Source organism: Lissotriton vulgaris, chromosome 7 (genome assembly GCF_964263255.1).
Source record: "Lissotriton vulgaris chromosome 7, aLisVul1.2, whole genome shotgun sequence".
Classification (NCBI taxonomy): domain Eukaryota; kingdom Metazoa; phylum Chordata; class Amphibia; order Caudata; family Salamandridae; genus Lissotriton; species Lissotriton vulgaris.
In genome coordinates, this window is record NC_141695.1 from 1055359974 (window position 1) to 1055432062 (window position 72089).

A 72089-nucleotide genomic window follows, 5' to 3' on the forward strand; every position below is an offset into this window, starting at 1 on the left:
AGATTAGTGCTTGGAAAGGTCGTCGACATGTGATTTGCTTTGGTTCGGCCAAAGATTTTGGAATTTGGAAATATATGAATTGCAATTTGTGTAGGCAGGTAATGGGGAGACTTTTCTCTAACTTTTGAATAATTCTCAATGGCACATAATGTGTTAAGTGCCACTGCTGTAAATATTGTATATGCTATAATATTTTTGGCATGCCTATTTCAAGCGCGCATCGTAGAATGTGTTGCTTTCGTGGAGGTACCATTATGGAACTTGAATGGAATCAGCCGGCTCCCCTAGAGGGGATACCTCAATAGGTTTAGGTATAAAAACGTATTTCTTCCTTGGTGTCAAGTCAAGTCAAGTCAAAGATCACTTTATTCGATTAAATAAAAATCATAAAAGTATGCTATACAAATACATAAAACATCATACAAAACTTTAAAAATACTGTACATTTTAAATTTCATTAACAGTACATATAAAATGACCCAGTGCACAGGAATTACATTGTTATCTTTAAAAAATTCATGAACCCGTTTTTAAAAGTATATGATAGATGGAGCAGAGCTTGGAAGTTAATTCATACTACCAGGTATGGACATACATTTACATTAACTCCATCTAGGCTCGTATGAGATCTCTTCCGTCTAGCACAAATAGAAGCAATCAAAAAATTGGCTACACAAAACATCACTCGATGATTTTCCATTAATTGTAGGAACAGCAATGCAGGTTTCACCTGTAAGAACCCCATTTCCCTTAGAAGAGGCTTGATGTACTTTACCCTACCTTCCGAGAAGAAGGGGCAAAAAAAGATAAAATGTGACAAATCCTGGTCGGAAAAATTATCGCATTCACATGGAGCATTTTCCATTGGCGTGCACCAATTTTCATATTTACCCAACAGAAAATGTGCCTGATTGAATCTAAATTTGGTTAGCAACCAACGGTGATAAGGACGTGTAACAACAGTCAGATATGGTTGCATTGACATTGAACTGATCAACAAAAAATGTGATCTTACTGTCGATTTAGAAATTTCAATCGACTCTCGCTCCATTTCACGGCCCCTAATGAAATTCTGTTTTACCCAGTTTATGTCATCTTCAGTCAAATTTTCCGGATGTAAGTATAATTCAGGGCGACCCAGGAGTGCGGTAGATGTTTTGATGTATGCCAGCCACTTGATATCAGCCACTCTATCCCGCCCCAAACAGTCCTTAATAATTTTATGGTTCAGTGTTAGTTTGGGGTTAAGCCAAGTTCTGATCCATAATAAAAGCGGTGCCATGTTTAGCATGTCCGCAATGTAGCCCATACCCAGCTCTACATGGACCGCAAATGAGGAAGTGGATTGGGGAAGGCCTAGGAGAGCTCGCAAAAATTTGTTTTCCTCTCTCTGGATCAAAGTTAGGTCTTTATAACCCCAAATTGCTGCCCCATACCTGGCTATGGCCATAGTTTTGGCTCTGTAAATCGCCAAAATGGCCTCAGGAGGTTTCCCACCCAATCTTTTTGCGAAGCCAAGTATTGCAGCCGATGACTTTTTCACTGCTACTCTTTTATTTGCCACTTGGGGGGCCCAGCTGCCCAGGTCATCAAACACTACACCCAGATATGTGAAAATTTTTACTTTTGATATTACTGAGCCATTGCACAAGAGCGTCTTGGTATTATTCTTCCCTTTCCCCACAAACATCACATGCGATTTCTCCACATTAATTACAAGTTCCAGGTTTTGCATAAAATTCCCAAAGGAGTTTAAGAGGCGTTGCAAACCTACGGGAGACCTTGACAGCAGAACTGTATCATCAGCATATAGTAATACTGGTAATTTAGTACCCCCCATACATGGGACGTCTGCAGATGCCGCCGCCAAATTTACACTTAATGCATTAATGTATAAAGAAAATAATATTGGGGCCAAAATACACCCCTGTCGTACTCCCCTCCCGGATTTAAAGTCAGCCGTGCACTTCCCATCTTGTGACATGCGTATAGCCGCTTTCAGGTCCCTATGCAGATCGGCCATGAAGTACACCAATGCCTGGTCTAGGCCCATATCCAGGAGCATAGTCCACAGCTTTGACCTATTCACTAGGTCAAAAGCTGTGGACAAGTCCATGAACGCTAGATAGATTGACCCCTCTGCAGCCACAGTGTATTTACTGACTATTAGTTGTAAATTGAGGCACTGGTCCTCAGTGCCTCTGCCAGATCTGAAACCATACTGTGCATCGCACAAGATGTCATTATTTGTTTCCCATGATACAATCTTATTTAGGATCACCTTCTCTAATATTTTAAAAGACGAATCCAACAATGATATCGGCCTATAACATCTTGCATCCCCCCTCTGGCCCTTCTTGAAAATGGGGACTATTATAGACCGTGACCAGGTCGTAGGCAATCTACTTTTATCAATGCTGGCTTTATTAAAAATATTTGTAAGGGCGATTGACCATATTGAAGGGTTGGATTTATACATGTCTGCAGGGACCCCATCTGGGCCCGGGGCCTTATGAGCAGTTGTATCTTCAATAGCCTTTAAGACTTCCTTAATGGTGAACCGCAAGGGTGACCCTAGATGTTCACTTAATGGTGGTACAAATGGGTCTATCTGGAGATTACTCCCATATATTTTTTCGAAGTGAAGCAGCCAGTCTTTTTCAGATATATTTAATTCCAGCGGAGAGTTATCATTCTCGCTAAACAAAGGAGTATTAATGATTCCCCAAAATTTGGAACTATCCTTCAGGGTGGCCCTGTCATAGAGTGAGTCCCAAGCATTATTCTTGATCTCTTTCTTACGTGTCTCTACAACAGATTTATAATTTTTCCTTAGTCTAGCTACCAATTCGGTGTCCCTGGGTGACTTTTTTAATGCTATCAATAAAGCTCTGTGGGCCCTTGAGCAATTAGCATCAAACCACCCATGCAGTTTTTGCTCCTTATGTTTCGTATTAGATGTTAGCATCAAGCTTACTTGTTTACAGATATTATCAAAAGAGGTAATAATGTCACCTCCAGACCTAAGAGGGTCCAGACAAGTGTTGATTTCATCTCCCACCTTCTCGGTAAGTTCACAAAAAAAATCCTCTGGGATAATTTTACCCCACTTGACCCGCCTCCCCTGGTCTTGCACAGATAAATCCGTATGGGGGGCGGTCTTTGTAATTATAGCAAGTATCGCCAAATTTTTGTTACTTAATTCCATAACTACCGGGTTATGGTCGCTAAAAGCAGTTTGTACAGCATTATAAAAAATAACATTTTGTAACAAACCTGGGGAAACAAATATAAAATCGATAACAGAGTATGAATCTCTTGCGCTATAAGTGGCTACCCGTTCATTAGGGTCGATAAACTCAGGCTCAGATAAATCAATATCAGACAGAAGTTCTTCTAGCGCAACCCCCTTTATAGAGTGTTCAAAATGAGATTGAGGGAGATAATCCATATCTGGGTAAACCCTGTACTGACAATTTTGCTGGCACAAGTGTATGTTAAAATCCCCAAGCACAATTAAATGAAAAAAAGTGATTTGACTTTGCTTATATGTAGTTAAAAATTTTGCTAAAACGTTAATGTTTTCATTACAGTGCATACCCTGGGGTGCATTATAGAAGTTCACATAGAGTATCTTAACATTATTAGGTAAGGTTATTTCGCAGGCTAAGAGATTGTGGGATGTGGTGCTTACAATCTTCGCAACTCCCCTGTGTTTAACGGAGATAAGAAACATGAGCCCACCTCGATTCCTTCCTGAGCTTGAGCTTTGGGCAGCTTTAAAATAAGAGGTATAACCATCCAGCCAGAAGTTACAATCTCTATCCCAGGTCTCCTGGAGAGCCACCACCTCATAGCCCCGTAGTTGTTCCAACCATATTGCGTCATCTCTCTTGGCATGGAGACCAGCAATATTCCAACTTGCGATCTTGACGGTCTCCCCACCTTCCCTATCAGTAGCCGAAATAGATTGAGTCTGGTCTTTAACAGTAACACAACCAGCCAGTCAATCATTCTCATCTAGATGAGACAAGGCAGTAAATCTATTTGTTAGTGTTAAAGCAGCTCGGTTGGTGACTAAGTACCCCATGGAATTAAAATATGTACATAAAAAGGATCCTAATCTGCGCACTTTTGTAAATGGTGATATGCAGTGCATTGTTTTGGGTGTTCTGCCAGCCAAAACTAGCGAATTTGGTGTATTTTGGCTTCTTGAACATGAAAAAGTCTTTGGGCTGTTTTTGTGCAGTCTGTTGGGCTATTTTTGAGAGCTTTTCTTGTAAATATGACTTACAACTAATATTTACAAATTGTTTGGCTTCAGTTCGTTCTGTGGGCTGTCTCTTGGTTCTGTCCTAAGTGTTGATTTGTGGGTTAATTATGTGTTTAAATGTCTATGTGTTTTGTGATTTGATATCAGTGGTACTTGTGTGAGTAAGTAGTGATTGAGCTTTTTGTGTAAGAATGGCTAGCCTTGAGCGCACTGTATTGTGTGTTCTGAGTGTATGACCCCCTTCTGTGAATGTCTGGAATGAGCTCAATGTGTTTGTTTGTTTTTTGTTATCATTCTGTTATGGAAAATGTCTTTTAATTAATTACATATTAAATAAAAACCCAGAAATGAATAGCTATACGCTACCATTAAAATTGACAAAGTAAGACATTATAGATATGTGCAAATTGCCACAATCCTAAAGATAAAATTGGAATTCACATTTATTAGGATTAAAATAGGCCTCATTGAAAGGAGAGGAGGAAAAACGAAATTGTGTGCTTTGCAATAATTAGGACTAAGATACAAAACGTTACAGCATTTACCTTAGATACATTGTATCGGATATTAAAAGGCATACACATCATCTGAGTGAATTTGGTTGTTGCTGAACTAAACACACATTACAGAACAATAGATTTGTACTGTCTTGAACGGCGTGAGAATTTGACACCTGCTGGTCAAGCAACAGCTGCGTCAATAGCACATGGCTATTTATGACCGCAAGCCACAAGGAAACTGTTGAGTCAACTAGATTTTAACCTGGTATAAAATCCTGAATTACAGACTAATCTTAAAAGTTACAAAAAACAATTTCTTTATTTAGGATAACAGAGAAAAAATGTAAAGTAGGGATTTACTTTCCTAACCCCTTCGCTGCTAGGCCTTTTCCCCTCCTGTGCTAAGCCATTTTTTGGCGATTTGGGGTAATGCGCGCTTAGGCCCTTGTAACTTTTTGACCACATAAGGTATCCACCCCAAATTTGCGTCCTTTTCTTCCAACATCATGTGGATTCTAAAGGCGCCCAGGATTTGTGGATTCCCTTGGAGGGGTCCCAGAAATTAATCAAAATATAGTGAAATGTTTGTTTTTTTCAGAAAAAAGGGAAAAACGGGCTGCAAATGAAAGGCTCTGGGTTTTTCCCTGAAATTGTTTTAAAAAAAGGGTTTGTGGGGCTGAAATCTCCATTTTCTCAGCTTTTAGGGAATGACAGTCTTTTGTCAGAGAACCGACATTTTTCACACAGTTTTGGCATTTTTCTGGGACATAGCCTATTTTTGCTATTTTTAGAGCTTTCCACCTCCTTCCAGTTAATGGTAGAAATGAGTTTGAAAGCAATATTGGATCCTGAAAAGCTGTACATTTTCGAAAAGTAGACAACATTCTGAATTCAGAAAGGGGGCATTTGTCTAAATCCATGAAGGTTTCTTTATAGAAACTAACAGTTAAATATTGGAATAATTGAAAATTTGTTGAAAAAAGCAGCCTTTTGTCTCAACGTTTTCACCTATAACTTTTTCTAATTTTGACAGGTCTTGAAAACCAATATATCGTTACATCCGTTAGACCTTCCTGAATGTGAGGATATATAGGACTTGTAGTTTCACCAAGAACCCGATGAACCCAGATCCAAAAACTGAGCAGCAACTTGCAATGGTATTTTTTCATTTACTGGGTATAGAGCACTTTGTCTTGGAAAATGTATACATGGAAAAATCTGTATGAAAGACACCTATGTATTTCTGAATTGGGTACAAATTATAGAGTTCAGAAACAGTATATAATTGCTAATTTTCAAAATTGGGAATACTCATACTAGCATGAGAATTATTGGTCATTTTTCAAAAATATATTTTTTTACACAATGTCTTTTATTGAAAGGAAGAAATGCATGAAAGCTCAATTGGTAATAACAGTTGATTTACAAATCTGCATTACCCCAAGTCTCCCGATTAAAAACGGTATCTCACTTGTGTGGGTCGGCCTTGTGCCTGCGACAGGAAACGGCGCAAAATGCAACGTGGTCACACCTAAATTTTGCAGTTACAAATTGACCCTTTTTTGGCCAAGTGCCTACCTGTAGTTTTTGCACCCTAGCTCTGCCGGCACCTAGGGAAACCTAGCAAACCTATACAATTTTGAAAAGTAGACACCCAGGGAAATTCAGGATGGGGTGACTCGACTGCCTACCACCAGCTTTTGTTACCCAGAATCCCTTGCAAAGCTAAGAACTTGACAAAAAAACACATTTTCTTCATATTTCTGTGGAGGAAAGTTCTGGAATCTGCGTGGATCAACATATTTCCACCCACCCAGTGTTCCCCTAGGTCTCCCCAAAAAAATGGTACCTCACTTGCGTGGGTAGGCATAGTGGCTGCGACACGAAACAGCGCAAAACGCAATGTGGTCGCCCCTCAATTTCCCAGTGAAATCTTGCGCTCTTTGGGCAAAGAGACTACCTTTTGTTTTTGAGCCCTAGCTCTGCCAGCACCTAGGGAAACCTAGCAAACCTATACATTTTTGAATACTAGACACCCGGGGAAATTCAGGATGGGGTGACTCGACTGCCTACCACCAGGTTTTGTTACCCAGAATCCCTTGCAAAGCTAAGAATTTGACAAGAAAAACACATTTTCCTCATATTTCTGTGGAGGAAAGGTCTGGAATCTGCGTGGATCAACAAATTTCCACCCACCCAGTGTTCCCCCAGGTCTCCCAAAAAAATGGTACCTCACTTGCGTGGGTAGGCATAGTGGCTGCGACACGAAACAGCGCAAAACGCAACGTGGTCGCACCTCAATTTCCCAGTGAAATCTTGCGCTCTTTGGACAAAGAGACTACCTTTTGTTTTTGAGCCCTAGCTCTGCCAGCACCTAGGGAAACCTAGCAAACCTATATATTCTTGAAAAGTAGACACCCAGGGGAATTCAGTATGGGGTGACTCGACTGCCTACCACCAGGTTTTGTTACCCAGAATCCCTTGCAAAGCTAAGAATTTGACAAAAAAAAACACATTTTCCTCCCATTTCTGTGGAGGAAAGTTCTGGAATCTGCGTGGATCAACAAATTTCCACCCACCCGGTGTTCCCCCAGGTCTCCCAAAAAAATTGTACCTCACTTGTGTGGGTAGGCATAGTGGCTGCAACATGAAACAGCGCAAAACGCGACGTGGTCGCACCACAATTTCCCAGTGAAATTTTGCGCTTTTAGGACAAAGAGACTACCTTTTGTTTTTGCGCCCTAGCTCTGCCAGCACCTAGGGAAACCTAGCAAACCTATACATTTTTGAAAACTAGACACCCAGGGGAATTCAGGATGGGGTGACTCGTCTGCCTACCCCCAGATTTTGTTACCCAGAATCCCTTGCAAAGCTAAGATTTTGACAAAAAAACACATTTTCCTCACATTTCTGTGGTGGAAAGTTCTGGAATCTGCGTGGATCAACACATTTCTACCCACCCAGCGTTCCACCAGGTCTCCCTAAAAAAATGGTACCTCACTTGCGTGGGTAGGCATAGTGGCTGCAACATGAAACAGCGCAAAACGCAACATGGTTGCACCTCAATTTCCCAGTGAAATCTTGCACTTTTTGGACAAAAAGACTACCTTTTGTTTTTGCGCCCTAGCTCTGCCAGCACCTAAGGAAACCTAGCAAACCAACACATTTTTGAAAAGTAGACACCCAGGGGAATTCAGGATGGGGTGACTCGTCTGCCTACCCTCAGGGTTTGTTACCCAGAATCCCTTGCAAAGCTAAGATTTTGACAAAAAAAGACATTTTGCTCACATTTCTGTGGTGGAAAGTTCTGGAATCTGTGTGGATCAACAAATTTCCACCCACCCAGCGTTCCCCCAGGTCTCCCCAAAAAAATGGTACCTCACTTGCGTGGGTAGGCATAGTGGCTGCAACATGAAACAGCGCAAAACGCTACGTGGTCGCACCTCAATTTCCCAGTGAAATTTTGCGCTTTTAGGACAAAGAGACTACCTTTTGTTTTTGCGCCCTAGCTCTGCCAGCACCTAGGGAAACCTAGCAAACCTATACATTTTTGAAAAGTAGACACCCAGGGGAATTCAGGATGGGGTGACTCCTCTGCCTACCCTCAGGTTTTGTTACCCAGAATCCCTTGCAAATCTAAGATTTTGACAAAAAAAACCCATTTTCCTCACATTTCTGTGGTGGAAAGTTCTGGAATCTGTGTGGATCAACAAATTTCCACCCACCCAGCGTTCCCCCAGGTCTCCCGATAAAAATGGTACCTCACTTGCGTGGGTAGCCATAGTGGCTGCAACAGGAAACGGTTCAAATCGTACGGTGGTGAATTTACAATACCCAATTGCAAAACAACGCTGATTTTTCGGGGGGGGCACCTGAGTTTTTGGCCCGGGGCTCAGTGGTATTCTTTGAAAAGTACCAAACCCAAACAGTTCTGAAAAGTAGACACCCGGGGGAGTCCAGGGAGGTATGGCATGCGTAGGTCCCCCAATGTTTTCCTACCCAGAACTCCTTGCAAACCTTAAAATTAGGTAAAAACATCACTTTTCCAAACTTTTTTGTGTGGAATCTCCGTGCCGGCAAAAATGTCCTACCAACCAGTGTTCACCTTGTTCTCCCGAGTAAAAGGATACCTCACTTGTGTGGGTGCCCCAAAGCAGAACAGTCCGAAAATGAATTTTGAAAAAGTAGTATTTAAGTTTTACAAATTAAGCCCCCCTGCCTTAGACACAGGCCTTGGGCCCACCCACACAAGTGAGGTATCATTTTACTCGGGAGAACAAGGGGAACGCTGGGTGGTAGGACATTTTTGCCGACACGGAGATCCCACGCAAAAATGTATGGAAAACTGTTTTTTTAACCTAAATTTATGGTTTGCAGGGATTTCTGGGTAGGAAAACATTGGGGGACCCACTCATGCCATACCTCCCTGGACTCCCCCGGGTGTCTAGTTTTCAGAACTGTTTGGGTTTGGTAGTTTCCAAAGATGCCCGCCGAGCCCCGGTCCAAAAACTCAGTCACCCCCCCAAAAAAGAAGGTAATGTTGCTATTGGTTATTGTAATTTCTCCACCGTACGATTTGGACCTTTTCCTGTTGTAGCCACTATGCCTACCCACGCAAGTGAGGTACCATTTTTATTGGGAGACCTGGGGGAACGCTGGGTGGGAGGAAATTTGTGTGAGCCCAGTGATGCCACGCTTTCCCACACAAAAAAGTGTGAAAAAACTGATTTTTTCAGCAAAAATTGATGTTTGCAAGGGATTCTGGGTAAAGGAACATTTTAGGATCCACGCAAGCCATACCTCCTTGGAAGCCCCCGGGTGTCTACGTTTCAGAAATGTGTGGGTTTGGTAGGTTTCCCTAGATGGCCGTCTAGCACGGGGCCCAAAACCCAGGTAACCCCTCTTGCAAAAGCTGGTGGTATTGAATGTCAATACCACCAGCTTTTGCAAGAGGGGTTACCTGGGTTTTGGGCCCCGTGCTAGACGGCCATCTAGGGAAACCTACCAAACCCACACATTTCTGAAAAGTAGACACCCGGGGGCTTCTAAGGAGGTATGGCTTGCATGGATCCTCCAACGTTCCTTTACCCAGAATCCCTTTCAAACCTCAATTTTTGCTGACAAAATCAGTTTTTTCACACTTTTTTTGTGTGGAAAAGCGTGGTGTCACTGGGCTCACACAAATTTCCTCCGACCCAGCGTCCCCCCAGGTCTCCCGATAAAAATGGTACCTCACTTGCGTGGGTAGGCATAGTAGCTGCAACAGGAAACGGTTGAAATCGTACGGTGGTGAATTTACAATACCCAATTGCAAAACAACCTTGATTTTTGGGAGGGGGGGGGCACCTGAGTTTTTGGCCCGGGGCTCGATGGTATTTAGACACCCGGGGGAGTCCAGGGAGGTATAGCATGCATAGGTCCCCCAATGTTTTCCTACCCAGAACTCCTTGCAAACCTTAAAATTAGGTAAAAATATCACTTTTCCAAACTTTTTTGAGTGGGATCTTTGTGCCGGCAAAAATGTCCTACCACCGAGCGTTAACCTTGTTCTCCCGAGTAAAAGGATACCTCACTTGTGTGGGTGCCCCAAAGCAGAACAGTCCGAAAATGAATTTTGAAAAAGTAGTATTTAAGTTTTACAAATTAAGCCCCCCTGCCTTAGACACAGGCCTTGGGCCCACCCACACAAGTGAGGTATCATTTTACTCGGGAGAACAAGGGGATCGCTGGGTGGTAGGACATTTGTGCCGACACGGAGATCCCACGCAAAAATGTATGGAAAACTGTTTTTTTAACCTAAATTTATGGTTTGCAGGGATTTCTGGGTAGGAAAACATTGGGGGACCCACGCATGCCATACCTCCCTGGACTCCCCCGGGTGTCTAGTTTTCAGAACTGTTTGGGTTTGGTAGTTTCCAAAGATGCCCGCCGAGCCCTGGTCCAAAAACTCAGCCCCCCCCAAAAAAGAAGGTAATGTTGCTATTGGCTATTGTAATTTCTCCACCGTACGATTTGGACCTTTTCCTGTTGGAGCCACTATGCCTACCCACGCAAGTGAGGTACCATTTTTATCGGGAGACCTGGGGGAACGCTAGGTGGGAGGAAATTTGTGTGAGCCCAGTGACACCACGCTTTCCCACACAAAAAAATTGTGAAAAAACTGATTTTGTCAGCAAAAATTGAGGTTTGCAAGGGATTCTGGGTAAAGGAACGTTGGAGGATCCACACAAGCCATACCTCCGACCCAGCGTTCCCCCAGGTCTCCCGATAAAAATGGTACCTCACTTGCGTGGGTAGGCATAGTGGCTGCAACAGGAAACGGTCCAAATCCTACGGTGGAGAATTAAGTTTTCAATTTGAGAGCATGTGATTCAAGGAAATTGTGACAGACAATTTCAAGTTTGCAGGAGATTGTGGATAAAAATCAACAATAGAATTCACCTGAAAGACATGACCATATACTTCCATGGTTTAACAATAATATCTAAATTTAGTAAGCCATTCAAGCACGGCTAACTATTCCTCAAAGACACACACATACAGGTTGGATTTGGCACGAGGGCGAGTGATGGTTCAGTACATAAAATTTTATTAACAAGATATTTCAAAAATGAAATGCTCTGTCAATAAATAAATGCATAAAAACCAAACCAGTGACTGGCAACTCGTGAGCTGTAAAGCCACGACAAGGCACCAACCGTTTTACAGGCCATTCACGCACCTTTCATACCTAATACAAACCAGACCATTGACACCATCCGGAAGGAACAGCAACACATTACAACAATCACAATAAGGGGCAAGGTACACCCTACTTCAGAAAGAGATAAAAGACAAACATTACTGCACAGCCATCTAATCCGCAAGAACACACACATTCTGGTTGGATTTGGCACGAGGGTGAGTGATGATTCAGTACATACAATTGTATTCGCAAGTAATTTCACAAAAATGAAAAACACTGCGTATAATTGAAAGTATGATAAACTGAACCACTGACTCACAGCTCGTGAGCTGTAAAGCCACGTCAAGGCACCAACCTCTTTACAGGCCATTCATACACCTTTCGTATGTGTGACACATACAAAACATTCACACCGCCAGCCGCGGACCCATCACATTTCAACACTCACACCAGCAAACAGCGCCATTCAAGGGCCCATCACTTTCACACGCCCACATTTCTGACATTGCAACAACACAAAATGATGGACTGCGTGGAGTGTCACTCAACTAGCAGTGTATGTAGTGACCAACAGAAAGTAACAACTCACACACCACCAGCCGAGCGCCAGTCCACCGACACCACCATCCAAGCACCAGACCATGCACACCACCAGCCAAACACCACTCAGCGCACACCGACATCCAAGTACCACTCCACACACACCACCAGTCAAGCACCACTCCATGCACACCGCAAGCCAAGCACCACTCCACACACACCACCAGCCAAGCACCACTCCATGCACAGACAGCAAAGTACCACTCCACGCACACCACCAGCCAAGCGCCACTCCACACACACCACCAGCCAAGCGCCACTCCACGCACACCATCCAGCCAAGCGCCAATCCACACACACCGCCAGCCAAGCACCACTCCGTGCACGGACAGCCAAGAACCACTCCACGCACACCATCCAGAAAAGCGCCACTCCACGCACACCGCAAGCCAAGCACCACTCCACATACACTGCCAGCCAAGTACCTCTCCACGCACACCATCCAGCCAAGCGCCACTCCACACACACCGCCAGCCAAGCTCCAGCCCAGGCACACCACCAGCCAAGCACCAATCCCAACACACCACCAGGCAAGCACAAGACCACGCACACCGCCAACCAAACAACAGACCACGCACACCGCCAGCCAAGAACCAAGTCCACAGACACCGCCAGCCAAGCACCAGTCCACAGACACCACCAGCCAAGCGCCAAACCATGCACACCGTCAGACAATGGACACTACACGCAAACCAACATCATACTTTAGTTTTTTTAAAACACAAATAAGAAACAGAAACAAATTGCAAATTGATACAAATCTACTAACACAACACCTAAATCTAAATACACTACACAAATGCCAACTTTGAAACGGAACAATCAGTTTTAAAGACTAGAGACCAGCCTGTTCACTTTACCACTCATGGATGCTCCCAAAACTTCTTTTGTGTGTGATACATTCTAAAATAAGCAGGCACACACAGCCCAGGGTTAGAAGGACAGTCGGGGCAGTACATACGAACCTCCTTCCGCAAACCTCTTCGCCAACAGACTCTACATCTCCGACTTTTGAGGTTGTAGGAGGAATTTGATCAGGAAAGTGGCGATCTTTCAATCTGGCAACATCCTCCACCACTCCAACTCTAGGAACACTCGCCTGTTGCACTAAAACAAGGCTGCCTACTACAGACTCCTGAAACTTCACAAAAGTCATCTTTGACTGAGGACAAGATTGCTGGAAGACAGCAAAAGCATTAAAGGTTGCCAAGTGGAAAAGATGGATAGCCAACTGTAAGACTTACGAAGAGCAGCATACGGTTCCAACCTCTGATCTACTCTGTCAACACCACCCATGTGCCTATTATAGTCCATAATGCACACAGGTTTGTCCACTTCTGCAACCTGACCCCAAATAGTCAACGCTTCAGTGCTTTCATCATGTATGGAAGTCAACATGTAGACATCTCTCCTGTCTGAAAACTTCACAGCTAAAAGCTCCTCACAACGCAATGCACTGCACTGTCCCCGAGCAAGCTTTTTACAAACAAGTTCTTTTGGAAAACCTTTACGGTTACAGCGGATTGTGCCACAAGCAACAGTGTCCACTTTGGCCAATTCCCTGAACAACCGCACACCAGTGTAGAAGTTATCTACATATAAATGATGGCCTTTGTTAAAAAATCCTCTACCAAGTTCCCACACAATTTTCTCAGTCACTCCAAAAGTGGACGGACAACCAGGAGGGTTAATCCTGGATTCCTTACCGGTGTACACCCTGAAATTAGAGACATATCCAGTCTCACTGTCACACAGCATATAAAGCTTAATTCCATAGCGTGCCCTCTTACTAGGAATGTATTGCCTAAATACCAAGCGGCCCTTGAACAACACCAAAGACTCATCCACTGTAATTTCTCTCCCAGGATAAAAGATCTCAGAAAATCGATCAACAAAATGATCAAGGACAGGCCGAATCTTGAAAAGACGGTCACAATCAGGGTGATCTCGTGGCAAAGCATCACCATTGTCAACAAAATGCATCATCCGAAGCAGAAGCAAATACCTATCACGCCTCATGTCTGCCGGAAATATAGCTGTTGCCATCAAGGGACTAGTAGACCAATATGGAGCCAATGATGGTTTCCTAAGCAAGCCCATCAAAAAAGTTAAATCTAAAAACTTTTTCATCTCCTCCAAATTTGTGGGAGTCCACCGGTTAGCTCGAGCATGGGGCTAAAGGATGGCACTGTTCTCCCTCAAAAACTGTTCTGCATACAAATTAGTCTGCTCTACGATCTCTGCCAAAAACACATCATCCATGAACAACTTGAAAAAATCAATTGGCAAAAAGTTTTCAGTGTTCACCCTACACCCTGGAACACCAGTAAATTCAGGCAATGCCGGCTGCACCATGCCTGGGGCAACCCAGAGGTCAGAACTGTCATCGACAAGTCTCCCAGCCTCAGGCTGCCGCCCAGCTGCCTCTTGTCGTTCCACTACACCAACTGGAAGTCTAGGAGCCCCAGGCTGCCGCCCAGCTGCCTCCCGCCGCACTACACCAACGTGAAGTCTAGCAGCCCCACGCTGCACCACAGATGCCTCTTGTCGCACTATCGGCACATCAATGTCCTCCTCTACCACAGGCACTTCATCCACACCAAAAATAGCTTCATCAGCACTCAGGGTATCTTCCTCATCATGCCATGCGCAGAGAAAACTCACTACCAGAATCTTCACCTCCCATCTCTGCCTCAGAATCAGAGTCACTCTCAGCACCATGGTCAGAGGAAGAATCAAAAAGCATTCCAACAACTTGCTGAGCGGTAATACGGCGGCTAGCCATTATCCTTACAAATAAAGGAGTCTGCACAAACAACTCAACAACCCCAACACTGTGCAAAGTAAGTTAAAAAATGGAAGCCTTTATCACAAATATCTATATTTTAAAAAAAAATATACAATTCACTTACAAGAGACAACTACACTCACCAGCACCTACTCTGCAAAGACACAGCAAAGAGGCAACGATATCCCACTAGAAAGAAGAAAAAAAAAACTTACATCTACAGAAGGACACATAAAAAACAAATGCAAAACATGTTTTACAATCACAACAAACAGAAACCAAACATACTCGTATTACTACACACTTTGCAAAAAAAAAACAAATTACATTACAATTGAACAAAAAAGAGGTCTCTTACCAAACACAAGCAACTACAGAAACAGCAGAACAACAGAACCACCAGTAACGGAACCGCACACTGCAACACTCTAAAGAAAAAAAAAACCAATACACATTAGAAGAAACAAAAACAACACACATTACAACAGGCTATGTCACAGGGTATGTCACAAATGGGGGGTCTGTCCCCAAGGGGGGGAAGATTATAAATCATTATGAACGTGGGCCCCCTGGAAGCAACCCTACGGAGGGCAGAGAGGCCAAGTAAAGACACGGCAGAACATACTTTTGAAAACAAATGGGCCCAAGGAAGCAACCCTTGGCCAAGGGGTCGCTCCCTATAAAAAAAACCTCTGGAGTCTAGTGGGCTTTTCTATTCCCCCCATGGGTCCAGAAACGGTTAAAAAAACAGCCGATCTGCCCCCAGGGGGGGGCAGAAAAGTCTATAAAAAAATTAGGGCCACTAGGAAGCGACCCTTCCTCAAGGGGTCGCTTCCTTTTCAAATCCAAACAAATCCTTGGTGACTAGTGGGCTTTTCTGCCCCCCCCCCCCGGGTGCAGATCAGCCAAAAAAACGCCGATCTGCCCCGGGGGGGGGGTAGAAAAGTCTGAAAAATATTACATCCCCCTAAGGAAGCGACCCTTGCCCAAGGGGTCGCTTCCTTTATAAATATAAATCAAGCCCTGGTGTCTAGTGGGCTTTTCTGCCCCCTGGGTCCAGATGCGGCCCAAAAAAACGGCCGATCTGCCCCCAGGGGGGGCAGAAAAGTCTAAAAAAATATTAGGGCCACTAGGAAGCGACCTTTCCCCAAGGGGTCGCTTCCTTTTCAAATAAAAACAAATCCCTGGTGACTAGTGGGCTTTTCTGCTCCCCCTGGGTGCAGATCGGCCGAAAAAACAGCGGATCTGCCCCAGGGGGGGCAGAAAAGTCTGAAAAATATTTTATCCCCCTAAGGAAGCGACCCTTGCCCAAGGGGTTGCTTCCTTTATAAATAAAAATCAATCCCTGGTGTCTAGTGGGCTTTTCTGCCCCCCCCTGGGTGCAGATCGGCCAGAAAAACGGCCGATCTGACCCAAGGGGGGCAGAAAAGTCTGAAAAATGATTTGGCCCCAAAAGGAAGCGACCCTTGCCCAAGGGGTCGCTTCCTGCGCAGTTTTTATTGCCAAAAAACAATCCCTGGTGTCTAGTGGGGCATTCCTGGTGCACGATCGCGATGCTGTGCGTGATCGTGCACCAGGAATGCCCTGCATTGGGACATCAGGGGAGAGGAAACACAGTTTCCTCCCCCCCGATGCCTCAAGGCACTGAAAACCGGCCCCCCCGCCCCACCGGAGCACAAAACACGAACCTGTATGCTGGACGCGCTGGAAAGAAATGGCTTCCAGCGTGTCCAGCGCTTCCTGATGACGTCGGCGCGCGCTGTGTGCGCTGACGTCACCAGGAAGCGTGGGGGGGCCAGGTAGTGGCAGAGGAAAGTCTTCCGCTGCCACCCCTGCAAAAATCACCAAGATCGCTGCACAGGGGGGAGCGCCAGCGCTCCCCCCCAGGGCTGTACTGATGACGGAGCGGTTCCGTCATCAGCACAGCCCAACCGATGCTGATGACGGAACCGCTCCGTCATCAGCATCGAAGGGGTTAATGTCTTTTTACATAAGCACTTCCTTGCTTTTGATGTTAAATAATAAATATCCTTTAAAAAGTGGGGCAGAATTTTCATGTTTCAAGTAAGGCTTCTGTGCTTAGGGTTATTAATGAATGTGTTTAAATATGATAGGAAAGGAATGAAGCTTGCTTTTTATACATGGAACCAGCAAAAGGGTTGGTGTTATTAGAAGAAAAAATAATAAAAAAGGGGAATTTTGACGACATGTACATTTTTATAAAATCAAAAATAAGTGCACTAAATTTGTTTTTTAATTTCTATAATGCCTAATAATCATACTGTGAATTCCTAGCATCAAAGCTGAATTTAAGCAGTGCTGTACTGCAATGGAGGGAAATTAAACTGTGAAACGTCACTTTACCCAGGCTTTTCAAAACTCATTTTTATAAGGGTGTACCTTATACATTTCTGATCCCCTATCTCTGGGATATGTAGAGGACATTCTGGGGATGACTAATATGCCAAAACATGGTAGGTTATTAATTTTTAACTGCCCCTAACACTAAAGTCGAAATTGGGCAGAATTCACTGTTTAAAAGCAGTTCTGCCACTCAGAGCAGCTTTCAAACTGCTCTTAGGCTTCAGTAAATGCACATATTTAAGTATAACACAAGTAGCTGACCTCTATACTGCTAGAAAAGCACACCGCACACTGCACACAAATTAAACTAGATATAACAAACCAGCAGAAGTTATTAAGCGTACCTCTAAATTACTGGCAAACAGGAATGGAATAGGACTGCTTTTCAGCTATCATTCTCCAGGGTCACTTTGAATTGGAAAACCGCATGGAAAGCCTTGCACACAAATAGGACAGCTGGTAAGGGTTAAAGGTCGAGTTCTACATTTAGCAGCCTAGCAGGGCTCAGAGCAAGCTTTGCTTTGACTCTTCAACCTCTGAAACTTTTTGAAAGACGAGAGAGAAGTTTTGCTTACTATTTTTGGCAAAATCACGTTTTTGTGCACTCAGAAGGAAATATAATGGTATATGTGAGCTGTGATTAAGAGAATAGCTCTGCCATGTATATAGCACTAATGCTATTAGTTTGAATATTACTGTGCAAGGGCTGAGATAAGGAGGCAATGGGATTTAGTTTGAATTCATGTGCCCTCATGTTACAACTAGTATACTTGCTAAAGGAATTGGTGGCTGGTTATTAATGTTTTCTAGCTAGCTACATGTGCTATTTACCTCCTACAAGTGTATTTGTGTCCAGCAACCACAAACAGAAGTAGATAGTGTTGACAGAAGTGAAACCTGTTTCAGGTTTCCTATTGTCGAAATAGGGGAAGGAGGCTAGGTCCTCTACAAATTAAGGGTAGTCATATTTGTTTTCTCTCTTTTTTTACTCACTCTCTTTTGAGCCCTCTAAGCTGTCTGTGAAAAAGCCAGGAGACATTGAATTGGCTATTCAGTAATACTTATAAATCAACAGAAGAGTGACTAAAAAAAAATGAAGGGATAGTCAATGGCTACCACCAAACCGACCCCAGTATCTCCAATATGGTGAAGGTGTACATATATAAATCTTTTAACATGCTCAATATTCATGAGCATTTGGCAGGTCGATAACCTTTGACTGCTGGACTGTTTTTTTTGGGTTTTTTTAAATTGTTGGACACATGTATAAGAATATGGACTGAATTTTCATTTCCATTACGCCCCTTTCTCTTGAAAGTTGACTGCGCTTATAAAGTTTTTGTCTTTCTGTCAAATTCTCAGAAAAACTTCAGCTTGCTCCTTGCTTACAATTCTTCATAAAAAACCTATGAAGGCCGCATTGAATTTTTGAATAAAATAAATACAAAATTCCATGTTTATTAAACAGGTTATACAATGAGAGCTATCAGACACAATGTTGTTATTTTAATCTAATGCACACACAGTGGGTGATGGTGTTTGTACCTTTATAAAATACGGTCTTCACATTTTTTGTTAAAACCATGAAACTTTGAAACTGAGTGTCTTTTTAATATATGTATATCTTTCGTTTTTGTTCTGTTTTTCTTCCTTTACAGACATAAATCTCTCACTCGTAGGAGGAGAAAACACTAGGAAGTTCCAGTGTCTTGATTACACATAAGGTCGTAATCCTCTTTTTCATTAATCTCTCTACTTCAAGCGGCAGCGAAGCCTTAGCGTGCTTCACTCACCTGTTGTAGTTATATATAGTCCTGATGAACGCTGAGCTGAGTATAGGCTCTTTGTAGCAGAAACATATCGACCTATATTTGTTTTTTTGTTTGGGACTGGGTGGTTCAAACTAACATAACCACATTTCCGTCCGTTCTATTTCCACTAAGACTTTTAACGAGGTTAGAACTACCCTCTAATAAACTGGTTCGGGGAGTAGTCCATACTTCTTTTAACTTTTCAATCACTACTTTCAATATAGAACCCAATGAAGACAAATGGCAACCAACTGTCTTGTTGGTGCCTGAGGGTTCTTCTTGTGGCACTCTGCATGCAACCCTGTCTTTCCGACTGCTCTCTGTTTGATATCTTTTCTTCGGTTTGGTGGTAGCCATTGACTATCCCTTCATTTTTTTTGTCACTCTTCTGTTGATTTATAATTATTGCTCATAAGGGGTAAAAGAGTGGCCTTACAAGCCCTTTCTCTCCTGTTGATTATATATATTCAGTAATACTGCTTTAACATTTTTAGCATTAATAAAATGAATATATATATATATATATATATATATATTCTATGTATAGCATGTACGAAGCCCGCCTGGTAGACCCAATCTGCTCTGTCCCTCTCTGCTTTGTATCTTGTGCCATTTAAAATTGTTTAAATTCTCTCCTCAACTACTGTTTTCTGTGCCTTTCTGCCCTCTGTTACACTTGTTTTTTTCCCTCGTTTTTTGTGCCTTTCTGCCCTCTGTTCCACTTGTTGTTTGTGCTCTTCTGCCCTCTGTTCCACTTGTTTTTTGTGCCTTTCTGCCCTCTGTTCCACTTGTTGTTTGTGCTCTTCTGCCCTCTGTTCCACTTGTTGTTTGTGCTCTTCTGCCCTCTGTTCCACTCGTTTTTTTCCCCTCGTTTTTTGGTGCCCTTCTGCCTTCTGTTCTACTTGTTTTTGTGCTCTTCTGTCCTCTGTTCCACTTGTTTTTTGTTCCTTTCTGCCGTCTGTTTCACTCGCTTGCCCCTCGTTTTTTGTGCCTTTCTGCCCTCTAATCCACTTGTTTTTTGTGCTCTTCTGCCCTCTGTTCCACTCGTTTTTTGTGCCTTTCTTCCCTCTGTTCCACTCATGTATTTCCCTCGTTTTTTGTGCTCTTCTGCCCTCTGTTCCACTCGTTTTTTGTGCTCTTCTGCCCTCAGTTCCACTCGTTTTTTGGTGCCCTTTTGCCTTCTGTTCCACTCTTTTTTGTGCTCTTCTGCCCACTGTTCCACTCGTTTTTTGTGCTCTTCTGCCCTATTTTACACTCTTTGTTTGTGCTCTTCTGCCCTATGTTCCACTCACTTTTCCCTCATTTTTTGTGCCTTTCTTCCCTCTGTTCCACTCACTTTTCCCTGTTTTTTTGTGCCTTTCTTCACTCTGTTCCACTCGTTTTTGTGCTCTTCTGCCCTCTGTTCCACTGGTTTTTTCCCCTCATTTTTTGTGCTCTTCTGCCCTCATTTCCACTCGATTTTTGTGCTCTTCTGCCCTATGTTCCACTCACTTTTCCCTCATTTTTTGTGCCTTTCTTCGCTATGTTCCACTTGTTTTTTGTGCTCTTATGCCCTCTGTTCCACTCGTTTTTTGTGCCTTTCTTCGCTCTGTTCCACTTGTTTTCTGTGCTCTTCTGCCCTCTGTTTCACGAGTTTTTTTATGCCTTTCTTCCCTCCGTTCCACTGTTTTTTTCCCTTATTTTTTGTGCTCTTCTGCCCTCTGTTACACTCGTTTTTTTGTGCCCTTTTGCATTCTGTTCCACTCGCTTGTTCCTCGTTTTTTGTTCCTTTCTGCCCTCTGTTCCACTCGTTTTTTGTGCTCTTCTGCCCTCTGTTCCACTCGTTTTTTGTGCCTTTCTGCCCTCTGTTCCACTCTTGCTTGTTCCTCATTTTTTGTGCCTTTCTGCCCTCTGTTCCACTCGTTTTTTGTGCTCTTCTGCCCTCTGTTCCACTCGTTTTTTGTGCCTTTCTGCCCTCTGTTCCACTCGTTTTTTCCCTTGTTTTTTGTGCTCTTCTGCCCTCTGTTCCACTCATTTTTTGTGCTCTTCTGCCCTCTGTTCCACTCATTTTTTGGTGCCCTTCTGCCTTCTGTTGCACTCGTTTTTTGTGCTCTTCTGCCCTCTGTTGCACTCGTTTTTTGTGCCTTTCTGCCCTCTGTTCCACTTGGTTTGTGCTCTTCTGCCCTCTGTTCCACTCCTTTTTTGTGCCCGTCTGCCCTCTGTTCCACTTGTTTTCCCTGTTTTGTTTTGTATCTTGCGCCCGTCAATATTGTCTTATTCCCCCTTTAATTACCGGTTTCTGCTCTGTCCCTCGCTGTTTTGCATCCTGTGCCCGTTAAAATTGTTTAATTCTCTCCTCAATTACTGTTTTTCGTGCCCTGTGCCCCGGCCTGTGCCTGCTCACCCCCTGCCCCCTCGCCAGTCCACATTCCCGGCGTTGTGTCCCCAGTGGCATGCCCCCGCTCCTATTCGCCCGTGCCGCCCACCCAGCTGATCCTCCCTCCCACCTTTCCTTCTTATGGCGGCCGCTATGCGACAGTGAGAGCGACCCATGACCCTGCACCCAGGCAGGTCGCTCCCCACGTCGCGTAGCTCCACCGGTCTGCGCCCATGCTTCCACCTAGCTGCTGCCCAGTTTGAGGCCCGCTTGGTAGGCCCCGATCTGCTCTGTCCCTCTCTGCTTTGTTTCTTGTGCCCATTAATACTGTCTAATTCTCTCTTTAATTACTGGTTTTGGGCGCTGTACCTCACTGTTTTGTTTTGTATCTTGTGCCCATCAATATTGTCTTATTCCCCTACTAAATGCTGGTTTCTGCGCTCTGTCCCTCGCTGTTTTGCATCCTGTGCCCGTTAAAATTGTTTAATTCTCTGCTCAATTACTGTTTTTTGTGCCCTGTCCCTCGGCCTGTGCCTGCCTTCTCCTGCGCTCACTCACCCCCTCACCAGTCCCACTTCCCGCCGCTGCATCCCCTGCAGCCCCGCCCCCCAGCACCCATTTGCCCATTCCCCCACCCAGCTGCTCCTCACTCCCACCTCCCCTTCTTATGGCGGCCGCTACAGGGCAGCGCGTAGCGGGCGCACTGCTGGTGCGCCAAAGGTGCGCCAAAGGCAAGCCTGTCTGCGCACGGCCGCGCCTGGACCGCACCCAGTGCCAGAACCCCTGGACCCCGAAAATGCCACAACATCCGACTGCACTACGACGCCAGCACCCTCCATGCACTCAACGCCGGACGAGAACACACCTGCTACGGGGCCACCGTGAAGTGCACCTAAGGGGCCTTCACCTGCCGGAACTGCAGCTTCACCTGCATCCTACCCGCAAAACCACCTACCAACGAACCCAACTACCTGAGATGCATCCTCCTCAACACTCGGTCCGCCCGCAAACATGCCGTTGAGCTCTGGGACCTCCTTGACTCAACTGCCCAGACGTCGCCTTCCTGACGGAGACCTGGCTGAACCCCGCCTCAACACCCGACATTGCCACAGCTATCCCGGAAGGCTACAAGATCTCCCGCAGAGACCGCACCAACGGAGTAGGGGGTGGAATTGCCATCGTCCACAAGAACAACCTCAGAGTCTCAACCAACACCGACGACACCCTCAACACAGCCGAACACCTGCACACCGACCCCAACACCACCCTCAGAGGAACCCTCATCTACAGACCCCCTGGACCCAGACCACAGTTCAGTGACTCAATCGCCGACCTCATCAGCATCCACACCATTGCCTCCACAGACTACATCCTCCTCGGGGACCTGAACTTCCACTTCGAGAACAACAACAATGTCAACTCAGCCACCCTGATCGCCAACCTCACCAACCTCAGACTGAGACAGCTTGTGACAACACCCACCCACGCCGCCGGTCACACTTGACCACGTCTTCTCTGCAAGCCCCCACGTCTCCTTCAACCACACCACCGAACCCCACTGGACCAACGACCGCTGCGTCCATTTCACCTTCAGGAAGCCCACCACACACCACCGCACCCAACAGATGTCTTGTCACTGCTTAGGCAAAGTCATCGAAGAGCAGCTAGTCACCACCCTCTCCCAGAGCCCACAAGCTGAACCCCCCCCCGAACCCAACACCGCCGCCCTCAACCTCCGACAGTGGATCGACTACTGCGCCAACACTCTCGCTCCGCTCAAGACATCCTCCAACTGCCACACCAGCAAGAAAGCCACCTGGTTCACTGAAGACCTCCAGGCCTCCAAGCGTACACGCCGGAAATTGGAGAAGAACTGGCTCCACGAACGATCACCAGACAAATACACAGCTCTCAAGAACGCCACCCGCAGACACCATCAACTCATCAGAACCGCCAAGAGGACCACTTTCAAGGACCGCCTGGATAACAACGCACACAACAGCAAAGAGCTCTTCAGCATTGTGAAGGAACTCTCCAACCCCAACACCAACAGCATCCCCCCCTTCGCTGCACCTGTGTGACTCACTTCGCACCTTCTTCCACCACAAGATCGCCGACATCCACGACAGCTGCAACGCCACAACTCCCCTGCCAACCACCAAGACCTCCACCTCCGCGACCACTAGCTGCCTGATCGCCTGGTCCAACATCAACGACGATGACATCATGAAGATCATGAACTCCGTTCATTCCGGATCCCCGTCTGACCCATGCCAACACCACGTCTTCAACAAAGCCAACAATATCATTGCTCCCCATCTCGAGAAAGCTATCAACATTTCCTTCAAGACCGCAACCTTCCCGGAGAGCTGGAAGCACGCCGAGATCAATGCCTTGCTCAAGAAGCCCAAGGCGGACCCCAAGGACCTCAAGAACTTCCGTCCCATCTCCCTGCTCCCGTTCCTGGCGAAGGTCACAGAGAAAATCGTCAACAAACAACTGAACCGCTACCTCGAGGACAACATGATTCTGGACCAATCCCAGTCCAGTTTCCGCAGCAACCACAGCACCGAAACCGCCCTCTTCGCCATCAACGACGACATCAGGACCCTGCTCAACAATGGGGAAACAGCAGCCCTCATCCTCCTGGACCTGTCAGCTGCCTTCGACACGGTCTGCCACTACACACTACGAACACGCCTACACAGCGCCGGGATCCAAGAGAAGGCCCTGAACGGGACCACGTCCTTCCTCTCCGGCAGAACTCAGTGCGTCCGCCTCCCACCCTTCCGCTCCACCACCACCGAGATCATCTGCGGCATACCCCAAGGCTCTTCCCTAAGCCCAACGCTGTTCAACATCTACATGGCATCCCTCGCCCATGTCGCCAGACAGCACGACCTCAACATCATCTCCTACGCCGACGACACCTAGCTGATCATCCCCTTCACCAGAGACCCTCTGTTGGAACTGGGGTAGCCTGGCCTAGGGCAAGACTAACAATTCAGAGGCACAGTGTAAAGGTTGCAGACCACCCAAAAGTAAAGCCACGCAATAGCACTCAAAAAGAAAACACTACACCAAAAATGTGGGAAAATACGTACTGTTTTATAAAAATAATATATTCTTTGTTGTCAAAATTTACAGTTTAGGTCATTTCAGGTTATTGTAGTTTCAGCAATTAAACCTCGTAACTTCTAGCAATTTATCAGTTAGACTCCCAATTACATTTCATTCAGTTGTCTAAAGATCAGAAAAATCCACTTCCAAAGATGACCAACAATACAGTACACTTTTCAGTAGAGTAATAATTACACTTTCAATGGGTTATCTAAACTCAAGGTTCAGCATTAATTAAACATCTCATCCGACTCTAAAATTAGTTTCAATCGGTTACTACACAGTGCCCAATACTGGTCACCCACAGCACCAACCTCCCTCAGTGCTAACTCCTGGCAGTTGACTTATTTGCTCAGACTACCATCCAAATGATCTAAACCAGGCTCCACAATTTCCCTCTGTAGATTTCCTCCACCTCCACTGTGAGTTTATAGCTGACACTTCTCTGGCATTGAGGTAGCTCCAACTCTAGAAGGAACTCTCTACTCCCTCCTTCGTGAAGAATTGTTCCCCTCCCCTTCAGGTGACACTCCTTACTTGTGGCAGAGTTATCTGCGATGTCAAGGGGAAGAACCTGCTTCACAGGGGCAGAGGAGGACTCAGCACTGATGTCGAACACCAGCCACTCGGTACACTTTCCTCTCCTCTCCCGCTCGCGCTGTATTTACTGATAGCGCTCAAGCGGGGAGAGAGATCACAACAAATGATTGGCGGCTGGGCTCCTCTGTATCCCCTCTCACTCGCACTCGCCTTACAGTGGAGCGCTTGGGCCGAAAAGAGGATTTAGCGCTGCCTCAGCGGCCAGGGAAACTCCCGGCGCCTCTTCACACAATCGCCGATGGTCGCGCTGATCTCCCGGGCATGCGCGGAGCTCTTTTACAACTCCGCCTCTGCTCCCATGAGTCGCGCTGATCCTCGGAGCCTGCGCGAGGCCCTTGCCAGACACCCCGCCTCACAGGACAGACGCTACACTCCTGGGCCTGCCCGATCCTAGGCCCCTCCTGTCCCCAGAAGCGGACGCGCTTGGGACATGCGCGGAAGCGCTTCCTTACTTTCCAAACCTTGGGGTTTTGACGCTGACGCGCCCGGTGCCCCCGGGGTCTTGCAGACGGCCAGAACAGCGCCGCTCCTCTCACGCAGTCACTTCCCTCACCTGGCTCCAGGGGAAGTATACTCTCGAGCGGCGCACTCGCTCCCCAGGTCGATATGGCTCCACAGACACACGTCTTCACCACAGCACGTCAAGGGAACTCCGGTCATGACACAGGGCTCACAGCTGCTCTCCAATGCTGGTATGTGCAGCGCTGGGAATTGGAAGTTAGGGATACCCTCTAATAAGAGCGACCTGACAGGGTTCACTGGGGCTCAGATTTAGAAGGGACTTCCTTCACAAGTAGATTGATTTCCTTATCAGCAGAAGATGATTGGGGAGGGATTGGTCAGAGGCTGAAGGGGGAACGTCTCCCTGTAGTGACTGTCTGTCACAAGGACAAACTAGCTGCTCCCAGTGCGTCCACCTCCTCTCACCACTGCCTCACTCCTCCACTCTCTGGTCAGCACAAAATGGCTGCTGGTCACTGGCCTTTTATAGAGTGGCCTGAGACCTCTGGAAGCCACAAGATGTTTCTGGAACCTTCCTCATATTAGCCTATGGGCCAGTTCCCCTGGAATGTCCGTTATGGCAGTTGGTGGACACCATTTTAGATTCCTGAGTGTCCCTAGATTTTCCAGGAGCATAACTAGGCCTCACAGAATATGAGGGGAAAATGGCGTCATAGTCAAGGAACACCTAGCCCCCTGACAGCACTGAAAAATTCCTGGTGGTTATATAAAAATAAAAATAGAAACTCTGGGAGGCTAAGGGGGACAAAAATAAATAATGATGGTTAGAACATCCCCAGAAGCAGACAGGTCTAACACGCGTCCCCCCCAGCTGAAAGTGGGGAGAGCTACCCAATCCCTTGGGAGTTCTCATCACTAAGGCGGAAATACCTGGATAGACCGTCTGCGTTGGCATGGTCCGATCCAGGCCGATGTTCCACCCGAAAGTCCATTCCCTGTAGGGAGATGGACCACCTTAACAACTTGAGATTCTCCCCCTTCATTTGCATTAGCCAACGAAGGGGGCGGTGGTCAGTCTGAACTAGGAAGTGCGAGCCAAACAAGTATGGCCGCAGCTTCTTCAGAGTCCAAACCACCGCAAAGGCTTCTCGCTCAATGGTACTCCACCTCCGTTCCCTGGGGAGTAATCTCCTGGACAGGAAAATCACAGGTTGATCCAAGCCCTCATCATTTAGCTGCGATAACACTGCCCCAATGCCATGTTCTGACGCATCTGTTTGGACAATGAATTCTCTAGCAAAATCAGGGGCCTTGAGTATTGGAGTGGAACACAATGCTTGTTTCAATGTCATGAAGGCTCGTTGGCAAGCCTCCGTCCAGACTACCCGTCGGGGTAGTTTCTTGGAAGTAAGTTCAGTGAGGGGTGCCACGATGGTGCCATACCCCTTCACAAAGCGACGGTAGTATCCAGTGAGGCCCAGGAAGGCTCGGACCTCAGTTTGAGTCTTGGGGGCTCCCAGGCTATGATAGCCTCAATCTTCGCCTGGAGGGGCTGCACCGTCCCTCTGCCCACCAAGTGGCCTAGGTACACCACCGACCCCTGTCCGATCTGACACTTGCTGGCCTTGATTGTCAAGCCAGCCTGTTGCAGGGCATGAAGAACAGCTTGCAAGTGCTGCAAATGGTCCTCCCAGCTGCTACTGAAGACAGCAATGTCGTCCAGGTAAGCAGCAGAAAAAGCTTCCATACCAGAAAGGACCTTGTTCACCAGCCGCTGAAAAGTGGCAGGGGCGTTCTTGAGCCCAAAGGGCATCACACAGAACTGGTAGTGTCCCTGAGGTGTAGAGAAGGCTGACCTTTCCTTCGCCCCCTCAGTAAGGGAAATCTGCCAGTACCCTGAAGTTAGGTCAAAGGCACTTAAGTATTGGGCAGCTCCCAGCCGGTCGATGAGTTCATCCGCCCGTGGGATGGGATGTGCATCAGTCTTGGTTACTGAATTTAAGCCTCGGTAGTCCACACAGAATCTCAATTCAGGTGTGGTGCCTGGTGGGGCAGCTTTTGGTACCAAAACCACCGGGCTGAACCAAGGGCTACTAGAAGGTTCAATCACTCCTAGCTCCAGCATCTTGGCGACTTCACTTTTGATGCTGGCCTTCACCTTGTCCGACAGCCGGTAGATCTTAGACTTCACAGGTGGGCTGTCTCCTGTGTCCACGTCATGGGTACACAGGTGGGTCCTACCCGGGACAAGGGAGAACAGAGAAGAAAATTGCTCCAGGATCTGGCGGCAATCTCTCTGCTGTTCAGGAGTCAGGGATGGTGAGAGAATCACTCCCTCCACCGACCCATCCTTTTCTTGGGACGAGAGAAGATCAGGGAGAGGTTCGCTTTCCTCTTCCTCTGCTCCATCGGTCACCATCATTAAGACAACCTCGGGCCTCTCATGATGTGGCTTGAGGCGATTGCCATGCAGCACCCTGTGGGGCTGTCTCGGGGTCTTAAGATCCACCAAGTAGGTGGATTTACCCTTTTTCTCCAATACCTCAAAGGAGCCTGTCCAACGGTCCTGGAGGGCATTTAGCTCTCCAGGTCCCATCACCCACACTTTTTGTCCAGGCTCCAGTTCCACTGGGTAAGCGTTGTGGTCATACCACTCCTTCATCACTGCTTGGCTGGCCTCCAAGTTGTCAGAAGCTTGCTTCCACAACTTAGCCATTTGGCTCCGGAAGGCCAGCATGTAGCTCACCACGTCCTGGGGAAGCTTCCTGGGAGTCTTTTCCCATCCGTCTTTCACCAGGCTGAGAGGACCCCTTACAGGGTGCCCGTACAAAAGTTCGAAGGGGCTGAAGCCCACTCCCTTCTGTGGCACTTCCCTGTAGGAAAACAAGAGACAGGGTAGGAGGACGTCCCATTTCCTCCGCAGGCTCTCAGGCAGACTCCTTATCATACCTTTCAAGGTTTTATTGAACCTTTCCACAAGACCATTGGTTTGTGGGTGGTAAGGGGTGGTAAACCGATAGGTAACACCGCACTCCTTCCACATAGCCCACATGTATGCTGAAAGGAAGTTAGTCCCCCTGTCGGACACAACCTCCTTGGGGAAACCCACTCGGGTAAAGATCCCCATCAGGGCCCTTGCCACCGCGGGTGCAGTGATGGTCCTCAGAGGAATTGCCTCTGGGTACCGTGTGGCATGATCCACTAAAACCAGGATGAACCGGTGACCAGCTGAAGTTGGTGGATCCAATGGCCCTACAATGTCGATGCCCACCCTCTCAAAGGGGGTGCTAACGACAGGTAGTGGTTCCAGGGGAGCTTTTAGCTTCACCCCTGTTTTCCCACTGGCTTGGCAAGACACACACGTCCGACAATATGTATCAGACGCCACTTTCATTCGAGGCCAGTAGAAGTGGGGGACAAGCCGAGCAAAGGTCTTGTCCTGTCCTAGGTGTCCTGCCAATGGTATCTCATGAGCCAGTTCCAAAAGAAAGGCTCTAAAGCATTGAGGGACCACCAAGGCTCTGGATGAACCATGTCCAGGTGCCTTGGGCTCACTGTAGAGGAGTCCATCCTCCCAGTAAATCTGGTAGCTCCCTGCAATGTTTCCTGCTGCCTGGGCTTTGGCCTGTTGCCGCAGCCCCTCAAGAGTAGGACACTCCTTCTGAGCTTTGCAGAACTCTTCCCGGGAAGGACCTCCCTCCACATGCCATTCAGTAGGGATGGGTAGGTTCTCCAGGGAAGCAACATTCTCCCCTGTGGACTCCAGATCCACCCCGCAGGTAGCCCGTCTGTCTCACGAGGTGGAGATGCCGAGGCAGGGTCCTCCGGCCTCCTGTCCTTCTCCTCTCTGGCAGCTGGCTGGGCCATTGTTCCAGGCTCCAGCGTAAGTGAACTCCCCCTTCGGGCAGTCGCGGACCTTGGGCTGACACAGGTCCAGTCAGGGGGTCCCAACATCTCAGAGTGAGTCTGGTACTCCACCCTCCTCCAAGCATTGTGCTCCATATCATTCCCTAACAGGCAGTCAACAGGCACGGCAGGGCTTACGGCAACTCGAAGTGGACCTGCAACCCCTCCCCACTCAAAGGGAACCTCGGCCACAATCTGCCGTCAGCCATCACGGCGGGATGGAGTACATCTGGGATGACCTGCTCTGGAGACACCAGTTGACTCCTTACCATAGTCATACTGGCTCCTGTGTCTCTCAGAGCCTCCCCTCTACGGCCGTTGATGGTGACCCACTGCTCATACTTGATAGTATTAGAGGGCAGTTGGGTCTTCGGCACCATCTCCTTATCACCCAGGGACACTAAAGTGACACCCGCCCGCTCCCCTCCGTTTCCCAAAGGCATCTCCTCCCCGAGCACTACACTAGTTATTCCCGGGGCTTTTCCTCCAGTGGGAGGGGGTGGTCTTTTTGGGCATCTCACATCTCCTTTATAGTGTCCCACACCACCACACTCAAAACAATGAACAACCCTTGGCGGCTGGCTTTGGCCAGGGTTAGGGTTGCGAGGGGGGTTACTCTTAGGGATGAATCCTCTGCCCCTTCCTTGCGAAGTATTTTGTGGACCTTTTGAGAACTCCCTCTTATTATCCCCTCCCTCTTTCTTCTGGGGGGCGCCCTGTCCAGACTTGTGGGAATCCCCTCCAGTCCCCTTAGTTGACACCCGGGTACTAACCCAGATGTCCGCCTCCTCAGCAAGCTTCCTGGGGCTGGTCAGCTTGCTGTCCACCAGATGCTGTCATAGCTCTGGAAGACATTTCTCGAGTAGGTGTTCCTTGAGTATGAGGTCATATAAACCTTCATAGTCCCCTACCTCGCTGCCTTTCACCCAACCCTCCAGGGCCTTCCTGGCGTAATCCAAAAAGTCTACCCAGTTCTGCGTGCCTAGTTTGTGGCTACCCTGGAACTTTTGCCTATACTTCTCAGGGGTCAACGCAAACTTTCTTATCAGCGCCACCTTCATAGCAGGGTAGTAGGTCTGTTCACTTTGCTCCAGGGCCAACAAGGTATCCCTGCCAGTAGGTGGCATGTATTTATATAACCCACCCCCCCAGTGGGCTTCCAAGATCCCATGGGCCCTCAATGAGACCTCATAGGCGGCTAGCCATTTTGCGATATCATCACTGGGTACATAGCTAGCCATGACATCTTTAGGTAAGTAGGGCCTGGGTTCTCTGATGTTTAACTTGGTTTCGCTGCCACCATTCTCAGATTTGGGGGTCCTTAGGTTTAGGGCTTGTAGATCCATCTCTTTGATGGTCCGCTCATGTGCCAACCTCTTGTCCTCCCTTTCCATGTCCATCCTGGCTAGTTCTAATCTCATCCTCCTCTCCTCCCTCCTATCCTCTAACTCGGCGTCGGTCAAACCCCTCTCCGAGACGCTACTGCCCACTCTGGAAGGTGTCCTAGGACCTGTTAAAAGGTTCCCCCCTCCCGCCTGGTACAGTGTTGCGGTCTCCAGGACAGTGTCCCTGTCACTCCCCTCTGGATCTATTTCCTCCCCGGAATGAGCCTCCACCCATGCCCGGATACTGGTCAGCAGCTCACCTTTCCTGGCGCCTTTCTTAAAAAACACCCCTTGCTGCTGACACCATTCCTTTAGTTGGGTCACGGTACAGTTTTCCAGCTCTTCCACATTTACCTCCATTTCCACTTAGAGAGTAAACTTTTACACCGGAGAAATCCAAAAAGTGATCTGGGGTCAACCTCCACCCACCACCAGAAGTCAATTTAGAAAAATCAAAAAGACAAATTAGGAGGGCCGCAAGGAGAAAACTCCGGGTGTAGGTTTAGTGTATTGCGTCGAATTACTAGTGAGTAGCTGCAACCAAGTCAGTATCCCACCGCTAGGCACCAATATGTTGGAACTGGGGTAGCCTGGCCTAGGGCAAGACTAACAATTCAGAGGCACAGTGTAAAGGTTGCAGACCACCCAAAAGTAAAGCCACGCAATAGCACTCAAAAAGAAAACACTACACCAAAAATGTGGGAAAATACGTACTGTTTTATAAAAATAATATATTCTTTGTTGTCAAAATTTACAGTTTAGGTCATTTCAGGTTATTGTAGTTTCAGCAATTAAACCTCGTAACTTCTAGCAATTTATCAGTTAGACTCCCAATTACATTTCATTCAGTTGTCTAAAGATCAGAAAAATCCACTTCCAAAGATTACCAACAATACAGTACACTTTTCAGTAGAGTAATAATTACACTTTCAATGGGTTATCTAAACTCAAGGTTCAGCATTAATTAAACATCTCATCCGACTCTAAAATTAGTTTCAATCGGTTACTACACAGTGCCCAATACTGGTCACCCACAGCACCAACCTCCCTCAGTGCTAACTCCTGGCAGTTGACTTATTTGCTCAGACTACCATCCAAATGATCTAAACCAGGCTCCACAATTTCCCTCTGTAGATTTCCTCCACCTCCACTGTGAGTTTATAGCTGACACTTCTCTGGCATTGAGGTAGCTCCAACTCTAGAAGGAACTCTCTACTCCCTCCTTCGTGAAGAATTGTTCCCCTCCCCTTCAGGTGACACTCCTTACTTGTGGCAGAGTTATCTGCGATGTCAAGGGGAAGAACCTGCTTCACAGGGGCAGAGGAGGACTCAGCACTGATGTCGAACACCAGCCGCTCGGTACACTTTCCTCTCCTCTCCCGCTCGCGCTGTATTTACTGATAGCACTCAAGCGGGGAGAGAGATCACAACAAATGATTGGCGGATGGGCTCCTCTGTATCCCCTCTCACTCGCACTCGCCTTACAGTGGAGCGCTTGGGCCGAAAAGAGGATTTAGCGCTGCCTCAGCGGCCAGGGAAACTCCCGGCGCCTCTTCACACAATCGCCGATGGTCGCGGTGATCTCCCGGGCATGCGCGGAGCTCTTTTACAACTCCGCCTCTGCTCCCATGAGTCGCGCTGATCCTCGGAGCCTGCGCGAGGCCCTTGCCAGACACCCCGCCTCACAGGACAGACGCTACACTCCTGGGCCTGCCCGATCCTAGGCCCCTCCTGTCCCCAGAAGCGGACGCGCTTGGGACATGCGCGGAAGCGCTTCCTTACTTTCCAAACCTTGGGGTTTTGACGCTGACGCGGCCGGTGCCCCCGGGGTCTTGCAGACGGCCAGAACAGCGCCGCTCCTCTCACGCAGTCACTTCCCTCACCTGGCTCCAGGGGAAGTATACTCTCGAGCGGCGCACTCGCTCCCCAGGTCGATATGGCTCCACAGACACACGTCTTCACCACAGCACGTCAAGGGAACTCCGGTCACGACACGGGGCTCACAGCTGCTCTCCAATGCTGGTATGTGCAGCGCTGGGAATTGGAAGTTAGGGATACCCTCTAATAAGAGCGACCTGACAGGGTTCACTGGGGCTCAGATTTAGAAGGGACTTCCTTCACAAGTAGATTGATTTCCTTATCAGCAGAAGATGATTGGGGAGGGATTGGTCAGAGGCTGAAGGGGGAACGTCTCCCTGTAGTGACTGTCTGTCACAAGGACAAACTAGCTGCTCCCAGTGCGTCCACCTCCTCTCACCACTGCCTCACTCCTCCACTCTCTGGTCAGCACAAAATGGCTGCTGGTCACTGGCCTTTTATAGAGTGGCCTGAGACCTCTGGAAGCCACTAGATATTTCTGGAACCTTCCTCATATTAGCCTATGGGCCAGTTCCCCTGGAATGTCCGTTATGGCAGTTGGTGGACACCATTTTAGATTCCTGAGTGTCCCTAGATTTTCCAGGAGCATAACTAGGCCTCACAGAATATGAGGGGAAAATGGCGTCATAGTCAAGGAACACCTAGCCCCCTGACAGCACTGAAAAATTCCTGGTGGTTATATAAAAATAAAAATAGAAACTCTGGGAGGCTAAGGGGGACAAAAATAAATAATGATGGTTAGAACATCCCCAGAAGCATACAGGTCTAACACCCTCACACTGCCAAAACCAACCTCCACGAAGGAATGAAGGTTGTCGCCGAATGGATGAAGAACAGCCAACTGAAGCTGAACTCAGAAAAGATGGAGGTCCTCTTCCTCGGCTCCACCCCTTCAGCCTGGGATGACTCCTGGTGGCCAACATCAGTGGGAACAGCCCCAACACCCACCGACCATGCACGCAACCTGGGGGTCATCCTCAACTCCACCCTATCAATCTCTAAACAGGTCAACGCCGTCTCCTCTTCCTGCTTCAACACCCTCCGAATGATCAGCAGGATCTTCAAGTGGATCCCCACCGAAACGAGAACGGTCACCCAGGCCCTCGTCACCAGCAGGCTGGACTACGGAAACGTCCTCTACGCAGGAACGTCAACCAAGCTCCTGAGACGGCTGCAACGCATCCAGAATGCCTCGGTGCGACTGATCCTCGACATCCCCCACCTCAGCCACACCACACCCCACCTGAGAGACCGACACTGGCTCCCCGTCAACCAGAGGATAACTTTCAAGCTCCTCATCCACGCACACAAGGCCCTCCACAACGCCAGCCCAGCGTACCTCAACAGACGACTCAGCTTCTACACCCCTAACCACAAGCTCCGCTCCGCCGGCCTCGTCCTCGCCACGGTCCCCCGCATCTGAAGAACTACCCCCGGTGGCAGATCCTTCTCCCACCTCGCCGCCAAGACCTGGAACACCCTCCCCACCAATCTACGGCAGACCCAAGATCTACTGGCCTTCAGAAGACTTCTCAAGACCTCGCTCTTTGATCAGTAGCAGCAAACCCCCCCCCACCCAGTGCCTTGAGACCCTCACTGTATGTAGCGCGCTAAACAAATGTTCTGATTGATTGATTATGTTAGTGCCCATCCTGTCTGATGAAATTATGAAAGGATGAGTAGTCTTTATTGCTGTTCCCTTATTTGACCTTTCAGGGGAAGTAGATGTGGGTAGTTTTTGTTCTAAAATTCTCAGGTGATAACACCATTATTGTTAGCTAGTCTGTGTAAATAAACTAACAGTCCTTATTAGAGCTGATGTTGCATAGTTTGGATCGTGAAAAGTAGAATGCAGGAAAGACGCCCATGTGATCCTTAGCAAACATTTTTGAAGAAAATATTGTTTTATAAGAGTTTGTTTGTCACAACATGTTCTGCTGAAGAAATTTATGCAGCCACTATTTTTTTTTTTAGTTCTTTATGTAATGAGCATCCCTGTTAAATTAGCAGTTTTAAATTTTCCCGCTGCACCTATGCAAGAGAGCATGGTCCTAAGCATACAATGTAGGTCTTTTTATTAAGAGAAATCATGTTAGAAGTGTCTGCAGTCCTGTACAAGTAATGTAAAGTCTATGAGTAAAAGTGTAGAACATTTCCTTTTTTCTTGAGGGTCTTCAGGTGAATAATATAGGAATACACAAATGTAAGGATTTGGAGTATGTCTGTGTTGTTTTTCTCTTTTCCACAGAATTTAGTAAATGAACACAGACTTCCTTAGCTGTTTCAAATAGAGTAATAGGTCCAGGTTATTTTTACTCCCAGATAGATTAAGTGGTTCTTGGGTGCCTTACTAATATATGGGGCGTCCCAAGACTAGGAAGTATTTTGAGACTATTCTCTCTGTTGATAGATTATTTCTGTGCCTTGTCTAAAGACCTTTTGTTCTGTCCACCAATAGATATTTGCTGCCTTACAACCATTGCCAGAGGGGCCCGGACATCAGATCCAGTCTGGGGAGTCCGCATCAGTCCAGCTTGAAGCTAAGGTAAAGGTAACCAGCACAGGCAATTAGGACCACAGTGAAGACGGAAGCACTGGGATGTGAAGTGTGTACCCCTGCCACTGTCTTGGCCGAAAGACGGGGTCACAAATCAGAAAGAAGAAATTGTGGATCAAGTTTTTGATGCTCAGCTGAGAGAGTCACAGACCGACCAGAACAGCAAGGAGGCTTTTGTTTGAGGTGACCCCTTTTGAAACAAGGGTTGCTTCAAAGATCTCCGCATTAGGCCCCTGAATCCTGGTCCCAAAATGAATGCAAGTTTGCACCTTTGTTTGTTGATCAAGAGTGCCTGGGCACACGGAATACAATTAGTGGCCCCAACAAAGGAGCAGTTCGCCACCAGAATAGTACAGAAGTTAGGGAAGGACTTGAGTTTAGGGTACAGGTGCTGCGTCTCTGGTGCCTATTAGATTGAAGTGATGCAAACTGGTGCACTGCCTGAAACACTGGACAGGGTCGTTAAAAGACTTTTCTTCTCAAACTGGGCCGTGATTCCTGATTTGCGAGTTGTGCAGCTCCGCCGTGGGAACAACAAGAGCCTGCCTGTGAGGCTCAAACGGACACAGGGAGAAGACTCTCCTCTGGCTGGTTGTACACCGGCTCCAATTTCTCAAGGACTTCTTTTTGTTAGTAATGTACCCCTTTGGATGTCCCATTTTTGAGGAGGAGCAGCCCTTTGTGGCTCCTCGTCCTAATTCTATTGTATTAATCTGTTTGACTGCTTTAATATTTGTATTAGGTATAATGCTTTTTTTGCGAGAGAAACATTCTTCTGAGCAGTTAACAAATATTACTTTGCCCTTTTCTTGAATATATTAATTTATACTCTAGCCCTTATAAAAGGAACACTAGCAAAGTCTATTGAAAATGTTTTTACATAGAAGTGGACTAGATGGTTCTAGGATTTGCTTTTTGCTTAGGGCTAGAAAAATATTGATATTTCTGTTTGTGATAATAGTCATTACTCTTTCCTGCTATCTGTATGACCCAATGTTCCCTTTGTACTCCTGCTTATACCTTATAAATACCCGCCTAATAAAATGTTTAGAATGAAAAATGCCCACCTAGCGATGAATTAGGATATTGATAAATTGATGAGAATAAATGTGCAAAATATTTTCTATGTTTCTACTAGAACATAGGAATGATTTTAGCACATGCTAAAAAGACCATCTGTTAAAGATTGCAAGAATCTGTTAGCATGAGCTGAAAGCCAATTTGTACTTGGCAGCCATCTTAGTTAGCAGTGTGCTTGCCATGTGCTTTCTCCCTCTTCCAGTGCCTTGCACATGCTCAGAAAGGCCTAGCTGTCAGAATGCACCTGCTCCTAGTATAGAACTGTCAGGCTATTCTTACTGATGTGCTCAGTTTAGTCTCTCCTCCCACTTTGTTGAGCAAGCAAATTTTGTATACCCATATTAGTCATTTTGCATGCTTGTATGTGCCAGGACCTCCCCTTGGTTTTATGCTGACTAATGTAACCTATGCATATATAAGGCCCCTGTTCTCTGTACTCCTTAGACTGGCTCCTACAGTGGCCTGAGGGTACCGTATGACGCAGTCTCCCTCATCTGAGGTTAATAAACTGTTATTTTTATATTACAGCTTCTGTGCCAATCTCTTCTTTGTTGGTTAAAAGAACCCGGTGTATCAGTGAACCCCTTAGGAGGTTTATATTTTTTTATGCGTATCAGCTTTTGTGGTAATCTTTTAGGGCCTACTTATACTTTGTCATCTGCGCAACAGGATTTTCTCTACGTTCTCAATGAGATTTACAAAACCTTTTTTTTATTGTTGCGTAATGTATCATTGAACCAGGGATCCGGTGTAAGGGCTCTGTGATGATTTTTGGTTATGATTGGAATTAGGGAGGCAAGTGCAGAACCGATCCACCTATCAATGAGGGACACATCTGGACCTACAGAATTGTATAGCCTCAGACAATTGGACTCTAGAATAGAGTTGAAGGCAGGCACATTAAGCTTTGACCAGTTCATGCCAGAAGAGGAGGACTGGGCTTCCCCTGGTCGGAGCACACTTGAAATTGTAATGAAAAAGGAACTGCGTAGTGGTCAATCCAGGCTAGGTGTATGACTAGGCGTAGGGCTTGGTCAGGTTGCATGTTCTTCTCATTTGAAATAATGAGGTAAAGCATATGGCCAACGTCGTGGGTAGGACCATTTTTGACAAGTTGGATAGCCAGGGACATGAGATTCTCAATAAGAGAGGGGGCAGTTTTGCATGCCTTATTGTCAAAATTGATAATAAAATGTCTAAGAATTGCCAAGCTAGCATACTGTACAATGTAAGTGGATAGGATTTCCATTAAAGTGGCACTCCAGTTGCTAGCCAGAGCAGAGGGGCGATAAACCAAAATTCTTGACATGGTGAAAATATTAGAGAGAGTCAGAGAAAAGAGTGAAGCTTCACAGTCTGAGATAGTGAGTTTGTCTATTTTAAAGACCCCCACCTTTCTTGTTGACGCGATCCACTCTAAGAATCCAATAGTCAGAGGGCAGAGTGGCTACAATGTCTGGTGGTGAGGCCTCATTTAACCATGTTTTAGTCAAAAATACAGCGTCTGGGCCAGATTGATGTTTTCCTAATGAACAACTGCTGAGTTTAGAAATCTTGAGATGGGTAGAATTGGAATCAATGAATTAGTGGTGTACGCTGCCCTATAATATGGGCTTGTGGAGTTGTGCAAGTGTCAAAGAGTGCAAAATCACACTGTTAGCATTTTGATGAGGCTGTATCAGGATTCCAGGAGAAGGATGTTCCCGGGGTAGTAGGGCATAAGAAAAGCAGCTGAGATGAAAGTAAGCCATCCTACCTGAGAGTATTCCACCAGCATTCCTGGTCCCGTGTTCTATTCAGTTCTGGACAGGCGCAGTCAGGCTTTCCATAATCATGCCTTTGGTGCATCACTGTGTGCATCTGTGCCACCGCACCACAGTGGTGAATAAACTTCCGGGTTCAAGAGAGAGGCAGAGAAACCACTGTAACACTAACCACTCTGAACAGGTGGCTCACTAAGATGGTGCCGGAAGTGGTCTGTTTCTCTCCCAAACAGTAGTCAGACTTATTTCAGAGACGATTCAGTAAAACACTTTCAAAGTTTCCCCCAAATTCAGCTATCAACACAGTAGGAGACACAGAATGACAGTAGTTTTCTTTAAAAAAAAATATGGCCTGATAAAAGACAGTTTTTTTAAAAAGTGGACATGCACCAGGTGCTGTATGGGTGACTGTGCTTTCCGTGCCAAGGCCGAAAATAAATAGGCAGGCCAGAAACAAAACTAAAGTCACAGTTGCAGTGCCCTGAAAAAGAATGCTGATGAGAAATGTATTTATGTGGTAAACAAACACATGGTACACCCAACAGGTTTCAGCCACAAAAGTCTTTTCCATAGGTGTTTTGAAATTGCACAACAAACCTTTTTAAAGTGATCATACAGTGCTAGTATACACTTTGAAATAAAATAAAAGAGGACTGAACAGAGACAATACACACACACATACACACAGACACACAGACACACACACACAGACAGACACACATTTTCAAGAATATTTTTATGTTGATGTGTATACTGGCACTATTTAAGCACAAGTTGATAACTTTGAAAAGGTTTGTTGTTTACTTTCAAAAAGACAAGTTAGAAAAGGCTTTAGTAGCTGGGTGGTACTGCTTGTTTTTTTGAACCAGCAATATTTGGAGTGTGCTGCATCTGTAACTCTGGTCGTAATACATATATCATAATTTCAGGCTCCTATCACTCAACACACCCTAACACTGTCAAAATAAATGTAATTTATTTTGCATTATTTCCTATGGGCCTATTTTAAGTCCCTGCATCTATTATTTTCTGTAGGAATGTGTTGCGGTACCTCTGAATGGCCATGTGTGGTGCTTGACTAACTACAAGACTCGGATGGAGTACATATATGACTTTGGTGAGGGATTTGGTGCTCTAGTAACTTTAGAAGTATGGTTTGTGAATAGCAGTTAGGCTTACTCATAATTGGGTGGGTGTTTGTAATATCCTTCTCAAACCCGCCTTACTTTTCTATATACCCCTTCCACTTTTTTTTAATAAGTATTACTCATTTTCAAGCCAGTCCACCTTGTTTCTCCTACATTTTCAACTAAAACATACGCTTACAAAGTGCAAAGAAATCTGCCATCATGGCAGAGATCTCTGCAGCACAGAAAAGGTAGAAGAGGTGGAGGCAGATGTCTCTCACTGTGGGTTGGTGAATAGTATTTTGTAATATATGAGTAGTAGAACTGTAGTATTGCTTCACAATACCAGAAAATGCAGTTTGTAAGTGGGTCCCTTGGTTTTACAAAATAACTTAGCTAAAAGTAAAAAAGAATGTGGCCATTGAGTATGTGTGACTTTGGTATGTTGAGGTTAGTATAACAGTGGAAAAAATAATAAAAGTAGAAGAGTTCTAATTTGCCCACTTTTCAGAGAGCATTGATCTGTTTCCTCATATTAGATTGCTGACATTGCCATGTTCAGAAACCTCAGCAGGGAAAACATCTTCAGGAGGGAAAAATAAAACAAATTGATCAGCACAGAAGGGGAACTGATGCTATTTGAATACATTAATGGGCAGGCATTTGCCCTGTCCATTTATTCAGATCTGTCCATTTATTCAGATATATTTATTTTATGATGAGAGATCATAAAAAAAGCTTTCTCTCACACACCTCTCGCTAACCAGGACCTGAGAGGCCACCAGCTACACCCCAGTATTATCAGTGGGCCCAAATGTAAAATATAATCCTCTTCAAGCTTGCGAAAAATCTGTGTAAGATTGGGTAGTCCGTGTCTCCATAACATCTACCCTGATCTAACCCTAGACATTGGGGCATTTTTCTCATTCCCATCCCTATGCAACCTTCTCTAAGTTCTAGGTTGGGTTCTGTGACTTGCCCAAGTGCAGGGGAAACCTGTCAGATGAAATGCTGACACAAATGCAAAGCGTGTATTTGCATGTCGCATCTTGGAAAAGGGTGGAGGGAATTGCTTCATCCACTACCTTGCCTATGGTAAGGGAGGTATTTGGTGCCCCAATCCTCCCACACTTGCCCTAGCATAGGAGGTTATTTAGTGCCACTTTGCCACTTTAACTGTCCCTCATATTGCCAAATGACATCAGGAGTAAGCCTCACCAATGTGTTGGATAATTAAAACCAGGGCGCTAGTAGCTCACTCGGCAGATCCAGAGCACCAGTGTGGCTGTTTGGTGCATCGTTCCACTTCAGTTCTTCATGACTCCATGAACTTTTTATAAAAGTTGGTATGTAGAAGATGTTCACCTCAGGAAAATCTAGACAAAGTGTCAAGCCTTGAGGCCCATAGGAATCAGTGGCAATTACCGAATTGGTAAATACCGATTCAATAAAATTACCGAATAGTCAAGGGTGGCAGGGTGTCACTTTGACACCCTGTTACACCCCTGATTCAGGCTTGTGTGCCATGTGACACCCTAAGGGCATGTATGTGTGTCACATGGCACAGGTGTACATGCACAGATTTGCATGTACACAGGTATTCGTTATTTACCACCAACTAATAGTTGGTGTTAAATAATGAATCCTTAAGGCCCTGTGGCACTGTTTTCAGTGCCACCTACATCTCGAATTACCGATTCGGTAAATATACCGATTCGGTAATTTACAGAATCGGTAAATTTACAGATTCGGTAAATTTACCGAATCTGTAATTTTTAAGCCCCCTACATCTCAAAATACAAATACTGGTCGGTAACGGCCGAAATCGACCGTTATTGACCGGTATTTGGCCACCTACATCTGGCCCTATAATTTTTCGCAGTGTTTCATTAGCTTAATGTTGCTAAATAAAAGTGTTAATTTGGGTAGAAATAAATTCTTATTAGTAAAGCCAACCATTGTGGTACAGTTTAAATCCTGGGTTTGAGTTTCTCTAGACCAAAGATACTTAAAATCTGCTGCCTACTAGTATCAGTGGCATGTGACTCCTACCTTACACCTTGTAATCCTCATTATCTTATGTAGCATCTCATGTAGACTGATTTACACTTGTATGATTCATTTGCTCTGCACAATGTCTTTGTGTAAAGTGCTTTGATACCCTACACTAGTATGAGTAGCGATATAAAACTAATAAAATGGATGTGAGAGGGCCTATGGAGAGATGAGGGGCTTTATTGAAGCGTGGTAGTGAAGGAATTCGTGGAGAAGGAGGTTTTAGGGGGCGCCAAAAAGATTGTCACACTGGACGCCACCAGCGCTAAAGCCGGCCTGGATATTGTTATTGGTACTGGAAACCTAATTTCTAAAGAGCATAAATTGGCCCTTCTGCATCTTTTCTATAAACAGTCAGAGAGGTGTGACAATTCATACAATAAATGGAATTCCTACAAATGTACAAAAGATAGTCAAACCATGGATTAAATCACTTCGGGATGTATTAATAGGCAAAGTTGTCACACACAGATGTATTTGCAGAGGGTGTACTGAGGCTGGGACAGGTCTTGGGGCTGGATTTGCTAATCCGGCTCAGCCCAGAAACCCTGCCTCATAAATATTCATGAGGTAAGATTAATTCCACAAATTACAAGGGCTGCAAGTGACGGCAGACATCCATCTCTGACACCACTTTTGCAATAGCCTAGCAAGGGTGTCTCATGTCCTAAAGGAAGTTTGGAAAATTCTCCTCACTTATGGCTGCTTGTGTTTTAAAAGCCACCCCTGGGCCCAGGTGACCTACCCCAGTGGCACTATTAATAACTCCCCAGTGAAGCTTCTGCAATGTGTTGCCATTGCAGAACAGTAGTTTCATTTCCGAAAGCAGGGCAGATCGTTAAAGGGGCAAAGGGAGAGGAAGAGCACGCCACCATTCATGAGTTGTGCTGACTTCTTCCCAACACCCAGGGTGTCTTCGGCTGTCCCTTGCACAGTGGACGCAGTACCGTAAGGACAGCTTTAGGTTTGCAAACAGGTACTGGTTTCCTCTATCAGCTGGTAACCAGTCAGTGCTTTGCAACCACAGGAGAAATTCACAAAGCATGAATCGGCAAATATCAAAATCAGATTTGAAATGTTGGCTACATTTAATTTCACTTATAGGTAAAATGGCTGGTTTCATAAGAATCTTTCCTAATATGTACCATCACATTTACCCACAGACAGAGAATGGGTGAAATCCTTTGATACATCAACCTCCTTTTCTAGAGAGTCAGTATTGATTGTAAGTGAATTGCCAAACAACCCAGTCTTTAAAAATTCAATGCAAGATGTAGTGACAGGTATATGCGAAAAGATGGTTGTCACCAAGCATCTGAGATAGTGGTGAAAACATGACACCAGCCGTTTGGTAAACATGGAACGCAGTGTCACTTAGAATGCTGCTGAAAAAACAATCCTTCCAAGTTCAATAAAAATTGGAGTGATATTGTTTGTATTTGCAGTAATTCAGCTACGTATATGAAAACGTTGTAAGACGGTCTGTCAAAATCGATACCTGAGCTGCAGTGCTTCCCTTTAAGAGATCCTTGTCACTTGCTAGATGGTATGCTGAAAACATCTTTACAATCTTCAGAGTTAATGAAGAATGCTATTAACTTTTGTAGTCCATTCTGGTGCAGTAAAAATGTATTTGGACCTCATATACCCTGTGCATACGCTACCTAGACACATGCACTATGCAGAAAGCAAGCAATAATTAAAATTAATGTAAAATTCCAAAAATTCCATAAACAACGGTAAAACACTGTTTCTATTGTTTTTAATGGCACGAAAATGTGTAACCATTGATAACCACTGTTTTTTAAGGTATTGAAAAAACCCCACCAGAATTTACCAAAAATAGAAACTGAAAACAGGAAAGCCCAAATATATTTTATTAAGTCACACGGGATGGGAGAGCGACCCTTTGCCACTAGCTTTACAACTTTCAAGGACTCTAAGGATCATATTTATCATAGTGTTGCGCAAGGGCGACCCATCACTAAAGTCAAATTTTTCAAGCTGCGCAATGCCACCTTGTGTGGGCTGCATGTATTGATAAAACTGGAGTAATGCAGGACAGCGCAAATCACTGCCTTGTGTTACTCTGCCCTAAGGAGACGTTCTATGGCTGAAGGGTGGATGTTCCCATGCATCCACCCTTGGATTTTTGGAAAACTTCCAGATTTGCCATTAATGTTAGACGTGGGAATGTATCAAAATGCTACGCCTCTTCAGGGGAGGCGTAAAGAGGAGAAATATCTTTATTACTTCTCGTTTTTTTTTCCCTTTCTATGTGTGCTGCGTTCTGCAGCACACATAGAAAGGGAAAAAATGCCTCTCGGGATTGTTTTTGTGCAGGAAGATGTCACTCCCTGTACAAAAACGAACCTGCTTTCAACGCAGGCACCCTTGTACTAAGGTGCAATGTTGCCTGCATTGGTGCTAGGCAGGCAAAAATGCACCAGCGCATAGAAAGGACAGGAAAGCACTGTATGATGTTAAATATGGCACATTCCTTCCCTTTCCTTTTCACACAGAGCAGCGAGGTGGATTGCTGCATTGTGCTGCATGAAAGTATGATAAACATACCCCTTAGTGTGAAGATTGCAACTCAGTCAATTGCTGTATGCAATGAATTTTTGAACATTGCAAAATCGTTTCCTGCTATTACGAAGTCTGCCATTTTGCACAGTACAACTATTGCATGGCAAAAATGTTTTGCACATCTGTCTTATCAAATCTTTCACACCTGTACATAAAAAAGGAAGTAAACATTTGTCTCAATATCGCAACTTATTACTTCTGTATAGTAGAGTGAAACCTGGTTTGGGTTGAAACTGGGAACATAGAAACTTTAGAAACCCTCACAGTCAGGTAGAACCGGTAAGCACTGCAAGTAGGTGAAAGGTGGGTCTACGCATGAACAGACACGCGTGGCAGAGGTTTCCCATGGTGTCTTCAAAACAAACCGACAATCCCTGCATGGGGAGTTTCTGCAGACCCCACAGGGCCTCCCACGCAGAACCAAATCCTCTCGTCGGTTTCTTTATGTGGTCATACAGGCGATGCAGCTGAGAACGGGAACCTACGGATATAATTAAAATGATTCCGCACCTTTGACACATGATTGATCTCCGCACTTTGTTGTCTTTCTTCTGTGTTTATTAGGATATTTATAAATGCGGCGCTCGACGTGCGCTAATTATGGGCCTCGCGATGCGCCCGAACTGCTAAGACGTTTTGTGGTTTTTGCCGTGTGTGATGCTTTGTGTTCGTCTGTGTGACACAGGATGGGCTGACAATGCTCCTAAAGATATGCTGACAGGGCTGACATCTTAATGAGTGTTTTCACATGAGTAATGACTCATGGAAAGCCGCATGTTCCATTTCAGGTCTAAGCAGGTGGAGATGCGCAGGAAGCACACACAGTGAAAAAAATGGGCTGACCCGGGATGTTCCTGTCAATGAAAACAACTTACAGTGAAGTTATGTACATTTGTAACTGACAGACGCTAATACACTGATATTTTTCTTCATTTGCGTTGTCATAAACTGCCTAGGGATTCCAATTAGCGAAGGGATACGCCCAGCCTAGTCCGGCGCCTGAGTGGGAGCAGGCCCAGTTTGGCCAAGATGTAGGCATTGTTATTCTGTCACTCCTCGGTGTGTCTACATATAAAGAACGGAGGCGAATGATGTGACTTTTCTGAACCTGGGTGTGTGAGCTAACTTTTATAGCAGAAATAGCATATCCTTTATTAATGTTAAAATACAGAAAACGCATCCGGACTGGCTTCCGCTATGAGAGAGCCTCACCCAACGAGAATAGGACCTTGTGTTTCAAATCCCCGTTGAGTCATCGTGAAATGGGGTGTGGTGGAGACAAGTGCCTGTGTTGTTGATTGACGCTGGAGGGCCTAGTGGCTTAAAGGCTTTACTTTTGCAAGCCATTAGCCTGGATTTGGCAGATCTGTAGTGACCAGAACATTTCTCATTGGGGGTGGAGGCTAAATCAAAATGTAAATGTAGATACACTCACAGTGTGTACGTGACCATGAACAAATAAAGCAACATCATGGCTGGCGCCCTTGTCTTGACAATATTAGGGTCAGGGCATGGGACCGAAACCAGCCTTTGTAGTCTTTGTAGACCAGAATCCATCCTTGTATCAGTGTGTGCTTGGAAATTTAATGGAGACTGTTTGAATCCCATTCTTTGCAGCATGGGTTTTATTAAGTCATACAATTCACAACTAAGAAAAAGACACACAAGAATTTTCTCTAGCACTTAAAGCAAGGTTCTCCATATGAGATCAGAATTTGATTACTGAAGCAGGAGTTCAATAAGGGGTAAAGTAGCCGTTCTAAACACATGGTCATATATGGCTATATCATAGAAGAAATTGGGACCGAACCCCTGTCAAAAGAGGCCCTTTATTACTGTATGAACATGTATAAGGCTATGCAACAGGAACAATAGGAAGTGATCTAACCACAAATTCTTACGTTTGTGGGTGCCATAACAACTAGAGCAAATTCTTGAAGCTACTCAAAAACGTAATCATGATTGGTATCCCCATGATTTCAATTCATATTATCACCGAACAATTATTCTGCATCCAAAATGTAATAATTCCCATAATCTTGGATTCATTTAGTACAGATGAAAAACTGTGACTCAAGAAAGAACATAGTTGCAACAGTCAGTTTGGGCAGGTCATAAATATGAATATACAAAAAGTGCCTACTATTTTTTCAAGTACACTTTTATTATTATTGTTGGTCGTATTTCAGAATCAACTTAGTGCCTTTGCTTATGTCACGTGTTTCACTAGTATTTTTAGCTTCATCAGCATTGGTGGAAAATAGGGGGATTCTCTGAATCCCCAATCCGGAAGCTGTTTCTGGGGCTGAAATGTGCTGAATTTGTCTTGGAGTCAGTTTCTGACACAAGGACACAATTCAGCAGCCGGACTCGGCAGTGTGGGTAGGTCATCAAGAGCCACACAGGTCTGCAACACCTCTACATATGTGGGAGGACTAGCCTGATGTGTTGACTGCCGGGTACTGTTGATGTCTGGATTCTTGATACTATTAGGGAATTCCAGCCATCACCGGTACATTTACACTATAGAAATGTTTTCATTGTGTCTCTGATGAACCTATCACCGAAAATTCACGCACATATAACCTAGTGTAGATAGTTCATTTCCTTATGGTCCTGACAAATCGCGAGTCAATCGACAAACACGCGAGAAACATGTTGACCATCTAACAATTCTCAACAACTGACACAGTAACAGGGGACAATATACCCCAAGAAGTGTCAGCTACACTGCTTTCAATTGAGGCAGGAGACCCCCAGAATAAAAGTTATTTCCAGGTACTCGCAGCCCCATTTTAACTCATCATCACGTCGAGGAGCAGCCCAGATGATGAAGCATTGTGTGAGGGCACTAAATTCCAACAAATGGATTCCCCCTGTAAATCCTAGTGAGACAAAGTGGGTCCATATCCTCTAGTGACTTGCATAACCCCTACCAGAGGAACAGCACCACATTCCTTTTTTTGACAATTCAGCAGCACCCATAGGTTGAATGCATTCTGCTCAGTGATGCAACCTGCAGGCAGCGTGCGGCCTTTCTTATCCTCACTTCCAGTCGGGCACAAAAAAGGCCTGATTTGTAGGGCCATCAGCTCTTTTTTTGATCAAGTATTTTCATGACTGGCAGCCATCTGGAACCTAACACCAAGACTCTAATGCAGTGATCTTCAAACTCTGCTATGCTGAGCCCCCTTCACCCCACCCCTTGAGCACAATGTTTTGGAGTCAGCCCCCCCTCAACTTCAGAAGGCGGCAGATTGAGTCGAGGGAAAGGAGGCTTACCTCATCAACAGCACATTGAGAATTCCACTGGAGCAAAAGCCCCATCCATGTCACCCATAAAAGGCACATTTTTACCTCCTAATCCTCCTCTACAAAGTCTTATCCTGAAAACTGTAAATCTCTACTCAAAATATATCTGCAAAGCTCTCACCTCGTCAAAGTCCTATCTCGACTTCATCTACAAAGCACCTCCCAAACATCTCCTGCAAAGCCATACCAAGGCACCATTCTACAGAGCACCATTCAGACATTCACAGACTCCCAGCCATTCCTACACCTCTCTATAAGACACCATGTTGAGCCTCTCTTCAAAACACCCCAAATCTCCTATCAAAAGCTCCAACTAAAAGTCTCCATTGAGATGTTTTCCTTAGACCCAAAGCCATTCCATATCTTCAGACTATCAAGTAGTCACTACCTGGATCTACTTACATTGAAAGGTAGAGTACCAGCACCTCCCAACAATAGGTCGATGCTTTTAACACAAGAGTACCTGCCCTACTCAGTAGCAAACAGTTACTCTGGGATCATGCATACCTGCCATTTTAGATAGCTGTCAACTCAACCGCATTTAAAAATGAACACCTGCGTATCTGGAAATTGGTCTTTTTACCTGCAGCTATGTTGAAATCTCGGCAGATTGCTCAACACTGAGCTGGCTGAGACAGAGTGCAGAGTTAGCCTGCATAGTCCCAATTTGGTGGAGGGTCTTGGTTCATAAAATAAACAGTAAAGGGATAGGAAAGTCAGACCTGGCCATCCTCAAAGCATCCCACTTCAAGTAGAGCACTTGTGCGTGGTCAGGGGCTATATACTTACAAGTAAGACTATCCTCATAAAGCACTGCTCAGTTGAGAACGTAAATGTCTGCAGACAAATAGGCTAGCCTGCCCTGTATTACCAAAACATTCCTTATCTAGCATCTAACAGAGAGACAGTAGACCAATAGCTATGCTGACCACTAAAGCGACAGAGAGATAGGGCAGGGAACTGCTGAGAAAAAACATTGCCTTCTATTGCACATTTGTGGCATATATTTCAGTGAAGAAAATGCCCTGAAATCACAATTCAATCAACCATTTACCCAATATGTTTCTCATTCACAGTGCAACTTAACTCATTCTGTATTACAAATTTAGGTGTATTTGCCTAGAAGTGGATTTGCACATTCAAACAAAAATTAGGTATGTTAAGAAACACATTTGACCAAAATATGAATATCAGAACCAGTTTATCAACAGTGCCTCTGTTCACTTTGCTTATACACGCTTCTGTATTTCAAAATCTTGAGTTCACGTTGTTATGACAGGCATGAGTAGTCGACTTGACTTGCCTCTTCAAAAATACCCTGCAGAGAATGATAGAAATGTGAATAAAAGGTATATCATTGAAGTATGCGGCTCTATTTTTCAAAGTTGGAATCTGGAACCCTGGCAGTATATTTTATGTTTTTTTGTGAGATATATAAAGTTTTCCACTGATGTAGAAAATGATGAAAAAAATCAGTGGTGGTAGGCACTTCTATACCAACATCTGTATCAAATAACATTTGCAGGGCACCACAGCTGATGATTTGTAATGTGTTCACCTGTTAGCATCCCAGTCTTTTTTCACTAGTCCCTCTGTGACTGTGTTTTTCCAATAGTCGTTCAGTGGTAAAATTTGTGACAAACAGACCTCAGCTATTGCAAATGCATGTAATGTAAAGTTTTACGTAAATATTTAAACCGGGGAAAAGATGGCACAAAGGTTTGATGAAACTGTTGCAACACATATAGAAGCATCTATAACCTACTAATAATTTTTGTTGTGCCATAGAGTCTTTGTTAAACAAAACATGCCCTGTGCATTACCTCTATTACAAACCTGAACTTCACATATGGACTAATCGAAAATGTTTTCATAAAAATCAATTTACTTTCCTTGCCTGCTACATTGTAAACATGCACCTCATTTCCTTTAATATTACAAGGAACATTCTTAGATGGAGTTTATGACTGTAAGAGGAGAAGCAAAACACACATGTTACATTTCCTTGATCTTGGCAAAAAAGCATTACGGGCAAGTGCCCAAATACTGTGTCCAATATTATAAGCTGTAATATTACAACCGTTCGTACAAATCCTTGGAAACCAAGAGAAGAAAATAGTTTCATAGTAAGGCCATGTGAAAGCAGATGCTAAAATCAAATAACACTTAAAATATGGCCTAATAACCTATTAGCTAACCAACCAAAGTGAATACACCAATTATCCCTACGAAAAAACACACATATTTGCAATTCTTCAGATGTCTAAGCATATCTGAGAAGCTTATGTGTCCCAGACCCTTAACCGATACAGCTAAAAAATCATGGCCGAGCTAAATTTATCCTACATGGACCTCCATCTCCTCATCCTTGTTCAACCCTGCTGGTGCCTTAGTATCTAGGTCCAGGATGTACCTGGATTCCATGCATCTTCACCCTGACACCCTATGCCTCTCCTATCTATTGCAAAGAATGTTAATATGGACACGTCACTCTCATGATGGTCAAACAAGTGACGCACCAAAGGGTATGTAAAGTCTGCTTTCCTAATGGCTCTTTCAAGATGCACTTATGTAGTGGGAAGAAAGTACTTTCCACATACATCAGGGAGCACGGGCTTTGGAGAGCATAGACACAATGATCTGTGTTACAATTGAAAAAGTAAGACATCTTCCTTTTCTTCCCATCTAAGTGGAATATTCTGTGGTGTTAGAAATAAATGTACAAGCCTTTCAATGGCAGCACATAAAAAACCCTTTTGTTTTACTCAACCATGAATCTTTCCTAGGAGTTTTTATATGATAACTTTTAGCCAGACCATCCCCTGATGTTCTACCTTTCCTATAGATGATGGTGGGTTTATCAGGTTAATCTCAGCCAATAATAAGATCTTTTTTCACTATGTTCCAATGGTTACCTATCAAATTTTTTACTTTGTGGGACGAGGAGTTGTAAGTCATAATGAGTTATGTAATGTTCTTCTCTTTCTTGATTTTATCATAATACAATAGTTGATATCTTTTTAAAGGTTCTGCTTTTTTAGCTGCTACATTCAAGATTTTAGGCATAGATCCTCTTTTTGAAACCTTTTCATCATGAGTGTCGTCTGCTTCTCCAAATCTGCTAAATTGCTACTGATTTTATTGAGCCTCAATGATTCGCCATAGGGAATACTCTCTATTAGGGCCCTAGGATGTTGCCAAGTAAAGTGCAAGGTGCTGTGGCCTGCTGTGAACGTAAAATTACCCAAATTCCGCAAATTCCACGAACGAAACGGTATTTACCGCCCAGGCCTAGTATTCACATACATTTTCTTTGGACCCTGTCCATAAAATACATAGATTGTCAATATACCGGATCCAAATCTAAATATTGCCAAGGAATTCTTGGTTGTCTCCCAACCAGGTCACCTGCTTCTCCCACCAGCCCATCACCAAGGCACAAAGCAGGTGCCCATGGAGGTGCTGATCTTTTGGCGGTAAAAAGTACCATTGTGAACAAATATATTTTCTGTTAGACAATATTGAATAATTTCAATGAGCATCTTATTGTGCTCCAAAAACATGCTGGTATTGTTTTAAAAAAAGACCCACTAGGTTTAACTCCAAAATCATGATCAATGCAAAAATATAAACTCACTACATCAATAGTGAACATCAGATAGGTGTCTATCCATACAATATTCAGAATTTTAGTCAAGAAGTCTCCAATATCCTTACAAGATGCAGGAAGGTTCACTACAAAAGGAGAGAGAAATGAATCTATATAGATAGCTGTATTCTCCAAAAAGCTGTTGTTGGAAGAGACTATAGGCCTGCCAGGTGGATTTATCAAGCTCTTGTTCACCGTAGGCAGTATATAAAAGGCAGGCACTCTGGGGTAATCAGATCTTAGGAAACCAAATTTGTCCTGATCTATAATGCCTGAATCTCTCAACTAAACCAGACGTTCTTGATATCTGCACACTAAGGCCTTATATGATTTGATGGTCATAACCTCATAACATTCCTCTTGGGACAATTGTCTCATGATTTCACTTTCATAAAAGGAGTATCCATATATACAATGGATCTTCCTTTGTCCGAATTTGTTATTACTATTGAGGTGTCATTTTTAAAGGCCTCCAATGCTTTCCCTTGGGACAAAGTTAGATTGCCAACTGTCTGTGCCTTGTTAGCCTTGCCCCGGGCTGTAGGGGGAGTTCCAGTGCCCCAGCATAATTTAAGATTAAAGCCCCAGGGAGGTGGCTGCCCATGGGCTGTGGTGGAGGCCATTGGGGCCTCCCACATCAGTTTACTTGGTTGTCCCAGGGAGGTGACGGTCCCTGGAATATGGGGGTTATGCCGCATGGGCAAACCCACCCAGGGGCTTAATGAAAAAGATGTGTGGGAGCCCGTACGTCTTTTTTAACACATTTTTGCCATGGATTCGCAGGTCTACCCATATATTCACAGCAAAATTAAAAAAAAATGCTTTTTAATCTCAGCTGGGTCCTTGTGGGACCCCCCTCACCATATCTAGTCGGTCAGGATAATCCTACCCTGCCTCCCTTTTATTATTTTTTTACTTTTTATGTGGGAATCAGCTTCAAGCTGAGTCCCAAGATGGCTACCAACACTTCCTGGTTGAAGTGTTGGTAGTCAATCACATTTTAGCAGGATCTGCGAGTCCACTGCAAGGAATCACTACCCCAGATATATATATATTTGCAACATTTTAATATCTCTGAAACTGCTGAATGGATTGACATCAAATCACAGAAAGCATGCTTTCTGGACCAACATCTAGCTTTCTGCGCAATTTGGTGTAATTCTGTTAGCAGTTCGGGCTGTAGTCGGGTAAAAAGAAAAAATGCTATTGGACATGGGGAAAATGCGTTTTGGGACCCACCTTTATTCTTAACTTACGCTTCACGGATCACCCCAAACTTTCAACACACCAGCAGAACCAAAAAGGGAAAGTTTTTTGAAAATTACGTGAAGATTCATCAAGCGTCACCAAACTTATTGGCTAAACAAAAAACTATTTTCCTATGGAAACATTAGTCTTAACTACAACAACCTACTAGGTAGTATATATATTGAGACAGACCGTCAGGTCGAAACGCATCAGTGAAAATGAAGTTACTATTGGACTTACCTGGTGTGCGGGCTTCGTTGCAGCATGGCAGGCTCAGCAAGGGATTGTGGAAGTATATATATATATATTCACTGAAAAAACCATAGGTTTCACACCAGTTATAGTTAGGAAATAGCATTAAAAAAACCTATTAAATTCACTGAAAAACCCATAGGTTTCACACCAGTTATAGTTAGCTGGAAATTTTACTGACATAAAACCATTGAAATTCCACGTTATAGTTAGTTGGACTCACTATAACTAGCGCGTGTAATGCACTGCTGATGACGTCACATATTACATCACTCATGACATGGTCAGTGACATCACTCATGACATCACTGATGGCACCATCCAGTGAATGTGTGCTTTTCTGAAAAATAAATATGTTTTATATATGTATATGTAAAGGTCAATGGAAGAATAAATGTTTAAATAAGTGTCGTAATGGATGTTTTTTGATTTGTTAACTGGCTTATTAAGTGTATTTTAGTGAATACATATATTAGCGAATATTGTTTAAATATTTAAATGTTTGTATCAGTGTTTCACTTTGTGTATAAGTGGCTGCATGGGTTGGTGAGTAGCTACATGTGTGTGTATATGGGTTATTAGATGTTTTTTTAAGTATCAGTATGAGTGTCTGTATCGTTTGGTGGGGGTATTACTTAGCACATAGATGCATCAATGACTGACTCACTGTTTGTATGTGTTTGGAAGACGGCATATGTGCAGGACTGTATGGATGGATGAGTGTGTATATGTGTGTGTTAGTGAGTGAATGACTGTCTCACTAGTGTCTTCTTTATCAGTAACTACATATGTTTTAATCTAGTATATGTGAGTATTGATGTATATAAGTGAGTATATGTGAGAGTGACAGATTGTAAGAGTTCCTGTTTAAATAAGTATGTGTTTCTATAAGTGATTGTTTAAGAGAGTAAGTATGTGTAAGTTTCCTTATAAGTAAGGTGGTAGTGTGTGTATAGCTGTATATGCAAATAAATGGATGATCAATAGTTTATTTGCATGTGTGAGTATGTGTGTGAGCAACTTTTGGAAGACTGGTGATGTGTTACAGGATGTATAGGTGTATCACTACATATGATGAGTGAGTATATGTATGAGTGACTATATAGAACTGTTGGTGAAATAGTGGATGTGTATATAAATGGTGGAATTACTGAATTGGTTGTTGTAACTGATATGGGTATCTCCTTTTTTTGAAAATGTTAGTTTCTATTTTTGAATATGTGTTTCAAGGGTTACAGTGAAAGGAGGTCTGTCACTCTGTCACAAGGATGGTGTCATCAGTGATGTCATGAGTGATGTCACTGACTATGTCATGAGTGATGTAATATGTGACGTCATCAGCAGTGCATTACACGCGCAAGTTATAGTGAGTCCAACTAACTATAACGTGGAATTTCAATGGTTTTATGCCAGTAAAATTTCCAGCTAACTATAACTGGTGTGAAACCTATGTTTTTTTCAGTGATTTTAATAGGTTTTTTAAATGCTATTACCTAACTATAACTGGTGTGAAACCTATGGTTTTTTCAGTGAATTTCAAAGGTTTTTTAATAGCAAATTCCTAACTATAGAAAGACCTGAAGGCCCACCAGGAATCTCCAGTATGCGCCAGGGGACTGCATTGCAGAGAGGTGTAATTCAGCCACGACCCTTTTTACACTTCTCTGCAACTCAGCCCCGTGCATGTTTGAAGAGGGGGAACTAATTCCCCTTGCATACTGGGGGCCCCTGGGGGCCAACTAGCCCACCTGGAACCTCCAGTATGCACCAGGGGGCTGCATTGCAGAGGTGTAATGAGGCTATGCCGCTTGTTACACCTCTCTGCAGCGCAGCCTCCTGCCGCGTTTGCAGAGGGGGAACTAATTCCCCTTGCATACTGGGGGTCCCTGGGGGCCAACTAGCCCACCAGGAGCCTCCAGTATGCACCAGGGGGCTGCATTGCAGAGAGGTGTAATGAGGCCACACCCTTTTTACACCTCTCTGCAATGCAGGCCACTGGCGCGTTTGCAGAGGGGGGACTAATTACCCTTGCATACTGGGGGTCCCTGGGTCATATCTGCCCAAATACCAATATTCCGAACGATTGAAAATGACTTTTCTTGAGAAACATTTGGATTTGGATTATCATGTCCTATACTTTGGAATTTTTGAAAGACTGACTTTGAGGATGCTATAAATTACTCAAGTCTGCCCGAATTGTGTGGGTAAAATTGATACCTAGTCACTTTGAATAAGAATGTACTTACGTCTCGTCTAACATTTGGAAGAAATATCTAGTTATATGACAACAGGATACCGACATAACTTGAAGGAAATAAGAATGCCCTGAAGAAGTTCTGTTGTACAGAACGAAACGTTTCGGCTGGCTGTGGTACATAAACTTAAGGAAAATAAAAGCATTTGAATATACACCAAGATTCAGCGCTTCAATAAGGACTCTAAGTGATATGATTTGATTGGACTCATTGTGCAAGTAGTGCTGTGCCATACTTTGGAATATTCTCCACTACTCTCTACTACTTACTCTCTCCTACTCCACTACTCTCAAATACTCACTCTCTACTACTCATTCTCTAATATTCTACTACTCTCTACTACTCTCTCCCCCCGCGAAAATCAAAAAAATATTTTTTTTTTCCCCGCGGGGCCCTTTTATGGCCCCCACATCAAACCTAGGGGGTCAAGGGGGGGTCTACTCTGCCCCATTATGGTCAATTCCCCCTTTGCTTTAGCCACCTCTTGTGTCTCGATCCTACCGAGACACAAGATGGCGGCCGCTCTGGACTGTTTGGAATGTTTACAGACACCCGATCAGCTTTCCGCACGCAGGTCGCGTAGCGCGCCCCGGTACGCGCCCCGGTGCGCGTACCGGGGCGCTGCTAAAGATATATATCTTTTTTTAACCTAAATTAATAAAAAAACCACTGGAGCACATATCTTGAGACATAGCAAAGGCACATCGGGCTACCAGTCCCTACAATTTTGCCAAGTTTGGTGGAAATCCATTCAGCCGTTCGGGCTAAAAGTGAGTTCGACCGCCCTATGGAAATTAACATGGGAAAACACGTTTTGGGACCCCCCTTTATCTTGACCCCCACTTCACGAATCCCCCCCAAACTTTCAAGGAAGGACCGGAGCTCCGCGAGGCCATTTTGAGGAAATTTTCAGGCAGATTCGTCAACCGGCGCCAAAGTTATTCCAAATAGAATTTTGAGATTTTGCATTGAAAAATATCCTAACTATAACTACCTACTGGCGACCGCCAGTAGGTAAAATATATATATAGTCGCGAAGACGCCCTGCTGTGGACTACAGATCTGCATCTCGTAACCACGAGGTGCGTTAAGAACGGAGAGTCACACATTGCTGGATAGTTTGAAAAGCATCTGGAGTGTTGTTTTAAATCGGCGCCAACCCACTGGGGTCATTGACTTTTTTCATTCACGAATACAACAGCACCCACTTGGGAATAACTTGGGGGAAACTACAAGTTCCAGGAGGCAGTTTGCCCACGCCCATCAGGGCGGGACTGAATCAGTATTTAATCATCTCCCCAAAAGCTGCTGTTGTTTCCTGAATGTGCCAATGAGGAAGGAATGAAAATTCTGAAACGCGTATGGCTGCATCTGGAGCTGTGATGAAATGACATTCTGTTTGCAGTCCGCAAATAAAGAGGTGATTTTAACTCTCCGTGTGAGGCGTCTTCAATTAAGGGACAACCTTGTGTGGCAAATATATATATATATATATATATATATATATATATATATATATATATATATTCACTGAAAAAACCATAGGTTATAGACCATATATAGTTAGGGATTAGCATTTAAAAAACCTTATTTTATTTGCACAAAACCATTGAAATTCCATATATAGTTAGTTGCACTAACTATATATCGCGGACACGCAATGCACTGCTAATGATGTCACATATTACATCATTCATGACATGGTCAGTGACATCACTGATGACATCACTGATGACATCTCAAATGACATCACTGATGCCATCACTGATGACAACACCCAGTGACTGTATGTTTCTGTAAAGTTAAAATACGTCTTACATATTGAAGAATGAGTGGATGTATAAGTGTCTGGATGAAGGATTTAGTAGGTGCATGACTGACTGTATGAGAGAATGATTAAATGTGTCTCACTGAGTGTATGGGTTAGTGATTAAAGTGTCTTAATTTGGCAATCATTATTTATGTTGTTCTGTAAACTGCTGCATGTTTAAATCAGTAGCTATATCAGTAACTATATGGGTTATTGAATGGTTGCCCAAGTATTTGTATGGGAGACTGAGTATGTGTGTGGGTGGCTGGGAGGTGTATAACTCTGTGCATAGATGTGTGAGCAGTTGATTCCCTAGGTGTATGGGTTCAAAAGTGCATGTAGAAACAGCTGTATGGACAGTTGACTGTGTGCATGAGTATATTGGTGAGTGAATGGATATCTCAGTGCTACATGTCAAAGTAAGTACATATGTAAAACACACTCCATGTGAGAGTTGACATATATAAATAACTGAACATAAGAGCCAGTGAATGTGTGAGTGGCTGTATGAATCATTGTGAACTTGTATCAAGGATTGTATAAGAGAGTAAATAAGTGTTACTATATGTTTGAATAAGTAAGGTGTGTATAACTGTATAGTTGAGGAAATGGAGATGTGATTGATTCTTTGCATGACTGACTAGGTGTGTGAGTAACTCCATGGATGTGTGACAGTCTGTGAGTGCCTGTTTACACTGAGTGTATCTAAGGTTATATTAGAGTCTGAAGATGTATTATCACATAAATGATATCATCAGTGATGTAATCAGTAATGTCAAATGAGATGTCAGTGATGTCATCAGTGATGTCATTTGAGATGTCATCAGTGATGTCATCAGTGATGTCATTTGAGATGTCATCAGTGATGTCATCAGTGATGTCACTGACCATGTCATGAATGATGTAATATGTGACATCATTAGCAGTGCATTGCGGGTCCGCGATATATAGTTAGTGCAACTAACTATATATGGAATTTCAATGGTTTTGTGAAAATAAAATAAGGTTTTTTAAATGCTAATCCCTAACTATATATGGTCTATAACCTATGGTTTTTTCAGTGAATTTTCAAGGTTTTGTAAATGCAAATTCCTAACTATATATGGTCTATAACCTATGGTTTTTTCTGTGAATTTCATTGGTTTTTTAAAAGCTAATATCTATAGCTGTAAAATATATTCTTTATTAAGTGACGTATCACGTAGCCCGTGAGACGCCTCATGATGCATCGCATAACCGTGACGTATCGTCTCTGCAGCGCAAACCAAACCCAAAACGTAAGCGCGCCAGAACACGCTTAAAGATATATATATATTTTTTTAACCTTAATTAGACAAAATCCACACGTGCACATATCACAAACGTTCAAAAAACACAATATGTCGGACTCCCGTTACGCTGCCGGTTAGCTGCCCGGTTAACGTACCAGGAAGCACCTTTACCGCGAAAAATCGCAATTTTTTTTTCTTTTGCCCCGCAGGGAACTTTAATAGCCCCCTCATCAATCCTAGGGGTTCAGGAGGGGTCTGCCTTACCCCTTTCATTCATTTACACCTTTTTTTTTTCCACCTCTTGTCTCTCGATCCTACCGAGAGACAAGATGGCGGCTGCTCCGGACTGTTTACAATGTTGACAGCCAATCAGCTACTCCTCAGACTCCCGTTACACTGCCGGTAAGCTTCCCGGTTAGCTGTCCGGTTAGCTGGCCGGTTCGCGTACCAAGACGCGTCTCTACGGCGGAAAAATCGGATTTTTTTTTTTGGCCCGCGTGGCTTTATAATATCCCCCTCATCAATCCTATGGGGTCAGAAGGGGTCTACCTTGCCCTCTTTCCTTCATTTCCCCCTTTGTTTTGGTCTCCTCTTGTCTCTCGATCCTACCGAGAGACAAGATGGCGGCCGCTCCGGACTGTTTACAATGTTGACAGCCAATCAGCTACTCCTCAGACTCCCGTTACACTGCCGGTTAGCTTCCCGGTTAGCTGCCCGGTTCGCTTACCAAGACGCGTCTCTACGGCGAAAAAATCGGATTTTCTTTTTTTTTTGGGGCCCCGCGTGGCTCTATATTATCTCCCTCATCAATCCTAGGGGGTCAGAAGGGGTCTACCTTGCCCCCTTTCCTTCATTTCCCCCTTTGTTTTGGCCTCCTCTTGTCTCTCGATCCTACCGAGAGACAAGATGGCGGCCGCTCCGGACTGTTTAGAATGTTGACAGACACCGGAGAGCCAATCAGCTTCGCTTCGCAAAGTTCAGATACGCGAAAAGTTCGCTAACCGGAGCGCTACCCGGAGCGCTGTTACAGATATATATCTTGTTTTAAACGTTAATTTCTCAAAATCCACTGAAGCACATATATTGAGACTTAGCAAAGGCACATCGGGCTAACAGTCCCTACAATTTTGCCAAGTTTCGTGGAAATCCATTCAGCCGTTCGGGCTAAAAGTGAGGCCAACCGCCCTATGGAAATTAACATGGGAAAAACGCGTTTTGGGACCCCCCTTGACGAACCCCCCCCAAATTTCCAGGAGCTGCTCAGAAACAAAATGTGCCATTTTCCTGAAAATTTCAGCCAATTCTGTCCACAAACGCCAAAGTTATTAGGCATAGAATTTTCAAAAGTTCCATAGAGAAAAAATCCTAACTATATATACCTACTGGCTATCGCCAGTAGGTAATATATATATATATATATATTGCGGGGCTGTATGGTTGCCACCTTGACAGCCTGGTTGCAGCGCGAGAGAACGAACAATTGAAACTGAACACTATGCCTGCAGCTCACCAGAGGGCTTGAAAAACACAGAAATGGCAGAAAAATATGTTTCATGCGGCGGACTCCACCGAAGGAGAATAATTAACTACAACTACCAGCATGCTGCTTATCAGGAAGCGCATGCGTATTGGAGATAAATGGTTGAAGCTTTCCCGTCACTTGCAACTATGCCGTTCCATGAGGAAGAAGCAGGTGGCTTCGAAACGCGTCGGAACAAATTTAATTGGACAGACATAATGTGCAGTTTCCTGTAATAAAGAGGTTGGAAACCTGTTTTCTTGCGGAGTGGCGTCTCTAAAGATCTGAGGACCCTGGTTTGATATATATATATATATATATATATATATATATATATATATCAGAGAGCATGGTAGGTATACCCTGTCCCCCTAGCTCATGTGTGGGGTCCCACAGTTCTATTGCAAGATTGTGGGAAGAAAAAAAACATATGGGCGTCCTTTTTTAAAAATAATAAAATACTCTTGAGCTGGGCAAGGGCCTGGGGTCAATGAATAGTGTATTTTTAGGAGAGGGTGTGTGTGGGGCTCTCTCTTTTAGCTGAATATTGCCCCAGGACTCCCTTCCCCAGGGCTGAAACTAAAATATGAAGGAGAGGGGTTGTGCACCCTCCTACCTGAACATCTAATGGCCACTGGGAATCTAACCCTAATGGAGCCCCCCTATCTAAGCTGATCACAGCCCAGTGGACTCCATTCCCCGCGTCCTGGCATCAATATTGAAGGGGAGGATGGCACACAGCACCCACTCCTGGGATATCATTTCCCTGTCTGCAAGAGCCCCGGCAGGGGACTCTTGTCTGCTCCTACTCAGCACGAGCTGTAAAATGCTCTTGTCAGGTGGGAGTAGACATTTGTGCTTTGTGCAGATTGTTTTACCTTGGTGGTGCCCTTAGAATAAGGAGGGGCACTACCAAGGATTTTTTTTAAGGGTATGGGGGAAACAGGGAGTGCATAAAAAAAAATGTAAGACTCCTGGGTCACTAGGTCCATGACCCAAGGAGAGTGTATCACATTTTTAAAGCACTCCTAGCTAGAGCTCTTTCCTCTTCAGCTGGAGTCAAGGCCCTTGGTGGTTGTTTTTATGACTACATTTTGTGGGCAGAAAAAATCAAAAGAAAGGCTCAGAGACAAGTTGGTTTTATTTTTTGACAGCATTTTTCAGCCCACAAAAAGCAATAATGTAAACTATGTTAAAAGAAAGACTCATAGACACTGTTTCAATTAAAACCTTATTAAACATTTGTATAATAATTACTATTATTACACATTGCATTGTCCGAATTACTGAAATATATAGTTAATCAAAAATATTGATGATATTTGGAGAAAGATGATAGATCTCCTTTATATGTATTGATATGCTCACCCCTTGATAATGCTAAGAGGCTCACTTTTTATATTTTGGTGTTGTGACAAAGTCAGCCGGAGTGTGGCCAGGAACTGTGAGACTCACTGCATGCTGCACATAACAGAAGCCCATGCATGGCATGTGGTTGGCTTCTGGCAAGTGGTTGGACACAGGGCCTGGATGCAGGTGAAGGTATTGACTTTATGTATGGTGATAGAATTTGGCCTAACGGCTAGGGCGGTCTACCTCAGTGCTGAGGAACTGGATTCGGGTCTCGGCAGAGACATTCAACAGTCTGTGATTCTGGGCAAAACACTTAATCTCCCCATGCCTAATAAAAATAAATGTGTCCGCCTGTAGTGTAACTGGTGCTCTTGTAAAGCGCTCTTCAGGTCTAGTTCGTGCTTAGAAAATCCACACAAAATCCACACAAAAAATATTACTTTATGTAAAAAAACTATAGACATTCAATGAAAAACAAAGGTTAAACTGACATTATTGTTAGGAAATGAAATTATAGCTTACTTCACATTAAAAAAGCATAGAAATTCACTGAAGAAGAAAACCACTGAAATTTACAAGTTATAGTTATCTCAAATAACTCATGATTTAAAGCAACTGTAACTCACATCATCAACATGCACTGCTAATACCCTAACATATTAAATCACTCATGATATGTTCTTTGACATCATTGATGACATCATGTCATGAGTGATGTAATATGTCAGGTCATAAGCAGTGCATTGTGGGGGCGTAAGTTGTGCTGAATTTCTCTGGTTTTGTACGAGGAAAATGTTAGCCTAACTATAATGTCCCTTTAACCTTTGTTTTTTTCAGTGAATTTATAAGTTTAAAAAAATTTCTATTTCCTAACTATAACGTCGCTATAAACCCTGTAGCCTTTGGTTTTTTCATTGAAATTCTAAAGTTCTTTTAATTTTATTTTATAACTATAATGTCCCTGTAATTTTTTCTTTAATTAAATATTGAACATTACATCTGCATGATGCACCACTTGTATTGTGCTTGTCATCTATTTATTTAAAAAGGATGTTCTGAATTTTATTTCAAGATATTTTTGATTTTAGGAGATGATGTCGCAATTACCACAAATTGAGAAAGTGTAAAACACATATATAGACATATTTTGCATAAAGTTTCAGTGTAGCTGCTTAGTAAGATACTAATTTAACTTTCCCCTTTGTATTCATTTGTTGAAAAAACTACATCATAAATGCATTTTCCTTCTTCAGATTAACACCTGAGGTCACAGTGACATCAATAGTCACGAATACAAATGACAAAATGTAAAACAGAACTAGCCAAGAGTCCATTCAAACTAGACAAAGATTAGAAGAGATGAGGTGGTTGCGGCAGGTTCAGTTTTTAAAGGAGTTTCCTCTCCCACTCTTAACCCCTCCCCTTCTGACATCTCCCAAGTTATTCATGCCATCTCACCAATCATTCGTTAGCTTCTCCTGAGAGATATGGTGGAGACCCTCTTAAGGCTCAAATTTTCTTAACGTAGTGTTCTTTGACTTTTTGTGTCGTCCAGTGAACTTTATGGAAGATCAAGCAAAAGTGGCATTTATTTTGTCGTATTTGACGAGTGATGCAGCAGCCTGGTCTATGTCTCTGGTCACAAGAAATGATCCAATACTGTTTAATTTTGAAGCCTTCAGAATAGAGTTTGCATGGATATTTGATCGGCGTTCCGCCTCCCAAGCAACCGATAATGAATTATTAGACCTCAAGCAAGGGAGTCGAGATCTAGTGGGGTATTTGGCGAATTTCAGTAAATTAGTCGTGGAGACAAATTGGCCTGAGGCAAAAAGAGCTCCTATATTTTACAGAGGATTACGAGATGAGCTTAAACATGCTCTGGCACAGATTCCTCAGAGGCCTACAGAAGTTTCGGAGCTTATTGCTTTAATTTTGGAACTTGACCATTGATTAAGTGAGCATTGAAATGAGAGGAAAAGAGAATTTCACCCTCCGCCTCTTTGTTTTGATCGAGTGAAAACCGAAGGCTACAAGAGTTCAGAAGGAGTGTCTACAGTAGAACCTATGCAGATAGGTTCTGTCTGGGCACCTTTAACCAAAGAAGAGAAGGAGAGGCAAGGAGTGCTCATCTTTGTCTGTATTGTGGATTGTCAGAACACTTTGTGAAGGAATGCCCGAAGAAGACCAATCAGATTCCTTTGGAATTTAAGGATCTATCCTCAGTTTTTAATAGAAAAGAAGCCGAAAAGTTGCTACTACATCGCATGTAAGATCGAAATTGAGCCGGGTGCAATTCTGCTGTCAAGTTGTATCTATGCACTCACTGAAACTGAAAATCGATTATTGAAGGATTATCTGGATCAACATTGAGCCAGTGGATTCATACACCACTCTCAGTCCCCAGTTTCCTCTCCCCTCTTCTTCATTCCAAAGAAAGACAGTGACCTTCATGCATGCATAGACTACAGGGCCTTGAATTAGGTGACTATCAAGAATCGTTACCCCCTTCCCCTGATTTCGGTGTTGCTGGATCAAGGAAAAAATGCAAAGATTTATACAAAATTTTATCAGCGGGAGAATACCATCTGATCAGAGTGGCTCCAAGGGATGAGTGGAAAACAACATTTCACACTCGGTATGGATTATTTGAGTATCAAGTAATGCCATACCGGTTGTGCAATGCTCCAGCCTCCTTTCAGCATTTTGTGAATGATGTGTTGGGAGAATTCCTGGACAGAGCCGCTGTCATTTAGATAGACAGCATTTTGCTTTTTTCAGACAGCCTGGAGGAGCACACACAGCACGTGAGAGCTACCTTAACCAAGTTGTTGGAAAATCATCTTTATGTGAAGTTGGAGAAGTGTGCTTTTCATGTGGACCATGTGGAGTTCTTAGGGTTTGTATTATCTCCTGAGGGAGTGAGTATGGGCTCTACAAAGGTCAAGGCAGTGCAAGAATGTGTTAGGGTTTGTGCACAGCAAAGAGCATGTTCCCTCTCATTGCACTAGTGGTCTCTGTAATAGCTCTCTTTAAACATACTATGAAAGCCTTTCTTGTTATCTCAGCCCCTCCCTAAAACGTCTGTGTATGTTGCTCAATGTATTCACAAGTTTGGACATTGCTGTCTTGTTTGCCCATTAGACCTTGCTTTTACCAAGGCTTATTTAGAGCACTCCTCCCTAGGCCATGTGTTACTTCAACTCATTAGCTAATAACTGAAGCTCTGCACACCTGCTTGTGTGAACCACACCCAGTTCTTTGAACCACACCCAACTCTTCGAACCACACCCAGCCCTGTCTATAAAAGGCAGCCCTTGAGCCTCACCCAGTGCTTGTGCTCGTCTACCTCCCACTTACCTGAGAACAGATCCTTCGGCGTTGGCACTCCTGCTCTCTCCAGACCTTCATTGACTTCAACGGGCGCGGCTTCTGGCTCTTCCTTCTTCTGGTTTCCGGCTACTTCTTGCCTCAGCCCCTCTTCTGTCCACTGCAATTGACCTGCAAAAGAGAAAGAGGTCAAGGTTAGACTGATCAGCATCCCTTTTCAGCAACAAGTAAGTGCAAAACCTTTTATTACCTAAAAGAACTTTGTCGGCGATTTCTGGATTCCTGTAAAGACAATTTAGAACAAGATATCTCCCACGAACTTTGTGGTTCAAACCCTTTGTTACAAGAATACTTTGTGAAACTTTGTGAAATGAACATTGTTTTACATGGAACTTTTTAACAATCGAACAGAGGAAACCATTGACAGCAAGGCAAACAGTAAATCAAGGACTTGCACAAATTACCTGCTGTATTTTGATGCAAAAGTACAGCATTTGTTTTATAAAATGTCTGGAAATGTGTGAAAAGTGAGTTTTCTAATAAGAATTTAGGCTTTAGTTATATTAAGGTGAATGTTAGACATTGGTAATTCTGATAATGATATTCGTTTTATTTTACAGAGGTTTTACAGTAATAGAAAGCACATCCCAGAACAGTAACACATTCCAAACCTGGAAGCTTGAGACCAGGATGCAAGAGGTACTTTTAGAAGAGAATTTCTAATAGATAAAGGTTTAGTCAGGAACACATTTAGGCATAGGTAGCACTTACCTGTTCTTTGTTTATGTTTCATTAGGCACCAGTTTCTACAGAAGTCAGAGAGGGCCGCAGATTTTAGCTGCTCTTCTACAGTGGAAACACAAGAACGGTGTTGTCTCTCTTTTTTTTATTTTATCCACTTCTCCCCTTCCCTTGAGCTTCTGGTTCTTAGTGCACTGTTTAAAACTAGTGTGCTAGAACAAGCAGTTTCAGGGTGGGGTCGGACTGTCTTCAACCTCCATCAGAACTGAACAGAAACTCAGGTGAGCTGGGCTTTGACAGAATGGCCCTCCCCAAGATCTGTGAAAGAGATTCAAAGCTTTTTGGGATTTTCAAATTTTTACCGAAGATTTATCCCGGGTTTCTCCCAGAAGGTGGCACCAATTACTCAACTGCTAAAAAAAGGAGCTAAGTTAGTGTGGGGAGCAGAAGCTGAAGAATCCTTCCAGTTTTTGAGAAAATCTTTCACCCAAGCCCCAGTTTTGTTACATCCAAGAACTGAAGGTCCATTTTATGTGGAGGCTGATGCCTCCAATGTAGCCATTGGGGGAATTCTATCTCAGCGACATCCACAGACCGGCCAGTTAAATCTTGTGGCTTATTACTCAAGAAAATTCATTCCTCCTGAGTGTAACTATTCCATTGCAGATAAAGAGTTGCTGGCGGTGAAATGTGCCTTTTTAGAATGGTGACATTATTTGTTGGGGGCTAAACACAAGGTCACTGTGTTTACAGACCATCAGCATTTGCAATTTCTTAAATCTGCTTGTACCCTGACAGCCAGACAGTTTAGATGGTTCTTGATTTTTGCTGACTTTGATTTTGTGATCACCTTTCGGCCAGGGGCGAGTAACGCTAAAGCAGACGCTCTTTCTAGGATTGATTCTGATTCTTTGGAATCTACTAGAGAGCCACAGAACATTATCCCAGAGGAAAAGATTATTTAGTCACAAATACTTCAGAATTCAGACAAGATCCAAGAAGCCACGAAAATCCATGAGAGGAATGAGTGGACCCAGGAAGCAGAAGGCAGGGAAATCAAAAATGGCCTTCCTTATCAAGACAATCGTCTATTTCTTCCCACATCTGAGCTTCAAGAAAAAGCGCTGCAATTTTGCCGAGATAATTTACTTGCAGGACACAAAGGAGTTCACAAGACCATGGAACCATGGAGTTGGTGGAAAGGAATTTCTGGTGGCCAGATATAAGACCACAGATACGATAATTTGTGACCACTTGTGAGAGGTGTTTAAGAGGGAAACCCGATCGTAGGCCCCCACAAGGGCAGTTATTGCCATTGCCATTCCCACCACATCCTTGGCTTACAGTATCTATGGATCTGATAGTAGATCTACCTCCAAGTCTAGTGTTTTATACTATTTTGGATTTGGTAGATGTTTTTTTCAATATGGCACATTTTGTTCCATTAAAAAAGGTTCCTAATGCTCCACAAATAGCTCAGCTTTTTTTCCCAACAAGTAATGAGATTGCATGGATTTCCAAAAATGTTAATTTCTGATTGAGGCATATAATTTGTTTCACATTTCTGGAGAGCTTTCACAAAGAAGTTCGGACTTGACACTCGCTATTCCACTAGCTATCACCCAGAAACTGATGGTCTGACAGAGAGGGTCAACCAAGAGCTTGAACAGTACCTCCTGCATTATCTGTTGAATTAAAAGGTTGATTGGTCAGAGGTAGTTTGGGCGGCAGAGTTTGCCTATAATAATGTGAAACATTCTTCTACTGGAAACTCTCCCTTCTATGTAAACTATGGTAGGCATCCAAGTTTAATATTGGAGAAAGAAGAAAGTCCTGTCCCAGCAGTTGAAGAGTTTGTGTCAGAAATGTAGATTTCTTTTGCACGAGTCAAAGAGAATTTAACTAGGTCAAAGGCTTCCTAGAAGAGACAAGCAGTTAAAAAAGGAAGAGTAGGGCCAGTTTTCAATCCAGGAGATAAGGTTTGGCTATCCACAAGAAATCTTAAGTTAAAAGAAAATCGAAAATTTCAACCGCAATTTATTGGCCCATTCAAGGTAGAAAAGATGTTAAATCCAGTGACAGTCAAGATTCATTTACCTTCTTATATTAAGGTGCATCCCACATTCCATGTTTCCTTGCTGAAGAAAAGTCCACCAAATTTCAGAGCTCGTCCAATACCTAAACCCATTTGAGAGGATTCAGAAGATGAGTTCAAAGTATATAAGATTTTAGACTTAACATATAGGAAAGGAAATTGTACTATCTGATTGATTGGAAGAACTTTGACTCTGAAGAGAGATCTTGGCAGCCTTAAACCATCATTCATGCTAGAAAACTTATTTGAAAATTTCACAAATTCGACCCCACAAAACGCAGATTGGGGTAGTTTTTTGGTGGGGGTACTGTCAGGAACCCAAATAAAGACTCTTGTGAGGGTCATAAGAGAAACGCTAAGACTTCTATTAAATTACCTGACTGCAAATGCCCCCTCTGGAAACAACAAAATCCTTGCTGGAGATCCTCCCTTTGTTTGGTGTTACAAGAATTGCGACGTTCCACCATGATGAGAAAAGGCCAGTCCACTCCCACTTCCTGAAGTTGTGTGCGGTCTAGTTGTTTTTCTCAGAAATGAAGGTTAGCGGTAATGCACCTGCGCGACTATCGCGCGGCGCACTTCAACTGTGGTAAGCCTTCTGAGAGGAGCCTTGTTTGTGCGCGCTTCCTGTCAAAGCTTCAATTACCACGGAAAGACTTTGAATATCGCTGGCGCTTGACATTCCAATAGGGAAGTAACAAGATATGTGCACTTGTGTTTCTTTGAGTGAGTTTTAACCTTAGCAATTCTTTCCTCAGCAGTTCCTGACTTCGAGTTCTTGAGAAAGCAGTGCCGGTTCGTCATTTAGGATTCAGGACTAAAAGGAGTAATGTATTTCGGGAGTAACTTCAGTCAAGATAAGTACTGCAATACATTCAAGTAAGCGTGTCTAGTTGTTTTTTTTGGTCATTCACTCGCTGTGTCTTCGAGGAGCCCGGAGACTGAGTGTGAATAAAATAATGAGACTGCAAGTAGTTTAATGAACCAAGAGGCTAATGAAAGTAGATCAGAGACTGAGGAGAAGCACTTTAAAGGATAGCTCATTTTGAGAAAATCTCTACAGAGCATTGAACTTTGAAGAAAATCTTTTATTTTAGTTCTTGAGAAAGAGAGTCATGATCAATATTTTCTGAGGAGATACTCAAGAGAGACTTGTTGTTAAAGACATTAAAAAACAAAGAAAATAAAACCCTAGCTAACAGAGCTCAGCATAATTCATCTACTTGAATGAACAATGAGATGGCTGGGTTCTTCCAGTAAATCAGATGTACATTAAAACAGTTTGTTTTAGACAAAACAGTTGTTTAGGAAAAATAGCACAGAGAGGAGCCAGCTTCTAATAAGACACAGGTAAGAGGCAACCTAGTAGAGAGTTGAGAGAATATCAGAGGTGTCTCACAGTTTACAAGGAAGGGTAATTGTCTTGTGTTTATTTTACAGAACTTCCTATTTAATTCAGAAGTAGGAGCCAGTGTCCTGAGGCGTGTCTCTCTTATTTTGTCTTCCACTTCCCCTTTCCCCCCGGGCTAAGTTTAGTGACAGTGGTCATCACCTGTCGCTGGCCTTGGTTGGAGGGATCTGGGGCAAGATCATAGGTTCCTGAGGGGACTGCAGTAGAGTGTATCCAGTTCTGACATATATAGAGATATTTTACACAAAGTTTGAGTCTAGCTGTTTAGCAACATATTGGTTTAACATTATTTTAACGACACATTTGTAAAAAAGAACAGTTTCAAAAAATAACTTTTAACATTGGAACTCAAAAATAGAACATAACTATCAAACACCCATCAAACTACCCATTGTCACCCAAATAGATTTTGTAAATTGTGCTAGTTATTATCTTTTTTGGCTGTTTCTACAAAAATAAAATGGCATCAGAAGAACAAGAGGAAGACCTACAACTGGTTAAAGTTGTTGAACACCAGGAGGACTAAGTTGCACATGAACAGTCTTCTGTTGAAGAACCAGCAATGAAGAAACGGAGCATATCTTTTTTTCTACTCAATTATATCTGGTAAATCGAAGATTACAACTAGATGGATGAGGTACATCATACGTGAGAAGACGTTATCTCAGATCAGAGCAAAAAAATAATTCATGTGGAATAAGTATGTTATATCACTTGAAAACATACCAGAAGAAGCAAGTAAAAATTGCACAGAGAAAAAAAGGAGAGGGATCATCAGTCTCCAGACCTCAAGCCTCTGCTCCTGATGACAATGTTCCAGCTTAAGTGGAGATAAGATGCAATAAAATGTCACCAGAACTAAAGCTTTTTGTTACCTTCTGCATGAACAGTCCGTTGATGTAATTTTGCAGAATGTGAAAAACCCCACTTGTTTTTTTTTCTTTTTTTATTGTATCAGTTCAAGCACTGTGAAAAAATATAAACAAACAAAAATGTCATTTTGAACACTATGCAAACAAAACAAGAAACATGGTGAAGTGGAGAAGATACTTCTTGAATGCAGCTTAAGACTTTTGGTAATATAGTCCCTCAATGTAGTTTTTATCTGCAGTAAAAAAATATTGTCCTGTAATGTTATATAAATTCCTTACCCCCAGTTAAAAAGAGTCTTTCATTTCTAACAACTTGCTGTAGACAATACCCCTAATAGGCTGAATAATGTCTCAGAAACTCATAAATCATATACATGTCAAAGCAATACCATATTTTGTTATCGTAAATTGTCCTTAGAACTTCTTGTCTAGAAATAGCAGATATAAGTTTCGTAACTTTTTATGTAATCTTGATTTGAATGAAATTCCTATGTTATTGCACTTTGTCCATCTTCTTTCACATCTTAAATATATTGTGTAGTGTGTAGAAGTTATATTAGCTCCTTCAAGGAATATGATTGCTATAATTGTGAAACTTCTTTTTGAAATGGAAATTTGCCCAGCTACAAAGTTTGTAATTTAAGTTTCTATTTTAGTACCGTCCACTCTGCATCGCTGTACCATGACTATGACATATTCCCGCAGGAAACTAAAGAGAGAGTGAGGACTATAAACAGGGTATGTCTCATCTTCGAGATCCCGAGAAGACCACAGTAGGTGAGAAGGGCGGATGGCCAGTCTTGATGAATGTTTGACTACAGGCGCAGCCCCTTCCAGGATCTATGAAAGCTACTACAGTTACGTAGCTTGTGTTTTAAACCAGACGGTGGGTCCATAAATACGGTTACACCACTGCATGCACAGCACACCATAGCAAGTGTGCTGAAAAAATGCACGTGGCTTATTTTGCCACAGCACCATTTTTACACGTTTATGGTCCTGAAGAAAGCCTCTAAATTGTTTTATGAGGCTGAAACATGTTGACCAGTACCTGGTGGATAACGAAGACCAATTACCGGTCTTCAGTTTATCCCCCTGTTTACTCTTAAACATGTCCTGGGTCGCTGGAAATAATGTGTCAGCAAGGAGTCCCAGAGGCATTTTTAACCTCACTACTTTATTTGAGCACCATTCACACAAAAAATAAAACCTGCTCTGCTGTAATTCAGGCATCGAAGCACAGCTGGGCGCATTCAGCTGCCCAGCTGGGAACCCAATGATGAAGCATGCCACCAACTAGGTTGGTGGGTGAGGGTTCTTTTTAAAAACCCTATTGGTTCCTGGCACTCCAATATTTATGTATGTACAACAAGAGAGGAAGGGAATAATTGGCTACTCTCCTACCCCTAGACTAGTAATTATTAACAACAAAAGAGAGCCTACAATTGTGAATTGTTAAACGACAGTATGTCTCAAGTGAGGAACAACAACACAGTGAATAAATTAAATTAAGTGGTCAAAAAACAAGAGCCAAGGTGAAGAAGAAAAGATTATTCTCTAAAAGAACGCTCACTCACCCTAGTGGTGACATGCTTCATCATGGGGTTCAGTCACAGGTGGGGCCTACTATCCCCACCTATGTGCTTCGACGCCGGTGAATGCAGTGGAGCAGGTATGTGTGAGAAGAAGTGGTGTGTGTGATCAGTGACAAGAAAGTGTATTAAAAGATCACAGCTGTGCCTCAACAAACTTTATTAAGGGCCAGTTGTTCACAGTAAAAACAGTGAAGTTACTGGGATTTATATTAGAATTCCAGTGACTTAGTGTGGGTGGTCAACATGTTTCTGCTGGTTAACGCCATTTTAGCTCAGCTTTCATCAGGACCAAGATAACAAACCAAAGAATCCATCCCACGGGGGTCCACGCACGCTAAGGCGTGCCCACACCGTTAGGACTATAGGGAAAAGACAAGGAATTTATACTCTCCTCTATACACTCACGGTTTTACCCATCGTCAATGTTCCTGCTAATCGTCAGGATGTACTCTGTAAAATGATCAGAAAAGAGACATTTGTATTTGATGTATCCTTTATAGTTAATTGACCTGCTAAGTAAATCTTATTCTAGATAATGTTTTTCTTGTCCATTACAATATTTTGACAAATATAGACGCCATTTTGGCAAATACACACGCTATTATGAATCTACATAGCATCTCAACTCCAGTGGAGGCATGTATCTTTTTGATTCGAAATGTATAATTACAATACCAGCTATGCATACCATAAAAATCTAGTCCTCAAAGCCGACTTTCGAAGGCCATAGAGGCCAGATACCAGATAGAGGTAGAACGAACTTAGTCATTTCTAATACACTTACGGTGCTTGCAAAATCAGCATGCCTCATGGGCTAGCAGTGTTCGGCATATTTTCACTTTCAGCTCCGTCTGATAAAAACCAAACAGAACGTGTAAGAAAGAGCGAGTTATTATCGCTACGATTTTAGTGTGCATGCTGTGAGGACTGCCCTTCCGTGAAGTGAGGCACATCCTCCCAGAAACATCGCGCATAGACTTACTATGTGCCGGAAGACTCGCCGCCCGAAACCTGGTGTTCTCTCCACTGCAGCCCGGATTTTACCATACGGGCTTACTTCCTGGTTTTTAAAGTTCCGTGTTTTGGCGCATTAGCGCGTCATCGCTCATGTGGTCATGACATTGTCACGTGATTGCGGTGTTAATACATGCAATATTTCATTGCATCAGGTGTTTGAAAAATCGATTGTTTAATTGAATATAGATCAGCCGATCTAATAGTAATATCATTTGTCACTCTGGACATTAAAATGAATATTTTATTGCAAACTTTTTGTAGCGAGAATACACTTCCGGTATTTTCAGATCGGAAGACTAGACCGCTAACCCATTGCCAGTGGTGAATCTGAATTTTAGTGATTCCTGCAAGGTGTTTAATGCGTACTATGGTATCACAAAGTTGATAACTTTATAAACTGACAATAATGACACAGAATGCGGAAGGATTCAAATTCTGATATTTAGATAGATGATCGTGT